A 72089-nucleotide genomic window follows, 5' to 3' on the forward strand; every position below is an offset into this window, starting at 1 on the left:
TCTGCAAACAACAGCGACTAAATGGATCTTGTTTAGAGACTGTTGCCTCAAATGCTGTTTCTGAAGTCAAGAGTAGAATTTGTTTGTATGAAAAAATAATGTATTACACAGCAGCATTGTATACCAACTCTGAGAACAGATACACAAACATTTACCTCAGTGTCAGAACAGCTAATAAAGCATCCCACAATCAGACAGCAGAACTTCATTGTGTAGCAAGAGCAATGTAGTTTTATTGGTCTAAGGTTAATTATGCTGAATGGGCAGCTCGAGGGACATTCTTTGTGTGCTGCTTTACATCATTTTCACAAAACACGAGAACAACTGTAATGTGAGAAACAAAAACTGTCAATTACCACATTTAAAATGTCCACATTTGAATCAATTTAAAAAAAAAAAAAAACAAAGGAAAAACAGACATCCTTGATAATTTAATAACTTTTATCTGGGAAATTAAAAGTCTAAAGTGTTAAAAATATTTCCTTTAAAACAAAAAAGAAAAACTAACAAAAAAAAGAATAAGATCACAGAGTTAGGTTTTGTTTGGCTAAGAGAAGAATTATGGTCTGAGGCACTGGTTCAGGAGGGGGAGAAAGCTGCCCTCGACGACTGACACGAGGACGTCATCCTTCTTTCTGTTGAGCATCAGAGAAGAGAGCTTCCTCTGTAAGGACGCAGACAGACACGCAGACGTAACGCAGGCAGAGGTATGGCCAAATCTCCACATTCAGAAGAAAGTATCACACTCCCGATCAGTACAGTCAGAGGAGAGAGAGACCTCCCCTGAAGGTAAATTGCAGTTTAAGGTCCAACTCTTTAGAGTAATCATGTAGTGACAGGGTAAGCAGTTCAATGGCACCCTCTCTCTGTAGAGCAGGGAACTACGATAAAACATCTTGAGCGACAAGTGAGGTTGGATGGGAGCCACGAAAGGCCCAACGCAATGAGGAGACAGGCATTGGGTAGATGAGACAGCATACAGCATCAGCTCAGACAGGACTGAAGTGGCACAGATGACAGTTAAAGAGACAGAATATAAGGTACTTGTGACTCCGAGTGTCACAGTCCACATGTGCAATTTTAAAGTTGACGGCAGTTTCGGCGGCGCGCCACCAAAAACCGCAGATTCCCCTCTCTGATTCCAAGTCAGTTTTCTTTTTATCAGACCCCCCTGAATGGGGATATGAAACAGCACAGGTACAAGAGAAGGAGAAGAGGGGCGATTCGCTCATTCACAGGTCGTTCGGGTTAACGATGGTAAAGTCAGAGTCCTTGCTGTGGGTGGAGCCCTCGTCCGGACTGGAGGAGCCCGAGGTGGTGCCGGCCATCAGGGGGTCGTGGAAAGTCCCGACGGCGCCCTCTGGCTCCAGTCGCACCATGCCGCGCCCTCGCCTGATGGGAGGAGTGCGCTCAGAGGCGGCCCTTCCTCCTCTTTCTCCTCCTCCTCCTCCTCCATCTCTACCGCCTCCTCCCTCAGCCTGCAGGTCTCCATCCTGGGACACGAGGATGTAGTCGTCCCAGTTCTTACCCTCTGAGCCGAGCGAAGACGCCACCTGCGCACATGAGATGTAGATGGGTAAAAGTTGTTCACAGGGGACAAACATGTATAACCTACAGCTGCTGCTTTTTCAGCCCTAAACCTCAATGTATTTTAAACTGAATGGAGCCGGTGACTGAGCATTTTAATGATGAAATTGCTGTATTATATGTTTTATTCCCAGTGAGACAGATTTAGTGTCACATGGCCTAATCCTGGAAACAACACAATGCAGGTACAGACAGTGGATCCGTCTGAACGCAGGATATAACTTGCAGTCATCAAAATGATCAGATTTAAATGTACTGAATCGCGGATCAAAAGGTCAAACAATTACACCAGGCAGCTGAAAACCAATCCTGTCTGAACTGGGCATTAAAATTTAGTTAATACCTGGTATAAAAGGACTGATGTACTTCTATCCAGAATGTTTCTTGTCTGAAGAGGAGCTTTTACGCTCAAACGTCACCATGAGGTGGTAGTTAAATACATTTTTTTGCAAGCACTAATACACATGTTGATATATCTATTTCTGTACAGTGTCTAGAATTCAAAACATGGATGTGAAGGCTTGTGGTATATTTTTTGCAGATGATCGACTATTAACCTGTTGCTCAGGGGGAGTCATCGCCTGCTCCTCTTCCTCTTTCTCGTCCATGCTCACGCTCCCGTCCAGATCAGAGTCTCGGCTCGGCCTGCTGTTTCCTCGCTGTTGGTGGTCACTATGGTGATTGTTGGTGTTTAGATCGGTTTCAGCAGCTGCTGTGGAGGTGTAGTGATCATCAGCGATGGTGATCTCTTCGTTCTCCTCAGCCTCCAGCTGGCTCTGGTTGAAGCGCAGTGCCCCCTTAAGGATGTCTTTAATCTGTCAGGATGAAGGAAGACCAAGATAAAGTGAGTATGATTACAAAAAAAGAAGCCCACTTATCTGTGCACACTTTCAGCATCAGCTCATACCTGTTTGAGTCCAGCCAGCGACACCAGGACTTCATCCTCTTTCTCCAGGTGTTCTTGGAGAATCACTTCTTGGATTTTACCTGTGGAGAAATAATTATTAGTCACTGAGTTATGTAACCACCCACAAAATGATTCATTCCTCTAAGGGTAAAAATTCCCCCACTGGCTGAATGAATAATTGAAATGACTCAGAATGAGGAGAGCAAAATCATTTCCTCCTTGCTATCTACACTGCATTGCATTACACTGACAATGTTCGTCTGTGATGATCTAGGTGTAAAATAACAACAACAAAAAAAGAAGACAAAGGAAAAACACACAATTGAGCAACAAATTGTAGCAGTTGCACTTGTTTAAATGCATTGTAATGGTAGACAAACCTAAAATATGCATGTGTGCAAACAAAAAAGCAATAATAAAAAAAAGGGAATGCGATGATACAATGAAACAGTGAATAAATGAAACCTGTGATTTGGATAAAATAAATAAACAATAGTAGACATAAAGTAAGAAATGCAGTTGTTAGTATCTAATCGTTTTCTCATACAATCCTAAACACTCTAATAGTATTTAGGTAAGAATGCTGGATCAACCTACAGCAGGATTGGTTTTCATACTAATAATAAAACATGGTGACTTGACCATCTGTAGCTGAATGAACTCACAGATGTGCGTATTCATCATCTTGGCACAGTACTTGCTCATGGCCTCCAGGTCATTGATCTGGCCCTGAAGGAAAGATACCTGGGCTTCCAGATCCTCCTCCTGTAGATATCACACACACACACACATACCAGGAGATAATAAAGTTAAAGGGAAACCTGCAGTGAAGGGATTAAGGTTGAAGCTGTGACAGGAGATCAAAAAGTGAGATAAACAAAGAACCAAAAAGACTCGAAGACATGCAGACAGCCTGACCAGAGGAGAAGAGATGAAAGGTTATCGGAACAGACAGCAGGTCGAACAGCTCACCGTCTCTTTCTTGCCCATGGTCTTGCTGTGGGACCGAGAGCGAGTGATGTTGAAGAAAGAGTCTTTCTTGGTGGCGGAGAGGGGAGGAGAGGAAGTGCTGACATCGCTCCCTCTGGAGAGGGGAAGAGGCGGGGAGGCGGTGGACTGAGCCCGCCCACCGGAGAGGCTTTCTATGCTGGGGGAGGAGCTGACTGTCCTGGAGCTTTGGCCTAAAGGAGCGACAGAAAGACGGAGGGAGGCAGAGGACAGACAGGACAAGAGATTAGAAGAGCCACGGAGGAAAAACTGCATTCGAATCTTATTTGCATTTACAACTGCAAAGTTTAGATATTTGATAAGACGGTGTTCGACATAAAATCCAGCTTTTACTTGCTATTTCCAAAGCTAAAATTTGTAAGCAGGGTTTGGAAATAAAGATTTTTGTATATGTCAAACTGCGGCTCAAGCTTACAGAAGAAGCATAATCCTATTAATGTTGCTAAATGCTGTTGAAGTTAAGTTCTTTGAGTATCTAATAGTATTTAAATAAGGAGAAGATGATTTGGGAAAGAATGTGAAACAGGAGAGTGCCACTGGAATAATCAGACTCTTCTAGTGATAAATTATAATCAAGAAATTGTTGAATAGAAGAAAGTGGGAACAAATTGATTAATTAAATTTGCATTTAAATGATGCATTGAAAAACATATATAAATGAGCCAATTAATAATTATACAATCCTTCTGCTTTTAAATGATAAATTAAAGAGTGCATTTTAAAGAAAAAAAAAAAACTGTTGAGCTTTTATTTTTTGTTACTCCATCTACTAATGAATCTTCTTGTCATATTCCATTTCCCAGAGTTTACAGTTTCCATTTTATGATCCCTCTTAACTAATGTAAAGATATGCAGCTCTCTGCCAACCCACAGAGCAGCAGCAGGAGCTCTGATAGGCCAGCTGTTAGCGGCTGACAGGAGTCATATGAAGATTCACACGAATCAGAGCTCCTGCTGCTGCTCTATGACTGATGATCATTAATGCATCATTTAAATGCAAAAGCAAATAATCAATTCGCAAGATTGATTCGCTGTTAGTCTACAATTATTAAGTAGACAAAACATTTTCTTTGCATTATTCTTTGTCAGTGCAAAGAAAATGGGCAAACTTGCCAGCACACACAACAAATCAATATTTAGAGCTATTGTCATATAGAAACAAAGCACAACCAGGTGACAAGTTCTGCATGTTCAAAGCAACACTATCAGCAGAGTTCTGGGCTCCACTGCTGCAGCAAGCTGTGACCTCCCTCTGCTGGCCAGAGCTCAGTATCACATGCAGCGCTTATTAATGTCTGTTTGCTGTAATATAAACCTAACTAGCACCGGAAGCACACGAACAAACAACGAGCAACACACATGCTGAGACATGCAATGGCTGTGAGAGACGCATGAACAAATAGGGGGGCATGTCACACAAGCGGTTGCCATGGTAGCAGTTACCTTGTGTGTCAGTGAGAGTCTGTGCTGGGAGAGACACCTGAGACACTCCACCAGAAACTCCATCTAACAGACAGGAGAGTCAAAGCTGATGCTGCCACAACCACACAAACCAATGGCTGAAGACATTCACATCATCAGTGTTAAACTGCACATGCAAATAATTCACCGGTTACAAAACGGCCAACAAAAACGCTGATTAGTGGATGGAGGGTGAGCTGTGTTGTGTGCAACGTGGCTAATCTGGAGCAGTTCTTTGCGTTTGTGTCCTGCTGCTCACCTTTGCTGAGGTGGACAGGCATGCTTTCCGACTTGAGCAGGCGGTAGTGCTGAGTCTGGGCCTGGCCCTGGATCTGGCTCTGGGTCTGCGCTGGGGCGGGTGGCTCAGCCAGTGGGTGCGCCAGGACGGGAGCAGGCGCCGAGGCAGGGGACGTGGACGAGGACGAGGAGGAAGAAGAGTGCACCTCGCTGTTGATTGGGGAAATGCCACTGGATGTACCCGACATGGCCGGAGCGATGAGTTTCCTGCCAAAGTTCAGCAAGCTGCTGGAGACCTTGTTGATGTTGAGGGGAGCGGCTTTCGCACTGGAACCAGACCTGGCAAGGTATAGACAACAGTAAAGATAATAAAAAGAATAACAAAAGAGAAAAACACAGGCGCCTCAGGATGATTCGCAGGAACAGTCTTTTGTTTTGGCCTGTTTAAGACCAATAAACTGAGTGCTTAGTTACCATTATCCAAACCATATACTGGCATTAACACTTCCTTAAGGGAGCCAGTTATTTGTATTTTACGAGATTCCAAAATCAAATTTAACTTGCAGAAACTTGAAATTACCTTGATTAGTTAATTCCTCACAGTGAACTGAGCACATACATTTTCTGTGTATATTGGAAGTGGAAGCACTAGGGCTGCATAATGAACTCTCCAAAAAGTAAGCTGAGAGTTCACTGAGGCTCTCCAAAGGAACAGAACTTCAGAGTTCTGTTATCAGAAAATCAGTCTAAGAAAAATGACAACGAATAAACGTTCATGCTTTAAAAGTAGTAGTAGATAGTTTGAAGTCGACTGACTCGGTCGAATAATCAGATTTTCTGGGGGGTAAGACTTCACAATCAAATGAAAGGTAACACCAAGTACTTTACAGGATAAAAGGAATAAAAATGTACTTTAAAAACTAATGCCTACACCCACCCCTCATAAACACTATGTTAGAAATGAAGGACACAATAAAACAGAAACTTAGGAAGAGAGGGAACGTAATGAAATGAAGGCAGGTTTTAAAACTAACTCGAGAAACTTGAAGTAAAAATGCAGAGGTTAGTGAACCAACACTGCATTCAACCTATTACAGATGCATTTCAGGTATTAAGTATTAAGCATGTCAAGCTATATTTTGGCAAATATATGCATGGATGAAACATATAAATGGATGGTGGAGTTTTTTTTTTAGTTCTTATGTGTTTTTTTTTTCCACTGTGAAAACTGCTAAAGATTGAAATCTGTTGCAGTCACGATGAATTCAAATGGACTACTGCCTCTGTCACTAGCAGTTGAATGAAGGTACAAACTTTTTACATCTATGTTTGTATGTCAGAGAGGATAGCCGTGTCTGTGTTTTACCGTGTCTTGTTCATCAGGTCAGCTCCTCGTGTTTTGTAGTAATCCAGGTTCTGCTGAAACTGGTAGTTCACAGGGCGTGGATTGTTCTACAGAAACAGGGACGACACAAACAACTTTTAGAGTTGGCAAATTCACAAGTCAGAAAAAGTGTCTCTGCTGTGCGTGATAAACAAGTAACACGAGAGTAAATCTAAAATCTGTGTCAACGGATGACTACGTCAACAACAAATATGTGTGTTTCTGAGTCAGTACTTATGAGCAACAAGCCTCAATCCTGCCCCCTCTTCCTCTGTTATCAGGGATGATGCCCCCCCCCCAGGTGTAAATAAGATGTGGACGTGGTGCGACATGGTCATTCACCTTGGGGAAACACTGTCATGTTGGATCAGCACTTTCCTGAATTTTCATTCGAGAAGATTAGTGGACAAGAGTGTGGTGAGCTGTAGTGTTTGGGCGTACAGGTCAGTGAATTTGGAAGAGGGACAAAAGATAATTTGTACGAAGACAGTGAGGTGTTAGTAAGGTCAAAGAACTGCTGCTGTCAGATTTAACTTGCGTACACAGTGAGAACTGGCTTGCGTGTAAAGATAAAAGGAAAAATGTGAATCTTCTGCTTATGAAAAGACTTAATGAAACAAGTATACAATAGGAAAAGTATTCGCACAGCTGGAAGATGCTAGAAAAAAATACCAGCTCTCCTTTAGCTTGTGAATACTTGTATTCTGTTTCAGGTATTTTAGACATTAGCAGAAGTTCTCAAGGTATCAACAGCTGCTTCTGTTTTCACTCTCACCGTCTTACAGTTACAATGGCCTAACTTTTCAAACACATTGCTGCAAGAGGAAGCAGCAACAACAATTAGGGAGTGTCATTTCGGGAACTAAAATGTTTAGGGTTTTTTTACAGACTTGGGACAGGAATTTTCCTCCTGAACACGGGGGCATTTCAGAGTTTTCAGCTGTGTTCATAATCATAACTGTGGTCTAGAGAAAAAGTGAACAACCATAACACACAGGGCACAAGGTCTCAAAAACAGACATTTATAACCCTAAAGCAAATCTGGGTTACATGCAAAGTCTGAAAAGGAAGACATAACACTAAAAAAGCAGTTTGTTACAAGAGGAAATGCTTCGAGCTGGCTGTAGACACACACCATGTAAAGCTTGGGTGCATTTGAAACTGCCTACACAGGTTTGTTAGAAATCCTGTTTCGACTTTGATTTACCAACTTAAGCTTGAGCAACTTAGGTATTACATCGGAGCAAATATTGAGCAAAAACAATTTCTTTCAACTTGTAATGAACAAAAAACTAGAAAGATTTTCCGCCTGGTTGCCACCTTAGAGCCTGCACTTACTGAACATATAGTGTAACATCAATTAGAATAATAATAAACTGAGTGCCGGATAAGATCAGCGACCCTGAATGAGGTGAACATCTGAGTATAGCTTCCCTTTAGCAGCAGTGTGACACAGTTGAATCATTCATGAGACCAGAGTAAACGGCACTATGAGAAGCAGCTCTATTACAGATGAGAGTGCCCACAGGGTTGTACTAACTGGACGGCTGCGGGGAATGTCGCATGGTTGCTAAAAAGGTTGGAGTTCACAGAAGAACAGTCAAAAAATGGATATTCTTTGATGTTGGATACAGCTATGAGCCATACAGTTACCACAAAGTTTTGCGAGTAAAGTTGCACCTGTGCAGGTAGTCGGCAGCAGCCAGAAACCGGGATAAGATGTATAAAAGCAACAGTATTTCCATTTCTTTTGGAGCATCTCATAACCAGGATACTCAAGTTGATGTAGGTACAGTCAGTCCCATACAAGACACAGCTGTTTCAGGAATACAGTAAATGAAATCACTCAGTGACTGACCGCTGGCTTCAAATAAACGCCTGATTTGTGTTTTTACCTCAACACACATAACAAAAAAAAGTCTGTGTCTTGCTTTTCTGCATTTTCTAACTCTTGTAAATATATTTTCATTTGTACATGGAAGTGTGGTCAGCCGTGGTGTGAATGTATTGGTCACTGCGTGCTTCATATTTGCTTTCAGTAAACAGTCCAACAGCATGAGCTATCTATGACTGTCTAAACGTCACAGATATTTTTTTAAAATGTCACAGGTTTAAGATTAAAATCAAATTAATGGATTACAAAAACAAATGCCCGATTATTACATGCAAATATTAAACCTGTACTAGTATAAATCTGTGCAGCTTCCTTTCTATTAACTGCAATGAGCGCTTCACTGATTGCACCTGTGTTTCATGTCTTTACTGTCAGTGTCTGGAAATCACTAATGTGCTACCACTCAAGTGTGAGGAAGTGAAACAGCTGCTGCCAAATTTAACTTCACTTTTTTGCACCCAAGTACTTTTTTCACGGTGCCACAATACTACGGGACATTTTTGGTCTACGCTACGTGACTGTTGCTCGACAGATTTCAGTCCACTTGTTTGTTTGTGGGAAAGCGCTTCACTTCTGCAAATCGCCTACTTCCTATGCAAGAAAACAAGACTAATCCTTTTGTTAACGTGTCATATCCTCTGCAGCATTCACGGATTAAAAGAAGTGGGAGTAGGTATAGTGAGTCCAATTCCAAGCTCTTTTGTTCCTGTTTTCATTTTATGATTTCTCTTTTTCATTTTAACTGGTGAGCTGTTACACGCCAGGACTTCCAGGAACATTGAAGAGTAACAAAGACAAACAATATGACGAAACTACGTAACTGCTGCTCGTGGTAACATAAAGCACAAGAAGTCTTCTAATTATTTATGTTAGCACGATGTTAACTTACTTTGGGATCTCGGAGGAACAGAGCCTTTTGCAGCAAAGCATTGATGTCTCCTAATGGAGGGTAGTGCATTAGCAGGCCCAAGCAGGTCTGGAAGTTACTAGCAATGACTGAAAAAGAAAAACAGAATTAACTAGAATCTCCAAAATTTAAATCTGGTAACAGTCAGTGTGTGCTGCTTTAACACATCAAAAGGACACAAGCTGTTGGGACCCTTCTAGCAGGGGACAATCCACCCACACTCGAGATCACTATGCTCCCTGTTCAACTCATCTGTTATGAAATGCACTCTATATTCTAAAAATAAATAAATAGATAAATCATTCATTTGCGCAATGCAAGTGTTTCCATCAATCTGTCCTTTTAGAATATCTCTCAGACAAGCAGCTCTCTGATTAACAGCGTACTCATTATTCTGGGGACATATAGCTGTAACAGTGCTACACGGCTGCAATGAACAATATCCAAATAAGTTCAGTAATTAGAACTTTGATTCAGGTTTTCATTAAAATCTTGCATGTTAAACCTGCTCAAAATGCAGACTGAAAGAAAACGACACATTCATCTGCACTTGGTTGATTGGCATCTGTCATTTAGCTGCATGGATTCTTATTAGAAGACAGGGAGGATGTTAACTAACATCAGACCTTAAACTACAACCCTTCTTTGCATGAATGGCGGAAAAAAAAAAAAAAAGAGACTGTTTTCTATTTAGAGCACCATGACTCCATCTGATTAAATGAGGCGGAGTAAATCACATTCTTCCAGTTAAGTGTGTCTTATGAAATTACATGCTACAAAGACAACACATGGCATTATTGGATTATTTAAGTAATAAATGGAGCGTACGAGCGTCTCGGATGTAGAGCAGCATGGCCACAAAGATGTAGTCCACCAGGTCCAGAGTGATGCTGTCAGCAAACAGGGCATCCCACACCACCAGCAGGTCCTGAAGAGGAAACTCTCGGCCAAACAGCAGACGAACCCACCGGCTGTAGAGACACAGACAAACGGGGTAAAAGTGCATTTGTGTGCAGCTGTGAGCCAAGAAAACAATCAGACGAGCTTAAGGTGTGAATACTAACATGCCGTAGATTTGAGGGGCGATCTCCAGCCGGTTGAGGTGCATGTGCAGTTCTATGTCATGCTTTTTCACCAGCTGGTCTTGGATACGGTTGACTTTGGTCACTATGGCAACAGACGGCCCTGAGTCCTGGGGCCGAGCAAATGGGATGCTGGTCAGCATCTCTTCCTTACCCTGGGGGAGAAAATGATTACATGACTGTCATATCGTGACATAAACATCAATCAGCAGCATCTGTGTCCGTCTGACTGACAAACATTCAACACATAAGCTGATAAGGTGCAATCATTTCTTTTTTTAGAAGGTGTCCAAATGTTTGTCAGAGTTTGCAGGTTTTTGCTGTTTGATATAAAGATTATAACTATATCAAATCTTATATTTATAAAGTTTATGGTTGACCTCTTTTCCTGCAGTAGACATTTAATAAATGTACACAGAGTAATTACCTTTCTGTATAGTAGTTTATATTGTTAGTGGCAGCTGGATTCAAATTGCCAACAGAGCACCTGGGATTTATGAGAAACAATGCAGTACATAATCCAATTTTATTTCATTGCCTCACTGTTTACTGTCCTACTATGGGAGCAACAGCGAAGATTAATCAGGTTACGACTGGTGCAAACCCAACATTTCCTAACGCTGCTAGTATACATTAAAAACACACATTTAAAGGGACACTTGGTGGCTTTTATTGTGCAACGGTCACAAGAAATATGTTAGTTTCAGTCAGTTATATTTACATTGCCCTATATTGAAAATAGCATGCTTGCCTTGAGAAGCTTTACAGTTTCCTGGATTTGTGTTGTAATCTGATTAGGATATTTCATTTCTCTTGAATCAAAACGACACATTTACTTCGTCAGTGACTGTGATCCATCAACAATTCCTCTATATGACAAGACAGTGATCATTTTGCACACTTTGACAATGGATCAGTTTACATACTACAGTCAGAAACAAGAAAAGCTACAGTGAGCTGACAGATGAAGAGTTTAAGGCAACAGGCTGCACACCTCCAATCATTGTGTAAGGAAAACATATTTACAGAGCTCTGATATGGAGAAGCTTTCATGTTGTGTGCAGCATGAAATCAGACAGTGGTAGGACTGAACGATTTGGATAAAAACTTCTAACAGTGATTTGTCAGTCAGATATTCCAATTTGATTTGCACTATAAATTCAATAATCGCTGTGTAATAGATTAAAGATGTGCGATGGAGCACAACCAAAGGAGATACCATCAAAAGTGTGACGGTTACACAAGGGGGACGGCATGAATTTGTAAAACCATTGACATGACATTTTAAAAACAGAGTCAAACACACTGCAAAGCGTATATCCTGGATTGTTCTTGCAATTTACTAATTGAATTGTTTCAAATCACAGCTGTGATTTACAATTGATTATTGTTCCGCTCTAGATAGCAGCTCCTGATTTCTTTATGAAAAATAACATGAATCTGTATGAGTGCAAAACACAGACACCAGACAGAGGTCCGGTTGCTCAATGTGTATTTGCGACAGTATGAAACTGCACTTGCTGTTACCAAGGTAACCACTTGTGTCACCCAAATCAACTTTTACTAGAATCTTTAGGATTATAACTTTGAGTGTTATTATCATGCCATGTCATGCCTTTGTGACAACTGAAGGATGTTGTGTTACACTGCAAAACTAATAATTGTAATTAAAAGGCCCAAAGCATTTTGTGACACCGACCTTCCTCACTTCCCTCTCAAAGCTGGAGAACCACGGCTCTGCTGTCTCCATCAGCTGTGAGAACATGGCACTATAGACAGAGGAGCGTAAGTTTAGGGAGGAGGAAAAACATTTTCAGTTATAGTAAGTAAAGAAATCTCTCAATTTGAACACTTATTTGTCTGATATTAGCGTACTCACTAGGCATCATGCTCAAGGTACACTGGGTTCAGCAGACACTTCATCTCCTCGCTGGCAAAAAAAAAAAAAAGAAAAAAATAAAAAAGGTTATGTTGGCTTCAGATGAGAGCACCAGCTCCTGACACAGTGGCAGGTCTAAAGGTGTTAATGGCACCTAAAGGGTGACAGATTCTGTTTCATGGTGAGCGCAAACTGACCTGGGGCTGGCCGTCTCACTGGCATGCTGGAAGGCTTGATGGTCACAGTGCAGCACAAACACTATGGGAGCCAGCAGCTCATGCATCCCCTACAGAAAAAGAAAAACAGACAGCAGCAGAGGGAGGTTAAGACGTATAAGGGCGGCGGGAGAGAGAAAATATGGTTCATTTGTGGTCAGTCTTTCTTTAATAGTGATGCACGAGGTTTCTAATCCGTGATGACAGGTTTAATTTAGATATTGTTAGCCACTGCTCGGCCACGTGTCACTTCCATTTTGCAAAAAAGATGCTGTACTGGCCATCTATTCATTCACTGGCACCTGTTAGAGACGCTGATAATGATTAGGTTACAAAGGCATTTTGTTCTTCTGTCTGAGCTCATCGGACACTGTCAAGTCCACACCCGCACACATGCCTAGATTATCAACACTATGGCTCTGTGAGAAAAGCCACCCAGAGGAAGAAGGACCCATTTTGAAATAAGCAAAGACGTACAACTTTCAGCTTTAAACTCAGTTAATGTGCTGTGATGTGTGACCGTACCTGCTTATACAGTAACTGTTCGTTTTCTCTGGCGTAACAGAAGAGAATGTCCGTCAGCTTGGTCCTCACATCCTCGTCCTGGAAGTAACGGATCTCCGGGAATCTTATTCAAATAAAAAATAAAAACAGATACCAAAGGGTTATTTACTTCATGTTGATAGCTGAAAACAAATACACAGAGTGACAGAGATACTCACGTCCTCAGCACGTCCTGCTTGATCATCCCCTTCAGCTCTTTATCCTGGAAGAACTTGTTCCACAGGCTCTGAGCAGGACAAGAAAAAATAGTCAGAAATCTGAAGGATTTGGAGCTGAAGTAATGACTGTGCTGCTACATTAATTAAGAACAATGACAGTTTAGTGACTAAATGATTTTTTTTCCCACCCAAAATCCATCCATCAACAGAAGACAGATCAGAAAGTCTTTTTAAATAACACAATTAAAAAGCTCTTTCTAAAACTTTTTTTTAAACAATAATTTAACCAACTCAACTGTCTAGTCCAGACTTTGATTAATTACTAAATGCCAGAAATTCTAATTGCTGAAGTATCAGACCACTTTGGTGGAATTCAACAGCAGTTTGTGCAGAAACTGATCTAAAACTTCAGAACAGTTTCCTAAAAACCAAATATGTGATTTGGGACTAATTAAAAGATAAATAGAGATAAAGGTCTCAGGCTGCTATCTGAGTTTGGGGCCAGTTTAACGGTCTTTAAAAAAAATTCTCCATATAAACCGAAGTCAATATTCATTTATTACTGGAAACTTCTTTCATATGTATTGAATTGTTTGCTTGTGTGCCAAGAGATTTTAGATTTTGCATGTTCTGTCGACCATCTGTGCTGACTGAAAACCTTGACTAAAAAAAAATTACGCTATCAATTACTTAGACTTAATTAAAGAGAAGCATGCTCACTGAACACTGACTCTATTTTCTCTGTAACTACTATCAGATTACACGGCACATTCTAAAAAACAGACCAAGACATTTTTATGACTTTACTGCTAAAGTAGTATGAGTTTTCCCATGCCAGCCAATAAGGGCTCTTTGTTGCCTCTCTACCATTTTTAGTGTAGCTTTTTCTAAGTGTCATCACTCAGTAAGATGAAGAATAAATATGATAATAATATCATGCCTTATTTATATACCACTTTTCTTAACAAAGTAAGCAAGTACTTAATAAAGAAGAACATCCAGTAAGTAACAGAGATCATAAAAATGAATGAAGATCATAAAAACAAGCAGAGATCGTAAAACAGAAGGGAAACCAGATAGGGACAATAAAACACAGCCAAAAATAAAAACATCCCAAAATGCTTTCTGATAAAAGAAGAAACAAATAAAGATTACAGGAAAAAATTAAATAAGCTTTTGAATATTTTACAAAAATATTTTGTAAGTTGCTTCAATTAACATTAAATCTGTGGCTTAATATTGAGCAACAAAAAATTACTGAGAAGACACATTTTGAAGGGAATGTACAAGGGTCACATTTTACTGAGTGATGAAAACAAAAATGGAGAAAAGCACTGCACACAGAGCCTTATTTAGAACTCAAACAAACAAGTTCACACTCACCCCCTCATCCTGGGACAGTGGGTTGTTGACCACCAAGTCCTGCTGGCCTGCAGCTTTGCGAGGGTTTGTGATGTGCTGTGACAAAAACATAATGTACAGTCATCATTTACGGCCTCTGACATAAAAGGATCAGTTGCAAATATTAAAAATAAAGAAATAATAAACACAAAGTAAATAAAAACAAAGCTCACTTGTTAAGGATCGAGAAAATCCTTGGATTTGTTGGGTTTTGTGAACATTTAGGGCAAAAACTTCCGCTTCAAATTCATCAGGTTCATCTCCATAATTGCTAATGCTGTAGGGTTTTTGCCTTAATATTTATATTAGTTATGTTAAGTTTTGGAATTTATAATACCTCAGGGATCTGGCTGCATTATTGCATTAGTTAGGTTGTTCTCCATAATTATTAACATTATAGGGTCTCGGCCTTACATGTATTATAGTCAGGTAAAGTAGAATTATATATATTTTTTGTAAGATTTTTGTCCTTAAAGTCCATGTAAATTACTCAGAAAAACAATTCCCACCATAAATAACACTACAGGGTCTTAACCTCTATATCTAAACTTGCTAGGATAATCTGTAAAGCCAGTCACACACTGTTTTTACTGGAGAGCACTTTGCGGCAATGGCTGCTGTTTTACATGTGCTATATAAAAAACACTGACTTACTTCCTCAAAGGCTGCACTGCTAAAAAATGCATGACCATGTTGTGAGCACTGTCCTTAACTGTGGCAGAGTGTGTATAGCTTCAAGTTCTAGTTTGTGTAAAAAGAAATTCTGTGGTAGTTTAAACAAAATGCTCCCTATGATCAAAGCCTCATCATAGCGGAAAAAATGGCCACAGAAAGGCGCTCTCACCGTCTCTTTGATCTTCTCATACTGGGCTCGCAGCTCCTTGGTCTTGTTGATCCACTGCCCCTTATCTTCTGGAAGAGCCTCCAGGTACAACTGCAGAGACACAGTGCACAGGTGAGTCCATTCTACCCTGACAAGCATTCCTCTCTCAGAACACACAAACTTTCAAAGCTAAATATTAGGCATCTATTTGTACCAAAAAAAAAAAAAAAAAAAAAGGCCTGCAAGCTGCCAGAACCGCACCACTTCCTGTGGCAGGGAATTTGCCAAAGCCCCTTTAATCAAACTCGATAGGACTGCTTGATCCATCTGGCAGTTACCTTCCAGCACACGCTCCGAAAGCGGCTGCTCCTCAGTCGACCGTTGATGCCTGCCTGCCGGATCCTGGCCAGGTAATTACTGTTGAGGAACAAGTCGTCCCATTCTTTCCTGCACAGGGGAGGGGAGGCAGAGGATGAGGAGATTTATGAGCTTCTCAACCCAAATTGGGCACAGCGTTCCATCTAAAGTGTCATCCAGCAGCAAGCTACGAGACTTGAGCGGTGAGTTAAACCAGAAGCCGACAACACAACCACAAAAGAAGGAAAAACTCACCTGTATGAGAGGAAGGTTGACTGAGGCTGTGAGTAAGCGCTGCTGTCAAGAGATCCTCCTGATGAAACAGACACAACCACAAGGGGGAGATGTGAGCAACAAGTGAGTGAAAGTGGGAATCAATCATTTCTAAAGCTTGCGCAACCATAAAAAAACACACCTTTAACAACTACTATAACAAAAAACTGGCCTTTTTTTTTTTTTTACTGTTTCCAAATGACTCATCAATATTTTTTTGGGAGCTCCTTTTACAAACCATGCAGTCGAGCAAAAAAACGGCCAGAAGCAGGGAAAGCAATGACAGAAAGTAAAGCGCCATACTCCTCTTCCTCTTTATTGGCGGTAATAAGTCTAATTTGGCCCTCAGGTGAACATGCATTCAAGTCGGAAAGCTGTCTATCAACATTAGTTACAGGAGTAGATCATTCCACAGGGACACTCAGTATGAATATTCATCAGTTCCACAACATGCCAGCCCCCAACATTTTCTCTCTCCCGCACGTAAACATAAAAACACCCTCAGCCCGGGGGTGTTGCCAGCCCCGTCTGTGACTCACGCTTCAGTCAGCTCAGAATCTTGTTTCTTATCATTTCCATTATAAACCTCAACTTATCATGGCTATATTTTTTAATCTGCGCCTTGTCTATTGGTCTGAGCAGCTGTTAGGGTGTCCGTTACTAGGTATAATCCATCTTCAGAAGGGGCTGATGGGAGTACTTTCACAGAATGATTCAACAAACTATCTAGAGTCCGTTTCTGTAAAATGGACCAAGTAGCCAAACGGTACATTATGATACAGATCTAGGTCACAGGAAAAGGGGTTTGAAAAGTTGTCACAGAGAGTTGACGTACTGCTGCGATTCTTGTTAAAATTGTGAAGCGGGTCAAAGCCCGTCTCCTGCTGCTCGTCAGTCTGGAGTGGGTGACGGGTCTCGAAATTGGGGTGCTGCATGACCGCGACCCAGCTGGACCTGGAGAATGAGATAGTAGGGCAGAGAGAAACAGAAAAAAAAAGGGGAGAGAACCAGAATTAAATTACAGAGTATTGCAATATTACAGATAATACAACACTAACATAAGAGATAAAAAAAAAATAGCTACAAATACTGAGACAACTACCAGAACTACCAGTTACTCTTTGAACACTTTTTTCTATCACACGCATAACTTTTGAACTCCGTAAATTCCTGGTGATAAAGCACAGATTTCTTCTAAACTGATTAACCTCCGATGACAAGCCTACAAACATTCAATCAGAAACTGCTGACATGCATCTTCTTTACTGACTTTTCTTGGCCTGTAGCTGACCCTAACCTCTGACCCTTCCATGTAACCGTGCAGGCAAAATCAGTAAATTTTCTCTGCTGATCATTAACAAACACTGCACACCCTCGAACCGTTTGATCTCAATACTTACTGCCACAGCCTCGTGATTCTCCTCAGTCAGAAGAAAAAGTAGATTCTGCAAGAAGAAAGAAGAAAAAACGAAACTTAACACCTTCAGCACAAGGAGAGACAAAGGACAAAGCTGGTGAAGGGCCAAAAAATACGCAGTGTATTAAAAGTCAACACAACAGCTGCAGAAAGGGATGAAAGACAACTTAAGAGAGGCTGACAAAAGAAATGTTGTATGCTAATACACCGTGGAGTACTTTGACCTGACGTGCCTTTAAACACAATGTAGCTTCAAAAATCAAGGAAGTAGACGATAGTAAAACCCCTGGTTTATTTGTAGACTAGTATTTACATAAAGCGCTGATATCAAATTCAATAGAAAACATAGCAATAAGAATTAAACTGGGATATATATTGAACAAATTAAGAAACATTCATAAGAGTATTAGAAAACCTAACAGACAATTTGGGCTATACTTGTGATATTCCACATGATGATCAAACAAAGGGCTACAGTATATCCTCCTGTCAGATTTATCACAACTTCACAGCATAAAATAAAACACTGACAGTGATTACAGTCAGTGAAGAATGGCCGAAATTAACAAGAAGCACTTGAGCTGCATGATGTTCCACTGTGCTCAATGTGATATATTGAACATAACTAGCAAAGCTAATGAGGTCATTAAGAAGGCAAATTAATGCATTAATTAAATATTCTACTGTCAACAGACTTGTCTTCACATAGCACATAGACAGCAGTGCTTCTGAAATAATTAAGGAAATGTAGTTTCTAGAAAATCGGCTGTTCCTCATAAATGCAAATATATGTGGCGCTGTGCTTTAAAATGTAATCACATTATCTAGCACTGCGGGGGGGTTAATGTACTGGTGTTGAGTAATATGTGTCGGTACACACAGAATATTCTGCACAGTGGCAATAGGCAAAATATATAAAATCACATCATCAAGTAAGAGATAAAATGATTCAACATTTAATAACATGTGGACAAAAATCCACACAAAGCCAAAGATAGCACAGTCCTGGTTTACTGTAAATAACCAGGACAAATGCTTTGAGTTAGCGAGACGGAAAGTATGCACCAGTGAAGGAACCATTGGTCTAATGATCAGTTCATTATCAAAAAATTAATCAGCAATGATTCATGGTTTACTAACCATGCCGAACTGCAAACAAAGCACTACCCGAATGTCATTAACTGCTCTTCTCTGCTTTCAATATACACAGAACAGCCACGGCACTATAAACACCTGCCTAGTGTTGTGTAGGTCCCCTTTGTGCCAACAAAACAGCTCTGAGACAACGGCACAGGACCTCTTAGGTGTCCTGTGGTGTCTGATGCCAGGACACTGGCAGTGAAGCCTACCACTCCTGATTCATCCATCAGATGAAGTTTGGAGTCCAAGTCAACGCTTTGGGCTCTTTTTAAAAACTATTCAGCGAACAACTTAAAGGAAAAGACAGTGTGGCAGTGCACATGCTCATGCCCAGTGTTATCGTGGAAGTGCCTGAAGTGGTGTGTCTGGTTTGGAAATATGCTCAGGTCGTGGCACATGTCAATGTAATATTCACATGAACACCAGGACTCAGTTTCTTAGCAGAACATTATAGCGTAACAAGATGATCAATGTTATTCACTTCCCTTGTCAGTGGTTTTAATGTTGTGGTTTAAAATCGACTGCTTTGACAAAACAACTAATGTGAACAGTTGTAGAAGTCTCCAGAGGATATGAGGAACTGTGAGTGGCTTTATGGTTCCTCTTATTGACTTTCCACAGGCCAAACCATTCATTGATTAATCAAAACAATAGCAGCAACTAATTCCTTGCTGTGGCCCTAACAGTTACACCAGATATTAACACTGTACATTATGAGAGGTAATGAGGTAAATGTGTTCATTTGTACTGATTTGAAGTCACAATGACTCGTCGAGCAAGCATTAAATCATTTACAAAGACACACAAGATAAACATTCAAAGAAAAAATATGAATAAGATCCTGACCAGGTAAACCCTGTGCCAACTCGTCTCTGCCAAGTTCTGAGAAAAGTTTAACTTTCTCTGTGCGACATCACAATCTAGGTTAACCAATTCTGCCTCCGTTCTTTATCCGGCTTGGGATTATTCCATGTTTATGAATATGGTTAGCCTAATACACAGGCCTACAGAATAGCGCGCGCCCACAGAGCATTATGTTTTCTTTCACTTTATTAATTGTGGAAATAACACAACAAAGGCATCTCTTAAACCTATTAACCATGTGAATGAAACACTGCTCGATAAATTAGCTACACACGCCATCAAAATAGAAATTATTTCATATGCATAATGTATGTGCCTGTTTTCTTAGGACATCTGTTCTACTCAAAGACTAATGCTCTCCTTAAGTCAATGGGGGGGAGGTTTCTCCCTTCCCTCATAAAAACAACATTATCCCGTTAAATAATCGGAACTAATCCACAACTATAGGGAAAAACAGAGGAATGTTGTGAATAAGTATCTCCAATAATAGCCTGTTTTCTTACTTTTACTTTAGAAGATTGCCATGAAAGTTTTCAAGTCTCCTGAGTGACTACAAATATAAACAGAAGTCAGAATATTAATTCAGATTATCTGACAAAAATTTGCCTTGCACAAAGTCAAAGATATTTTGAGAAACATTTTTCCCTGCAGGCCTGCAGACGCATACAGTGCTTTGTCCCTTCTTTCCAAAAATAAAATGTCATTCTAAACTTTCAAAAGAGGCCTTTACAGATCACTCATTGCCTTGTGTTTCTTTGAGGAATCCTGTCTCATGTGCATCTGTGCAAGCCTTTGTGAGCGAGTGAAAGACGATGCGGGTAGAAGACTCGAGGCCTTGCCGTGTTAGCATAATTTTGCTTAAAGCGACTCTCCTCTTAGCCTTCTGCTGCTTCTTTCCAGAGTCGAACGTGAAATGACAGCCTAACTTTTGCTAAATAATAATCAAGGCAAATTAACTTCTGCATAATTTAATCCACAGCACCTGGAAACAACTCAATAATTCAAAACACGAATATTTCATGAAATAATCAAATCAATACATAATGAAATGCATAAATAAATCAACAGACAAATAACAGCGAGTCCATCTGTTCTGAGGTAGAAGATCTGTTCCTGGGATTTACTAGCAAAAACTTGGGACACTAAATCCAAACTGCAGCCATTACATCATCTTAAGTAGTCTTCTCAAGACTTTTTGCCTGTTGTCTTTCTCAGAGCTATCACCTCAAGCATGATTTCAGAGGAGAAATATTGATGCTTTGGATTGTGTGAAGCACACTGAAAGCAGTACCACACAGCCTTTTTTTAAAGCCTCTTCCCACAAAAGTCCTTATCAATCTGCACAACATAACATTTCACACTCACATTCAGTCTGAAAGTAATCACAAATATCACAGGATTTCAGCCTAGAACTCTCCCTACATTTCTTTGTTTTTCCAGTGGTCAAAACCAGAGAGCATCACATTCTTTACCATGAGAATATTTTAGAGCTGTGGAGCAGCTGAACACGACAAACGTAAGAGTGGGTCAACCACAGCAGTAACATCAATATATTCAAATTCAATTAGACTCTTCCTGAAAATTCTGAGACAGGTTTTGGTCTTGTATTGACTGGACAACCGCTCCCAAAAAGATCTCATGTTCATGTGCAGCTGTTATGGGGGAAAAAAAGCTCCAGGCTCACTGGTCTGAAGGCACAAAGGCTAAACTATTCCAAAACTAAACCCAGATTAGTCAGCTGTATTAAATGGTTTGGTGAAGTGCCTACAGAATTTCCATTAAAAGACATCTGACTGAATTACAACTGCTGCTTTGTTTTCAGCCCTGGGAGATGCTTACTATTATTTCTCATAATTGTCAAGACCTTTAAGAGTTTACAAATAACAGCAGCCATTAACTGAGACAGTCCACTAGTCTTCATCTCAGATCTACAATTGTCAGAGTAGTGGCAATAAATACAGAAGAAGAATCAGCTCATCGGCTCTTTAAAGGATGAATATTCAAAGAGGATTCAACGACCATTGATGAGAGGAGCCGTCACTGCCAGCTGCAGTGGAAGCGGCAGATTGTAGCTCAGTCAAAGTGAAGAAACACCCCAGCTAAACAAACTCACATGCCTCTACTTCAGCACACAGTGAGAGCTCAGGAGCCTTAACAGTCACATGCTCCACAAAAGACTGAGAACATGTTGGAAACTTAACCTTGGCAAAATACCATGAACTTGCTGGGTCTTGACTGATTCAATTACCAGAGACGAGATCTGACAGACATCTGTCTGTATCGAAGAACCAGAGCCGCGGTTTTTAACCTGGGGCTCGGTACACCCACGAGTCATGAGACAAATGTGAAAGGGACTTGTTCTTCCTCTAATCTTAGCTTCATTATTGCAAATTACTGGATAATCCTCTTTTTACAGGTCTCTTAATTTATTTTTTTAATTATTTTTTTTTTAAAGAGCAAACAAACAAACAAAAAAATCACTGCTTACCACTCATCCACATACGTAAGCATTGACAAGGGGCGGGAAGTAGCTGTGGGGTAAAAGATCACAAGAAAGCCTGGGAACTATTGCACTTGGGGAAGACCTATAGTGCAAGTCGAAGCAACCTTTTAACACTCTGTGCTTTGCAGGAACAGCAAGTACAGCACATTTTCCCAACACTGACCTTCAACCTATTTCCTCTCACTATACAAGTTAATGCAGATATTAGCAACACAGGCATCTCTACACAATGGGCAGTTGTGTTTCAGTAATGGGCCAGCATCAGTCCTTCCTACACTAAAAAGATATCTAAAGTATGGAATGAGTTTCATTGCCAAGTAAGTTTTCACATATGAGGAACCTGACTTTGTGTTTTTGTGCATTACAGTAAACACTAACATGCAAAAACTGCTTAAAAAAAAAAAGATAAAATGCAAGTCAAATCAGCAGCAAGTGTAGCAGTCCAAGGAATTATACAGGAAGTATGTAAAGTGAGCACATTATTTACCTGAGAATATGCAAGACAACCTAGTGCATGGTGTAAACAACACAGCCTTTGCTCTTCTTTTCTAATCCAAGAAGGATTTTTTGTTGTCCAAAATATCCTGCAGTGACTGTACTCTGCCTGCACATATATTTGCACCGTACAGGTTCTTGGCAGTGTGGAGAGGACACAGTGAAACCACGGAGGCAGGCAGGCAGCTGTTACTAAACCTCTGCATTGCCCTGAACTCATCACTAAACCTGTCATGCAGGGTTGGCCCAGCCCAAAGGAAGCGGCTTAAACACTCACTTAGAATCAACCAAGCAGCATTAAAAAAAAAAAAAAAGGTGTGGACGTGATATTTTAAAGCTAGCGTTGATAATGTCGCTATAATTTGGCGTAAAATGCGCAAAGAGTCCGTGTTTGATGCAGCACGGAGGGAGGCAGTCAGCGGGATTATGGAGGCGGACAGGGCAGGACGCCAAACAGCAGCTAAGCTAGCCTGTTAGCCTGTGCTAGCTAGCGACGCTAAACGGAGGCTAAAGCGGTTAAACACACTTACTACGGCATGTCGCGGCTGTCGGCGTTGTCTGAATGTGACCGGAGACGACAGAAGTGGCGGAGCTAACGTCAGCTAGCCCTGGCTGTTAGCGGGGGGAACCGACGCAGCGGCCTGCCGTTACTTCCGACACACACACACACACACACACCGTGAACCACGAGACCAAGTTATAACAAACACACGCGCGTGCACGGTGACACAACCGTGACCGGCAGCAGAGAGTGATTAGTCAGCGGGCACGGGCTCTCGGTGTTATTCAGATACCTGTTCGAATCACGCAGGAATCCTCATTCTGCTGTCGGAGTGTCTGCTGGTTTGTAAACAGCAGCGGGTCAGGCGGATGTGCCGAGAACCAGCTGACTGGTCATGTGACCCGACGACCGAGGAGGCTCATGATATGTGCAGGTGCTCGCTGCTGTTCTCTGCAGGCAAATTCTGTTTTTTTAATGTCAAGGTGAGGGGATTTGCAAAGTGCCACAAATAAATGTTTTAAATCTTGCACCGATGCTTTATTTAACTTGTTTGATCATAAGTTTTCCAGCAACGCCTGGAGTAGAGCCTCCTGCTGCAGGACATGTGTCAGACATGTTTGTAACTTTGCAATAAAAACCTCTAAATGAATCCTGCCACTATAACTTGATAGTTATTATGATTTGCTTTAGTTTTCGAGCTCTAACTTCTTAACTAGAAGGTCAGACAGTTCATTGGAGAGGTGATGGTGAGCTCAAAAAGTGTCCTGCAGGATGAGGATAAGCAGCAAAATAACTAAAATAAAATAGTTTTTGTAATGTTTAGAAGCAGGGATTGACAAATGTGTTAATCAGAGCAGTTTTTAACAATATTGTGTGTCTGCAGGAGAGGAAGCTGTAGTTTCACGACTGAAGGGTGTTTTGTTAGGTGACTAAAAACAAAACTGAGAGTCATCAGGTTTTACTGGCACAACAAGATCATAGTTTGCTTCTCTGTGTGCATGGTGGGGTAGAAAAAGAAACAGAATTTTCTTTCTTTTTACTTTTAAAATCTAATAGAATAGAATGTAATCATATTTGCTGTCATCTAGGTAGAATCATATTCGTAAAAACTCATTATTCACAAAGCCAAAGAGCTTGGGAAAGGTTTACAGAATGTGGTCCAAATTTAACCATCAGCCAAAGAATGAGGATCGTGTTAAGGATAGGTTACCAAGCCATAACCCAATAATCACTAAATAAGACAAAAGACACAGGACAAGCAAAAACCATCTGGTAGAAAAAAATTAAACTAAAGTCATAGTCACCACAAAGGATAAAAATAAGTGTGCTCTCTTAGTTATCCAATTTAATAGGTGGTGCTGAAGTAGAAATTAAAATATTGTCAGTTTTTAGAATAACACAAATTCCAACACAACCTTTATGAAATGCTTTAGTTTATTTATGTTTTACATATGTTTCATAAAAATTTTTTTTTTTTAACATTTATGCTTCCATGTTGATCAGCTGTTGCTTGTGATGTGTAGCCAATCACATGAGGCTGTGGACGCAACACCACAGTGAGACAAATGTTGAATACCGTAGTAAATAGTTGACCATACTTGTTTGACCCCTGCTTGTACCTGATTGGTAAAGCATAAAGCCAATCTAAGTGGTTTATTGCCTTTTGATAAAGCCTTTTGATAAAGCCTTTTGATAACGCCTTTTCTGAAAACGATACAGCTTTAACCACTTATTTCTTGTTAAGCTATAGTAGCTGTCAGGGCAAACCTCAGCTGAAGCATAATAGGATATACAGTGCTCATTCATTGCTCATTCATAATAATTAATTAGTTCAATCATAGATGTATCCCTGGAAGTTGTGGAAAGGACTTTCAAACAGGAGGACTTGGATGTCCAGATTGTCCACACAGAGCTTCATGGCTGACATGATGTACTGTATATCCTCTGCACTGTACCATAGCTTTTGTCCGTTTCATTGTCCCTCCTCAGCCACTAGACAGGCTCTGAAAAATAATGCTGAGATTACTCCAATCACTTGAGATTGCAAAGATAAAATTGCACAGTCGATTGCAAATTTAGTTACAATTTTATCAGCCCACAGACTGCGGTCCTTATTTGCATGAGAAAGGAAGCGTCATATTGTTGTGTGGAAGAATCTATATAGGAGGTAAGGGTCTGAATAAAGAAAAGAAAGAACCTAATATAGACAGAATGATAATGTTAATATGCATTGGTAAAGCACAAAGTTGTGCTGGATCACAGCACCAAGGAGAAATAAAACACATCATGAATAAGCAAGAACACCAAAGGGGCTGAACAACACGAGGGATAATTAAAACAGTTTTATGTAGACTTAATTACAGCGATTTCTGAGGTCAGCCAAGTCAAGTTTATCTGTGGAGCGCTTTTAACAAACAGCTTTATCACAAAGTGCTTCCAGCGGGAAAAAAAAGGCAAAACGCAAGAAAACATTAAATCAAAGCAGCAAGATGGTCATGATGGTGGGGGGGAACAGAAGTTCATGGGGTAATATATACAGGTGGAGGCATTAAATAACATTACTGGTTTAAATGTGTGCATTAGTCGTGGTGTTTGTGTGGTGTTGGGGGGCGGGTTCGCACAAAGCAGGAGTAATGACCATCATCGCTATTACCATCATCATCACAGGCTTGGCATTTCAAGAGCACCATTATCATCATTATTATAGCTAATATTACTGATGATGAGGCTTTCATGGCCTCTCGTTGGCCCTGACTAAGGTATTGTCATGGAAACAGATGACAGAAAAGATCATGACTTTATTGAATTACTCCATGAAGCTATTCTCGCCAAATGGGGCTTAAATGTTGTCTGTGTAGGAGCCGCAACGTGAAAAGTCCTGAGCAGAGACATATGACAGTCAGATGCGGAGAGGGGGGGGGCAGAAACGTGGATGAAAATAGCAGTTCACACCGAATAAAGTAAAGGAAAGAATAAAAAAAAAGAGAGAGACTTAGGGTAGAAAACACTGTCAGCACTGAGGGGCATGTGATTGTGAGAGTCACAGATCCGCTGGTACAGAGTGGTGATCAGCACAGAGGACTACTGTCTGACGGCAGGAAACAATAACACAATTCACAGACAGTCACATAAGAGAAAATAATAAGCACTAACACTGATGCAAACAGTGGGCTTTAGAATTAATGATTTCATCTTTAATAGATCTTTAACAGCGGTTAAAGTAGTAGTGATAATTTGTCTTATTTTTGTACCTATCTGCTTGTTTCAAAGTGTCTTTCTTGTGTGATAAATCTTATAAACTCTCCCAAAATACATTGCTAATTCATGCAAACTGACTATTTTTGATATCACCTACGGGTATTATCCTACTTAAGATGAATGCAACCACCTTATTGTCTGTCGGAAAACAGAAATAGCGTGATGGCCTTCCAGCTATTTTCTGTGTGCTCACACAGCGTTGGTCACGAGGTTGTAAAGGTTATAAACCTCAGTTTAAATCTCCTCGTGGGAAATATGATGTGTCACTCTCTGTATGAAAAGGATACACTTTTTATTATGATGAAAGGGATCCGCTGAGCAAAATGAACTAAATTCAGTACGATTAACAGATTGTTGTTGTCTAAAGGTAGTGGTCCAGGCTTACACAAATATTCTTACTCAGATTGCTTGTGGAAAAAGTGGTTTACTACTGGAAGATCAGATGGTTGAAACACATTAAAGTAACCAACACTTACAATTAGGACACAGTTAAAGTTTGCATTTTAGCAAATCCTGCAAATTTTGTCGAGATATTTTATGTGCATTCTTTCCAGTGGGGCTGATTGCTATGCAAAAAAATCATGTTTTTGCAGGTATTGCAATATGAGTCACAATTTTAGTGCATATATCTGTCATTTCTTTTCTACTGGAAAAAAAAAAAAACCTGATGATGTGATTTTTTTTTGCTGCACTCTAACCTAAACAAGCACTTAAAGTCTGGTGAATATGATTTGTAGGCTGGGGCATCTCTGTAGCACCACAATGGTTCATTTCTAACAGTATTTTGCAACACATTTAACCTTTATCCAAAAAAAGAAAATGTAGCTCTTGTCAATAAGATATTGTACTTGGCCATATTATGATTAATTCTTTAGCCTTACTGTCTACAATTCTTCCTCCATGAAGAAACACTGTGCACGCAACACTCTGTGTGAACCATAAATAATAATAAAAAAAAGAACTTTGAGACTTTTAAAATAGCTACAGTATATTTTTAGAGGCTGACATGCATCAGTAGAAACACTGTATGTAAACTACAATGTGTTTAGAAGCAAATTTGTTCTTTCGCGACATAACAGAAGTTGATATTGTTAACAAATGTGAGAAGTAGGACCAGACATGAACTCATTTCCAGTAAAAATGTTCCACGTGTAATTCAGTTTCGGTAACTCGTCCATTGCTTCATTTTTAACCGTCACTGTTTTTAAATGATTATACTTGAAGTTCATTGGATACTGTATAATGCCATCATGTCTGTAGTATATTACGTGCGTTACACAGATCCACTTTTTTCCTAATAAACATTGAATTCAAAGCAAAAACAGGAAACTTGATATTTAATATGATGTGACAGACAAACATAAACAGTGAGATTCATGAAGGAAACAGCTTTAAATGACTTAAGTCTGAGCCAAACCATGTTTTAAAATGTAGTAAAAATAAAAATAGAAACATGGATCATTAAAAAAAACTAAACAAAAAACAACTGATTGGCAGTGCCACTTTCTACAAGGCATTTCTGGTATGAACATTTCTCAAAAATGTACATCAGTCAATCAATTACTCTTTTTAAATAGTGATATGTAATCTGAGGCTCATTGTATTGGCTCCCATTATTTCAGACATGTATCTACACACAGAAACATTATCTGTACACATAGTCACAGTAAACTCTGTCTCAAGTGCATTAAGGATCCTCAAATCACACAACAGCTTTCTATATAAATACATCATATAAGTCTCTGCTCATGAAAGCTGTGGCAGAAACAGTAAGAATGAGTCTTTCCACAGTGTCACACGCCAAAAAACAAATCAACACTGAAACACTGTGAATCTGTACCGCAACGATGTGCAACTGTGGCTAAGTTGCGTTTGTACCAGGGTTGCGGCATATTTAGAGAAGAAAAGCACCTGTTTTGTGGCTCACAGGGAACATATGGCTTCTTCAAGCTCTGTCACTGGGTCAGATGTGACTCTCCTGCTCCTCCTTCATAGGAGGAAGGGTTTGAGTGCCGACATCCAGTTCTTTCAAAACAGTTACCTCGCTTGTTTCATTTCTCCCTGTTTGCTTCTCCTCCTCCTTTTGCTCAGTTTCAGTCTTTTCATCGCCTTCCTCTTCCAGTTCCTGTGTAGTTGCATCTGCCTGTGAGGGGTTCGGGTCTGTACAGCCGTGCTGGTTGTCCTGACTGTGTTTTGGGCTCCAGCTGCGGTCTTGGATTTGTCCTCGGTATTGGCTATTGAAGAAGCTGCGGATGGTGTGTTTGGGTAAGCCCAGCTGTGCAGACAGAGTGTGGACCGCCTCCTCGTCTGGGTTGAGGCCCACATCCTGGATGAAGCTCTGCAGGATTCCCAAGGCCTCACTGGACACGTTCAACCCCTCACCTCGGACTTCATCTCGACCTCCGTTATGATCTGCCCCGGAGCAAACCCCAACCCCACCGTGGTCCTCATTCTTCACACTGGGCCACTTCACAGACAGCTTCTCCTTAACCTTGCCCTTTTTGTTGTCTCCAGTGATGTCATCCATGCCTTCCTTGGCCACATTTCCATCCCTGACCTGCTCACCGCTCTCTGTGCTGTTGTCCCTCAGTCTTCCAGTACAACCCCAGTCCCCGCCCAGACTGCCCCTGTCCCCTCTTCCCCCCTCAACCCAGTCCTTACTGTCCCCTCTGTCACTACTGCTGCTTCTGCCCTGCAATCGTACTCTCAAATGCCCCCAGGTGGCCCCGGCGTCGGCCTCCGCCGGTGATGCGGTGCAGGGTTGCCGTGGAGACAGATGAGGTCCGGCCTCGGGCTGCAGTGGCTGATGGGGCTGAAGATGGTGTTGCTGTGGCATCGGGGAGTTTCGCTGATACTGACGACAGAAATTAGAGGTAATTACAGTAAAAAGTCACAGTTGGTCAGCTAATTTCTGTAATGATAATGTGGATGTTATTTAACTTTAACTTTGTTTTGGGGTGAAGTGAAAATGAAGTCAGCTTGCATGAAAATGCTTTTGTATGATTTGAAGTGATACATCTTAATTAGAAGGAATAATTACTGTTTTTTTATGTGCATATAACCTTTATTGATCATTTCCTGATTCTGAATGTATTAACTGTATGAACTGATGGCTGGCATGGTGTCGGCCTGTGGTTAAATTATTATTATTGTCACCCAATATGACCTTTTTCTTACTGTGTTGCTTGAAGACAGAGCCAGTGGGGCTGTGACCACATCTATTTAAATGTGTGCTGTGTGTACATATTGGCTGGGTACCAAGATGAGCAAAGCCAGGACATGCTAATCTGCCCTTCGCAAGAAATCAAAGCTAGTGTGGACTGTTTGATCTGGATCTGCTTGGTTTTCACATGTGAGGTGCTCTACAATGCTGGACTGATGTCCACAGAGCAAATCAGAATGTGAACCTGCCCACGTGTAGCTGTCTTGTCTTTTTTTTTTGTCTAATATTGCAGCAGGATGTCATACAACATACTGCTCACTCACAAACAGCGCAATGCACAACGAGATTTTCACATGTCAGCCGCGAGTGTGTGCTATAATCAAGCCATCAATCAAATGTACAAGTAATGGAAGTGAAAGAAAAATAAATAATCAGCCTCATGGATCATTGCTTAATGTGGTAATCATCTTTGTTTCTGACATCTTTGGCATTTAGCTGTCATTACCGTGCTGCTTTTCCGCTGCACACCCATGAGATCTATTGGCATTCAATGTGATGTATTTTCTTTTTGTGCTGCTACTATAGCTAGTACCACAGCATGGAAAAAAAAAACCCTGTATGTCTGATGATTATCTACCTAGTCCAGAACAGCTGTCTGTGAGTGATAATACTGTATTCATCTTGTTTTTCTAGGCTTACCAGTGTATTGTCATTGCTGAGCAGTGAGAGCCTGTCAGCGCAGTGCTGCTGTGCTGTCATGTTGCTGCTCTCCTGTTCGTAGATGGCATCTCGTTCAGTCTGCGACAGGCTGAGGAACCGCTGGATCATGCACAGGTTCTCCCACAGGGTCCGGTTCTCTGGGCTGGGATCCTCCTTCCATCGCAGCAGCTCACACAGCCAGCCCTGCATGCGGAAGATACAGCACACACACAATAACCTTTGTGTAAAGGTATGTGTGAGACTGAGCAAATGAAAATGACACGAATTGGTCTGTCTTTTACCCGGAGGTCAAGCTACTTTTTCAGCACACATGCATGCTACTGATGTGCTCTGAAACAAGCCCCTGAAACCCAGTGAGCTCCTCTGCAGCACATCTGTCCATTAGCTATGCTTTATTAACATATCCTAAGAATTTAAATACATTATGTTGGTCTTACTGTCTGCCAAGTGATTTCACAGACATCTGCCAGTTAACTTAGGCTAACCTCGCTATGCAACATGCAAAAGCTAAAAAGTGTATGTTTGTCGGCTGCCGAGTAATTAGGAAAATTAAAAAATAAGGTAAAATGCTATACAAGTATACGAGCAAATTTACTCACCAAATATATTTATGCAGAATTGTTTTCCAGAATGTAAGAACTTTAATAGATATTAATGGTTTTAATTGCAAAATTGCAGGTGAGAATTTAAAAAAAACTAAAATTTTCCGCTTTTCCTTGCACTATAAAACCAAATTCTTGATTATTTTCTTTTCACGTTGACACAACTGGTTTCTGTTTGTTATTAATATCCAAACATGAGCCAAAAAAGGTACATTAAAAGATGCTGTACTGGCTAATCTGCAGATCACAGTCAGATTTCCTCATCAGCTTGAATTGTTTGAGCATCACCAGGGTAGAAACTTGTGAGTGGCAGACTGAGGAACGTAAAGCCAAGCTGGTTTCAGATTCATGAACTGGAGCATGATTATGCTTGCAAGCAGGCTGATATGCTCACACACACACACACATATATATAGACACACGCATACACCTGGCTGAAGCCCAACTCTAGCACACAATGCCATCCAGATGCACAGTGCAGATAGAACAGAGAGATCCAGCATGGTTCTGCCTGCCAAACAACCGGGTAATACGGAGAGAGAGGGGAATAGAGATGGAGAGAGCGAGAGAGCAAAAGAGAACGTAGAGAAAGTAAGGTAAAAATGGGGGCCAGCGAAGAGATAGAAAAAGAACCTCGGGGGTTTTGGACCACCTGGCTGTACTGGCATGACCGCTGAATGACCTCTAAATGTCTTAATGATGAGGAGAGAGAGAGAGAGAGAGAGAGAGAGGGAGCAAAGTTACAGGGAGAAAGAAGAAAGGAGGGAAAAATGGAAAGAAAGAAGTTAAAAATTGGAGGTACGCTCGAGAGGAAGAGAAAACGAGACAGCTAAAATCCCCCCATTCCATGAAGGGAAATTATCCTCAAAACAAAAGGCAATAACAAGCTTATGGGGCCGCCATAAAAATGAGAACAATAAACACTCAAATCGTGCTTGTGTGCATATTTGTATTTGTGCATTTGCGCGTCTGTGTGCGCTTGTGTAATCGTGTGTAGTTGCATGCGCTTGTACAGTATGTCTGTGTGTACAAGCGAACAGTGTGTGCGTGCGTGCGTGCGTGTGTGTGTGTGTGTGTATGCCGACTATTAAAGTGATAATTTAGGGCACAATAGCAGTCTGATGCTCTGATGATAGTCCTCTGCAGAGTACAGCTGCTGGTTGATTATCTGGGCTTTCCTCCACATGCACACTAGCCATCCCTGCTTCAACTGAGGCAATGGAGTCATCGTAACTGCTAAATGTGAACATTTGATCAAGTAGTGGAGACCATCCGGTACCCATACGTGTGGGTTCGGGATAAGACATCAGACTTCATTACAAGAAAGCAAGCACCTGACTCTTGGAGGCGGCCACCTTTGCAAACAGAGCCTGAGACACCTTGGCTCTCTTCATCTCATGCTGAATGTCCTCATAGATGGAGGCGCTGACACTGAGAACACAGCTGTCTGTCCTCAGCCCTCTGTCTGCTGTAATTGGGGACAGTCTTGCCTGAAAGACACAGGTGAGAAGATAGGAGATCGGGGTTTGAGTACAAGCTGCACAAAGTAGGCTAATGGGCAGTGGGGTGAAATTAAAACAGAGCGCAGACAAAAGTTTTCAGAAATGTGAAGCCAGTGAGGGGTCGTATCCGTTATGCAGCCCTAGAGGTGCCTGTATTTGGGGCGAAAAATGGTTTTTAAAAAATCAGCAGAGGGATTTAAAAATGTGGGGGAAAAAAGCCTTACAAAAGGAGCTATAGGAAGTTAGAAGGACCACTGCACTGATACAGTTCACATCAAGTTTTCTGCAGTGTTGGAAAATCAAATAACAGAAGAAGAAGAAAAAATCACATTCTCACTTTTTTTCAAATGTCAGTCCAAGATGATCAAGAAGCAAAGCCTCTGTATCAAGCCTACAATCATGATGGTGGCCTAAAGGCAGTATTTGTGCACAATCCAGCAATATAACAGTGCTCTGTTTAAGAGGAGAGACTCATCATTTAAACAACAGGTTCATGACGCTGACTTTTGGTTTCATGTCTTTCAGTCTTTCCTCCCGCTGACCTGTGTGGATCTGGGTGGTGTGTTGTTGCAGGTAGGCGTGAACCCAGTCAGGCTTCTCTCCTTCTCCTCCTGGTAGAATCTCTCCCTCTCAGCCTCGGGGAGCTGCAGGAAGCTGTACATGGCCCGCAGGTTGACCAGCAGAGACTGGGAGGCATGTTTGGGATCCTCCTCCTTTCGCAGGATCTCTGAGAGCAGACCCTGTTGAACACACACGAACACACGTAAGCCGATACTCACTGCTTAGTATATTTCAACAAAAACACAATGCTCCCAGTCCCAGTGAGCACAAACTGTGATTTCAGTGTTGATTTCTTGTTGAGAACTGGGTGATATTCAGTATGAATACCTGTTTAGTCACAACCATGACCTGGATGGCTGAGAATCTTCGTAGACAAACCTGTTTCGTCATTTTGATCATTTGTTCAGTTGTAGGCTGAAGGAAAGATGATAACACTTAGTGTGAAGGAACTCCTCCAAAGTCATGAAAATAAGGTGCCGCACCACGTCGAGAACAATAAAGCTGGTAGTTTAAAAGTGAAGAACATATAAAACAAGCAAAAAGGAATAATAATGCCTCTCCCAATTCTTTATAATGGAAATCTTTCGTATTTGTCAGTGATCCAAAGAGGATCTGAGCTACCATAAATTTAAATACATAAATCCTATAATAATGCATATGTATACCTAAAAGTCTCCAAAATTATATTACCATAGTAGGTGAAATGTGATGCAGACAGATAAGTAGCTTCAGTGCATGTAATGTTTTTATATAAAATCCCATGAATATGGATAAATATAGCTGTGTGCTGCCAACAACAGAAAATAAGCATTTGCACAATGACTACTGTAACACACATGCTAAAGCTTTGACTACAACCGTTGTCTTTGCCCTTCCAGTATGTTGAAGCTGTAGCGTCTTTTTTTCTTCTTCAGTAAATAGGTCACAAGTACGATTTCCTGCTTTGACTTTTGGGGATGAAAATTTTCACTCTTGCAAATCCAAATAAAATATGGTCTGACTGTGAACATTCAGTCCACGACTTCAAATAGTTTGGGCAAAAACTTTGGAACTTTTTCTGCGTATCTTTTTGAAAGTGCTCACGGGGATGAACTCTTTCAGACACATCTGTGTATACTGCTTCTGGATTCCTATTCTAAGAAAACAGTTGGTGGTTTAAAACTGTCGTTGGGGAATTCACAGACTCTAAGAAGTGATCTGACACTGAACTCCCACGTATAACCACAACTAATTGTTTTACAGTTTGGTTTTTGTTTGAATTATTTAAACACAGTAGGATGATTTAATTAGCGATCTTTAGAGTTACCGTTACTCTTGATGTAGTTAGGCCAGCTGTTTAAACCTGTTTCCAGTTGTTGCCTGTAGCTTTTTAGTTAGCAAACAGATATGAGAGTTACTGATGCTCTCATTTAACTCTAAACTGCAACATTTCTTCAAAGAAGAGAAAAATAACACTCAGTTGGACAGCAGGATGACAGATGTCCAATTTGCAGCCAAACGCAAAGATAACACTGATTTCTTTTCATTGGTTTTTTATGTTCAACACTTAGGCACACGGAATAATTCAGTTCAAAGACCCAGACAATCTTTAAGGCATCACACATACAAAGATAGATCTCATACGAAAGATTATGTGTTCTTGCATTGTCTTCATGCAAAGATCGCATATATAAAGTTTCATATGAGCCTGAGGAAATTTCACACAAGCTCCCCATATCCAACCATGGATCCCATTCAAAGAGGCATCCTGACAAAATCTTGCAGTTTAGTGTTTCACAGCCAGTTCCTTGTCACTGCTAAGCGTTCCACTCGCCTGTACAGCTAGCATTATTCTGCGTGTATCTGTCTATGCAAACACCGTATGCAAATTGTAGGGCTTCCTTCCTGAAAAGAAATCAGATTTCACGCTGGCAGAGAAATGGCAAGAGAGGAAACAGCCTTCTTATTCAAATCATGGATCACCGTTGGATCAACCCAGCAAACCCCGCCTTCCAAAGAGACGGGGGCTTTATGTGAATCGTCAGATGACAAATGCTTCCTTCACTTCTAGATGACGTTTTGGCATCGTGCCCAACTCACACGGCTGGCACCAGAGCACCTTGGACTTGGCAACAGGGAAACACGGGGGTGGATAATAACTAACTCCGCTTATTGTGATGAAAATGATAATGATGGTAATAATAATAATAACAACGGGCTTAGCCTGTCCTTTGAGCCCCATATCTGTGGGCGCGTTGGTGCATCTGAGATGACGTACACAGAAAATGTAGAATTTTAGTGTTGGAAACGACCGTAGAGGGAGATATGGATACAAAATGAGGGACTCCATGGGGGCGAAGATCTAGAAAGACTTTAAGAAAAAAAAAGATTCAATAACCAAACGAATTAGAGATGAAATGAATAGAAGGGTCGCCAGAGTGAAAGGTGGCAAGATGGAAGGACGGTGAGATAGGAGAAGAGGTAGGGAGAGAGACACAGCATTTCTCCGAGGGGTTGTGATTAGTTGGCCTAGCAGCTGCTTCAGTGCTGGCACCGGCTTTGTGCTGCAGAGAGCTGGCACAAACACACACACTCGTACACATGCATACACACATGCACAGGGGGAGGGGGCACTGCGGCAAAGGCCATGCCAATGTGCCAACCATCAGACGCACATTTTCACAGGACGCATTATCGCTGCCATCGCAACACCAGAAAACGCAGGAGGTAATAACCACCAAACTGTTCTTCCTCTCCGCCCCCTCCCCCCCCCAGCATACCTGGGTCCTGTTAAAGGCCACCCGAGCAAAGATGGCCTGGGAGATGCCCGCTCGCTTCAGTTCCTCCCTCACACACTGGTAGATGTCGCTTGGCACGTCTGTGGGTCCCAAAGAAGACCCTGCCGATGTCTGATTTTGCAGCCCGGCTGCAGGGCCTCCCCCTGGGCCACACTGGGCCTGCTGTGGGGTTTGGGAATCCGGGGCTTTGGAGAAGACCGTGGCAGGAGGCCTCCCTACGGGCGGGTGGTTGAGATACTGCTGTGGTGACGACGAGAGACCCTGGCCGGCTAGCATGCGGCTGACAGCATACTGCTGGTTGAGAAACTGGGCCATCACCAGCTGCTGGTTGACCATGTGGGAGCTGAGAGGCTGGGTCACCAGAGCGGGAGGGTGCAGACTCAGCGGGGAGCGACCGCGAATATTGGCTACGGCAGCACGAGGGAAAATAAGGGTCGAGCTCTGATCAGTGGGGCTACCGGTGACTGGCTGCTGGGTCAGGGTGATATGTGTGGACTGGTCAGAGAAAGCGTCAATGTCTGAGGAAAGAAGAAGGAAAGCAGAGACAGACGTATGATTATCAACACATTTAATGCTACACATGAGTCCCAAATCAATACTACCAAAAACTAACCCAATAAAACATACTCAAACCAGCCACAATGCACTCTACCTGTGGTCAGTTCTCAATGTCATGCATTAAGGAAATGTTGGAGCTATACACTGCTGGAAAATTTAAACTAAACATTGTATGGTAGTGAATCATCTCCTGAAGCAATCTTGGAAAAAATAAATATTAAATCTTAAGAAAGAAAGTTTGCTTTCTCTTTGTTCAGTTTGCAGTAACATTCCAAAGTTGCTGTTTGATTTATGTCCAACGCTGTGGCTAGAAAAAACATATTTACTTTGGGAATTTCCTGTTTTTTTTCTATTAACTGGTCATAAAATCTATTCTGAGCTTCATCTAAGACACATAATTAAGTTTAGCTGTTGAGGTCATTCCACAGCATTTCTGTTGGGTCTGAGATCTGACTGGGCCACTCCATGAGGTGGATTTTCTTTCTCTGAAGCCACTCTGTGGAAGATTTAGGCTCCTTGTCTTGCTGCATCACACAGTTTCTACTGAGCTTTAGCTGGCAGACATCCACCCTGACATTATCCTATAAGATACCTTGACAAAATTGGAAGTTTTCGTACCACATGATGATGGCAAGCTGTCCGGGCCCAGAAGTAGCAAAGCAGCTAGAAATCATAGTGCTGTCTCTGCCGCACCTTTTAGAATAATGTTTTTGCGTCGTTGAACTTTTAATGCCATACATACAGCAGTAATGCATGTTCTCCTCACATGATTCGATCTTAGTTTCATAAGTTTTCCCAGTGGAGGGTCAAGGAAGGAGAACCAACAGAGGCTTCCTCTGTGAAGTCATGCACCATGAACAGAGACGTTAACCCAGTTAATGTGGGCTTCTTTTGTCCCTCATTGTGCATTTCGCATTCTACTTTTTAGTCATCTTTGCTGCCCACATCTAGGAAAAGTCGCTATAAATCATCTCCCTTTATAGTCTGTTTGTCAAAGAGATCAGTATCTAAGATGACTTTGTAACTCTTTCCAGCTGAGGGCTCTTATCTGTGAGGTCTGGTTCACACTCAAAATGTGTTTTTATGAGTCAGTATAGTTTCTTTCAAACACCTCCAATCTTGTTTCATTAATTAGACTTCAGGTTTGTCGACCTCTAACTTTGCTTAGCTTTTTCTGGATGTAATTAGCCTCAAGGTACACATACTGTCAGTGTTTGAAATGTGTACGCTATTTGGAAAATATGTAGATTTTTGATTTCAGTTAAAGTGTTTTGTTCATAATTGTAACTCAGATGAAGCTCAGACCGTAGTTTAATTTAATAATTTCTTGTCATATTTCAGAAATTGCACCATTTTTTTTTAGATAGCAACTGCTGAAAGACACCTAATATATATTACACGCTGCATATTTGTTGTATGTAGAATTGATTTGGGACATGGAGTTAAACTGAAAATGCACATTTAATGTTCACAGGCGTGATTGAAGTCCCTCACCCTTGAAGCACTTGGACTTCTTGAAGTGCTTGTACCATCGACCAAACTCGTGACACTTGGCAGCTGACACATTTGCATAGTAAGTGCTATTTACAATAGATGATATCATACTCTGAAACAGAGGGGAAAAGACAATAGAAATTCATTACGTTTTCCAGGCTCCTGCCATGGGCGGCCTGGGTGTCTCAGCTGTTCACACATCTGATATTAATGAACTCAGATCTGTGTTATTAAAAAGACCCCCAGGTAAATAGGATAATAAAGACAGATGAGTGTGTCAGTGTGTGTGTGTGAGCTGTGTGTGTTGGCATGTGTGTGTGTGTGTAGTGAAACAAAACACTAGAGGTCATCAGAGACTATGCCTCGCTGTTTCTCACACACACATATACACACATACACAGTTTTTCCCTGAAGACCGTCCTGTGCAATCTTTACATCTGATTACACCTTTCATCTTCTCATATTTATTTTAATCTGCTTCTTGCAAACAAGAGAGGGGGGTTAAGGGAGTGATAGGAAAGAGATGGGGGGGGAGCGAGAGAGATGGGGGAGGAAGGATTGGCTTGTATCTGATCTTAACACTGCAGAGAAGGAAGGAAAATATGAAGCAGAGAGAGATAGCGAGCACTTTCTCTTTATCAAACTGTAGATGTCCTACACACCCTCGGGCAAAATAACTGATAGACTAAGTTGATAATTATGAATATTCATAAAGAGGCCTTCCCCAAACACTGCATGATTAATGTAAATTATTTCTGCACTTGTGTCTGTATTTGCTTAATTAAACACACAAGAATTGAAGAAAAGATCTTAAAAGCAGATTTGGATGTTATTGCTGAATCAGTCAAGAGTGCAGAAAAAGCTAAATAGCAGCGAGTGAGAGTGATGGACAGATAATGTGAGAGAGAGTGAGACGGACGGTGAGGCGGACAGACAGATAGTGTGACAGGCAGACAGGCAAATAGGCAGGCAGTCGACAGGATCGTGATAGGCAGCAGCCCAGGCAGTATGGCTTTTTAAGAGATAGCCATCTCTCTTTATCTGCCTCTCTCTCCTGCGCTCTGCCCCCACACCTTATCTAGCTCTGCATCTGGAGCTCCTGTCTAACTATTGGACCACACGCTCGCTCTTTGTCCTGCTTCAGAGTAGACACAAACACACACAGGACACGCAAGGGCAAAGACGTTACATGCACATGTTGAACTTAAGTCAAATTTTTTTTGTCTCCTTGCTCTATGTGTGTGTCTCCTACCTGGGACAGTGGACACTCTTTGGCCAGGGAGCTCTGGTTCATGTCCTTGAGGAGCTCCTTCAGAGCGTTTCTCACTGTGGAGTGACTCCACTGCTCCGCTGGCAAGTCCTCCAGCTTGGGGCAGCTAGACAAAGAAAAGAAAGACACTGAACTGCAGCAGTTTCATATATATTATAATTTAAAAGGGTGTACCAGCTCTGCTACACATTCGTCCCGCTCCAACTGGTGGAGGCAGATGGCCGCCCTCCCTGAGCCTGGTTCTGCTGGAGGTCTCCTCCTGTTAAAAGGGAATCAGTCCTCTCCACGGTCGCCATATGCCTGCTCATTGGGAATCTTCCAATTCATTGGGTTTTCCATGTGTAGTTTTGTAGGGTTCAATTTTTAAATTACTCAGGCAAACATCCATAATTAATAATACTGTAGGGTCTTAGTCTTACTGTTTTATTTGTATTTTATGTAATTTTGTATTCTGTCGTTACTATTATAATATTTAATATCAGGTAAATCAGCAATGCCAAGCTAATTTCTGTATTGGAAAGCAGTTTGACTCAACAGCTGTTGTTTTAAATGTGCCATATAAATTATGGGGACTTGACTTACGTATTGCACGTTCAAAAGACTTAAGGACTTCACATAATGTAAATTAATGACATCTTTCGTCAGACATTGGAGCAGAGTAGTCAGCAGAGTACGCCAATTCTAAAAAATGATCTTGTTGCTTGCTGTCTGTGTAAGATCCCAGGAAAGTATCCAGTCTAATGCAGAGCTAAGTTGTTGTTGACAGCCCTGCAGTAATCACACTCAGACTTTTATTCACACTCACAGCATGGACGTCTCGTCTAAACACTGAACCACATGCATGAAATGACTAATGTGTTAAAGCGCGCACACCCAGCGCAAACGAACGTCTGGGCTGTGAGAAGAAACTAAACACTTCAAATGTCACACAGTTGTGGCACACTGGGATGTTGGAGTAGAACAGAGCAATTGTTAATGCCATAAATAAACACGTGTTTTTTTTTCTACGATTAATCTAAATGGCACGTGTTAACTTCTCTGTTCTACTGTTTGGAAAAAAAAAAGCAAATGAGTATTGACATCAAGACATATGTTTGAGCCTTTAGACTCCACATAGTCACCATGTAGAACAGATCCTGACTGTAACTGCAGACAGATGTAATATCTGTTCTCTACCTGTGCAGCTGTATTTTAAGGGTGATAACGTGGTGAACATCCTGCAGCATATCGGCCACTGTGGCATCTGGAGCATCTGTTACGCAGGACAGAGGCACCGGGTTCCACCTGCCCACCTGGATCAGACCTGAACACACACACACACAAAAGTAAAAACTGAGAATGCTTGAAGGCACACCTGTGTTCTCTGTGTATTGCGTGTGATCTGTACCTTTAGCCTGTGCGGCAGAGCTGTGCGAGTATCCCAGTGTGAGCAGGGCCATCTCTATCAGCTGGTTAAACAGCAGATCTCTCTTGACCAACACAAACTCAGCATGCTCTTCCCTCCTCTCTCCCTCCAACAGGCTTTCCCTGTGCTCCACCACGCAGAACACCGGCAGCAGGCTCCCTGAGGTGACACAAATGATTTCATGCAACATGACATTTGGGAATGTAGTCGTAAGTAGTTCATTAGCTTATAAAGTAATGATTAATTTCGTTGTCATTTCCACATGCCGTTTTTTCTTTCTCTCAAACTAAATTATGCAATTCGTGTTTTTTAGTTGCCAAACTTCGTCAAAATCTAATCACATCTGAGCCAATCCTAATGAGAGTAACATTTACAGTGATGGTGGGAGAAGCCTCAGTTCATCAGATCACACACAGGAGTCACTGTACTGAAGATTCGATCTGTAAAGCTTCAAGTAAGTACAACTAAAAATATCTTTTAGAAGCGAGACCCCTCTGGGCTCCTTCTGTGCATCTATTCTCTGAAACCGTTCCCTGTTTCAGCCCGTGTACCTCTGGTGTGCCAGCTCTTGCCCTGTGGCCTCACTGCGGTAGGTTTCTGGGCCAGGCAGGGGTTTATGGCCACAGGACTTCCCTGCCGGCTCCTCTCCTGGCTCGACGGTCCCACCTCGTGTTGTTCCAGTCGCGCCAGCTTAGCGGGAGGGGCCCGCGGATCTACAACAAGATCACTGCCCTCAGCTTTCTTGATTCCATTGCACAGGGGATCCATCTGTGGTGTCACACTGATACAGAGACAGAGATACTTAAACATCAAAGACTGGACAAGGTAACCTCAAACACATCGCTTATATTATCTTGGTAGTTGGGGAGAGCGGGGCATGAGTTAATATAGTTTGGTTTTGGCTGAATAATTTAAAAAAAATATGAGTGTTAGATCAGTTAATTCAGTACCATGCTGCTATAGGTGGATACTGGATTCACACATCTGTTCATCTACTCATCCCTCATCTAACCTTCCATCCATCATGGAAGGCAAGATCAATACGAGATGGATAGATATATATGGATACTACCAACTTATCCATTCCTTTCCATCCATAATGGATAATGGATAAATACGTATGTGTGGATATCTACCTGTCTTTCCATCCATATCACGGATGGATGGATCATCTATTATCGTCAATTAACATTCAAACTGATGGATGTAAATCGATGTAGTATATTCACAATATTATATGCCATATAGGGATATTGACAGGAGACGGTGTCAGACATTGGCAAACGTATTTTTGGCTACAGAGTCGGCAGCACACGTGAAAATGACGAATTAAAAACATATTCATGAGCCACAGAACATAGTTTGGGAGCCAAAAGTCTGACAGAGCTTATTGTGATGGATGGATGTCTCACTCTGTGGGAATAAAGTAACTAGAATCAGTTTTTAATTTCAAAACCATGATCAAACTAACTCCTAACTTCAAAATGATTATTGAGAGAGCGTGAGGTTGGATTGGGATCATTGCACACACAACTTATTGATCGAAAAACACCTGCAATAAAAAGACTTTGATAGTGATCTCCAGGAAAACACAAACAAACTAATGAATAAAGAGAGACTGTCTTCTGGCAGTGTGGTAAACTGACCATCGTGTGTAACCATGGTGATGCTTTGGTGATCTGACCTAATATGTTTCCAAAGAAAATTACACATATTTTAAAGTAACTTTTCTAATGACAAACACAGTCATTGTAGCACAAATGCTCTGTCTGAATGTGCCCATTATCACTAAACAGCAATTAAATAATTGCACACTAAGTGCACACTTGTTTCTGTGAACCTGGTGAGTGCCAGGAGAGAATCTGTGTCAGTCATTTACAGTTCTGAGTCTAACAAGTAGCCTGCATTCAGAAAGCACAATGTTGACACACAAACACGGTCAGATGTGAAGGATATTCCTCTCAGCAACGAGGATGACCTTCACTCAGATGCAGCGATTAGAAAAAACCCTCTAAATCCGGCAAAAGTCCACTGAACGCTACAGTGCAGTTTCCCATAATAAACCCTGCTGTCATCTCCAGGCGCGCCGCTGCGATTCAGTTCGTTTTTAGCACCTAAATGAGCGCTAATCAGCCGACGTCTGATCCTGATGAAGTTTGATCGAGGTGAAACCAACCTGTTTCAGTCGGCACAACGTGCACGCCCGGCCTGCTATCATACATCAACAGTCCATTCCTGGAGACGCCGGCCGTATCCATATGTTTTGCTCGCTTCCATTGATCTCCAGATGAGGAACAGATCTCCCGCGTCCAGCTGTGGCTCTGTGCGCTCCCGTGCGTCCTTTCCCTTTTTTTTTCTTCTTCCCACTTACAATAAAATCGCTCGTTTACCACCGAGATCACCTCGTGTTTACTGTGTGAGTAGTTCTCTGTGTGTCTGCCCTCCCTTGTTCTCCGGCGGCGCGTCGCTTTTTTCCGATGGAACGATAAATTGGCCTCAGTGCAAGTTGGGAGCGACCTCCCATCCGGAGCGCCGGGACACGCTGCCTCTGTGGAGGAGAACAATGCGCGGCGAGGAGCTCCTGCAGGAGGATGCGAGGCTTCCGATCATGTACGAGGCTGCACCGCTGACTCCGGGACAGCAGTTGTTGGTTACACTTCAAAGCCTTGTGCGCACACGGAGATAGAGAGAGAGGGAGAGAGAGAGAGAGAGAGAGAGACCCCCAACACACACACTACACACACACACACACACTGCACAGACACACACACACACAGTCTCAGAAATACACGGACCCAGCTGCATTAACATATGGTGTAATAATGAATTCACTAGCGCGCTCCGTAAATGTATTAAATGTGACAATTGCGCATAAATCTATTTATTATGTTCTCCCGCATGCTGTGCACGCACTTATTATTGTCTTTAGGGTATTGGAGCTCTCCATGGTAACAAAGTGGAGCAGGACAAGGTGGAAAGTGGCTCACTGGCTGATATTAACTTTTGAAGGCTGATATTGTGTTGTCACAAGATTATCCATGGCTCATGTTTAATATGTTTCTGTTCCAAGAATGCGCTCCATATCCCATTAAGTTACAGTGGCAGGCCTATAATAAGCCAGACATAGCACTATAGGGGCTGTAGTGCTGTAAGTAGGCCTATACTATAGCAGTATAGAGTAACGTAGCAGCTTTTGTTATGCAAAAAACATGGTTGCTAGAGTTGCACAGCAGGATCATACTTCACATGGAAGTAACACAGGCAGCAAGGCAAGCAAAGCTCATTCTCCAAAATGATCATTTGACTACATGTTTGACTCTGACACTGCTAAATCGCACTTTAAAACACTTCAAAGTAGCACCAACAAAAGCACCCAAGCTCAAAAATAAATAATGTTTAAAAAAAAAAACAGAACACATGAAAGGGAAACATTTCTTCACTGTACCTCAAAGTGTTGATAGAGCTGAATCAATTAGCATAGAAAGTCTTCTGTGCTGTTTGCAGGAAGTTGCAGCCGAGCATCAGCAGACCTCCACCGTGTGGCCCACTGAAGACGAGATGCTCCTCATGAAATCTGAAGGTATCACGAAGCAGGAGGTGCTGTTTCTTTGTGTGTGTGTGAGAAAGAGAAAAAAGGGAGAATGAGGAAGAGTCAGAAATCCTTCATTCTGGGCCGATAAGAGTCAAAGACTTGCCCCCTGTGAAATGTTACACCGGTGTGGTTACAGATCGGCTTGTTCTCCCGGCATGTAGATGTTGTGCAGTGGAAGTGTGTGTGTGTGTGTGTGTTTGAGGAGAGGGAGTATGCTCTACTACTTTTGACTAATTAAACAAAGTGAATTAGCTATCTCCCCAGCCAGAACGAGTCATGGCTGGTTACACATCATTCATCGTGACTAATTCAGAGAGAGAGATGTCACTCAGCTGGGTGGAAGTGTGTTTCTCTGTGTATGTATGTGTGTGTGTGTGTGTGTGTGTTTGCATCATTCCACTTGCACCTCTGGGTATGTTGCACTGTTGTTTATTTGCGTCTGCATTTCAGTGCCATCACTACTATTTTGTGCGTGCATGTGTCTTTAAGTTTTCATTTCACCCTCTGCTCTACTATTTTATCACTGGCTCGATACGTCGCCGATGAGGCTGGCATGCTAAATGATAATTAAGACCATTACACGCTCACAGAGCATGCTACCAGTGCAGCACACGGCTCCCTCAAATCGGAGCCTCATCTCAGGGGACACCCTACTACTCACACAGTCGTGTATCTCTCCAAATTAGGTTAGATTTTCATTCCACCTCATTCGCCATGGATGTGATGTGGTTATTATAAACTCATGATATGGTTAGTGAGCCTGCTGCCGTTAGATGGGTGGAGGCATCATGTTGGCGCGTTAAAGGGGGGAAATGGATTGCCAGCACTCAGTGCTGCACATTTTCTATTTCTCCTGCTCATGCGTACTCCGGGGATCTGATTTGCACACAAATGCTTTACAATCTGATACACAAAACGTCATGCAAAATACATGCGGTTGCTGACAAACGCATGCATGGAAGCATTTGTGCAGACTGACATGCAAAAAGTGGGGATTAAGATACAAATGCACACATCTTACTTTTACACTCGTACACTTTTTTCCTTCTTTTCTAATGACTGACAGTTACTAAGAACTGTGCTTTGGATCCTGTGTGGGTATATCCATTTTTTGCTACTTTATGTTTCTTTTACACTTTAATTCTTACATTTCAGGGGGAAATATTGCACTTTTAGGTCTGCTGTACCCACGTGGAAGCTAGAGTTGCCAGTTACTTCATAAATTAAGATTGTACAAAGAAAAATGCATGATCAACTTATGTAGTTCTGTATAAAACCGCAGGTTAAACCAGTGTTTTCTATGTTTTTGGGCTTGTAATCCTGTCACAAAGAAACAGTGTCTAGCAGTGAATTGTCTACTGAACTGTATATAAACAGTTTAAAAGAGCACTCTGGTATCAGCAATGAAACACCGCTTGTGCATTGATGCATTAGAACTGATAATATGGTAATGTGATGTATAAGTACATGTAAGTCACAGGGGCAACATTATAGTTGAACCGATAGCGTTTTGCTTGTAATATTTATGTTCTTTTACTTAAACAGGATTTTGAATGCAGGGCTTTTACTTGTCATATACCTAGACTGTAACCTATTAGTCTTTTCCCACCTCTGTCCTTGTCATAGCTCTAATCTGAAACATCCTAACCCAGAAAACTCCCCCTGCAAGCATATTAGATGTCCATACAATAATCTTATCGCTGACATTGTGCCAGAGCTCGGCTCGAAGGCAGCTGTCTCTCCTCAGGTTTCTCCCGATCTGGGGTGGCTCTTCAGTCTGTTAGTGCACCGGCGTGGGTATCAAATACTGGCTGGAAAAGACATAGCCTCGGGTTAAGGTGGTTGTGATGTATGTATACAAATCAGAAAGTCTCTCACAAAGGAGCTTTGAATTCAGGGACCTCCAGCTTTCAGATGAGATTGTGAGCCCAGGATCAGATGCAAGAAGCTGCCCTCCTTACCTACTTGATTGAAAAATTGATGGGTTTTGTTTTGTGGGAGGATTGAAAAACATGTTGTGTGCTTTTGTTTGAGATGAGAGCGACAAGGGACAAGAGATAGAAAGTGTAAGCACTGGGTTAGAAGATGTCATGTGATAGTTCTGTAATTGCTTCTATTAGGAGGCCGTGCACACTGATGATGGTGAGCGATGACACAGTGCGGTTGTGTGCGAACGTGGCTTTGTGCATGCCGCACATGAAATATAGGCTTTTGCAAAACTGCACGCACAAGATGAAGTTATAGCCGTATCTTTAAACAGCCATTCCCTCTCCCTGTACGGCACCCGAAGGCATCATAAAAACCATAAAGTTAAAATGCTGGCACAGTGTTGCCTTTGCAATGCAGCAGGGGAGTCCTAAGCGTAACTGTATGTAATAGAGGCACAAAGCCAGATCAGACTGTTTATAATGAAACCAGAGAACACAGAGAGACACAGGACTAGAGCTGGAATCCCAGTAAAATCAGCACACGACTCCCTCAAAACCAAATTTATATGGATGGAAACTATCATCATTACAGTTTGTATGATTGTGCACAATTAGAACTTCTGTGACGGAATTTAAACCAGGTGTGAGTGGTTTTAAGGTCTACATCCTTCAAATTTAAACACTAATTTCTACGTTAAAAAGCGAGGAGCAGGATTTCTTTTTCTCTTTAAAATGTCAACTTTGGCGACCTCTAGTGGTGGTGTCAGAAACAACATCTGAGCCAGGAAAGCTGGAATAATATCAGGGGTGGAAGAAATACTTAAATGTGAATAAATATGTTAACCTCTTAAGACCCAAGCTCTTGCTTGATATGCATTTTTGTTTCTCGTTGCTATTTGATCAGCTCAAATAGCAGAGAAATCAAAAATGCATAGAATAAATGCACAGAATAAAAAATAAAAAATATAATGAAAATGAAAAATATATTTAGAATATACTAAAGAAAAACAAAAAAAATTAAGATAAAACAAAAAATTAAAAAAATTAAAATAATAATAATAAAATAATACAAATTTAAAAAATAACTACTGTGGTAATATATCCCAAAATGTGATTTCCGCGCATGTGAACGCCGGGTCTTAGGAGGTTAAAGTAGCAATTTCACACTGTTAAAATACTCCTACAAGTAAATATCCTGCCTTCCAACAACAACTTATATCATACCAGCCAAATGCACGTAAGTGTTCAAAGTGAATTTGCAGAAAAAAAGTTCCCTGTTGGAGCTATACTCCTGAATATGACTTGGATTAATATTGCTGCTGCTGCATTAATGTTTGAGCTCATATTAAATGCTTTATATGCTGTTGGGAAGTTTAATCTATAGCAATGCCACATATTCTATGAGATTTTTATGTTTGCACCAGTGCAGATTGGTACAGAATCAATCAATCAATCAATCAGTCAATCAATCAAGTGCCATGCCATTCACCGTCGGCAATCATTTCTCTCTATCTGATCTAATCCAATCTCTTGCTTTCTGAATTGTGACTGTTGCCCGTTTCATGTGTAGCCAGAAACATGTATGACTAAAAATTCATTTTGTGATGAGTTCAGACAGACTGCCCTATTCCCAGCATTGTAACGATCCATTTGCCAGCTGACACAAGAGGATTATTACATAGTTTATTTAGAAGTAGGAGGATTTCTCAGCCCATAAAGGAACGCATAATGCCTCAGTTTATTACACACATTCAGAATCGTCACATCTGGAGAGAAGTGGTTTATAGTGGAAAGGAAGGGCATGAAAAATGCAAGGAGTGGAAAGTATAATATTTCTGTCTGAGACGTAGCGTAGGAAAGGATTAAAGTTGGACGAAAAGAAACCACTTAAGTGAAGTGCAAGCACCTCAAATTTGTACTTGAGTAAATGTACTTAGTTACATTCCACCAGCTGATAGAAACACATGAATCACACAGTTTCTCAGGACTGTTTAATTTTTCCACAAACAAAAATCAGACAGACATTTTACATAGAATAGAATAGAATAGAATAGAATAGAATAGTTTTTTATTGATCCCCCATTGGGGGAAATCTAAAAATATAGAAAGTACAAGAAAATAATAATAATTAAGTAATATGCATCCTGGTGTCCACACACAGCAGGTCCAAGGCCCCACCATCTCCGGTTGGGCAGTCCACATGCTGGCTAAATGTGGGGAGAGAGCAATGTATGATTAAAGTCTCCTGAGATGATGATCAGAGACTGAGGGTGTGATGTTTACAGCTGGGACACTGAACTATGGATGAGTTCACAGGCTGCAGCAGCAGCAGCATCAGCCGAGGAGGGGGGGATGTAAACTGTAATCGCCAGGACATGCGAAAACTCCCTCAGCAGGTAAAACGGCCACCAGCAGTTCAACATCCTTCGTGCAGCACCGCTCTTTAACGCTAACATGCCAGCATTACACCAACTCTCATTCACATACATGGCGAGTCCCCCGCCTTTCTTCTTACCACTCTCCCTCCAGCTCCGCTCTGACCAGGTGAAATCCGTCCAAGTTACAAGCAAGTCCGGAGTGAGTTCATACAGCCATGACTCCGTGAACAACACGAGGCTGCACTCCTGATACTCCCACTGCAGCCGGGTCAGCGCTGTTAGATGTTAGATGTTAGCTCTTCCAGCCCGTTAGGGAGAGACCTCACATTTCCCATGATGATGGACGGATGGCTTGTAGCGTCTCCTCTTCTCCCGACACTTCACTCCTGCCCTGCATCCCCTCTTCCTCCAGCTCATTGGGGATGTCCAGTTTCTCCCACGACGGTGGCTTGGCCTGGCTCAACGCCAACAGCTGTTCATGAGTGTAAAACCAATGGAACCACGGCTCAACAGCTCAACGGCTCAACAGCTGGCCGGACGCAGACCCCAAAAACTCGCAAAAAAAGTGAAGAACAGACCAACAAAAACGCCATCTGCATCTCCACTGTTCCCACACAAATATGGTACAGCTGTGTGAAATTAAAAGATTAAAAAGATAGAAGAAAAATCAAAGTAAATCGCTAAAAACACAGAAAGTAGGAAGGAGCCGCTGCAACTGGCTGCCACCCTCACGGCGCCATAGCAAAACATAAATGAATAATACATTTAAATATTGTTTAGCTGTTTTATTGATAAAAACAGCAAATATGGATAGAAAAACAATAACGTTTGTATGTAATAACATGAGAAAAAAATGCAATTTTTATCTCAGTGGTGTTGCGGCTGCAGTGATCGGCTGTTAACTAAACGACCACTGAGCATTAGTTGCAGTGAAGAGGCTCGTTTGCAGAGGTTTAATAAAGTTTTTGGTGAAGCAACACTGCAATCCACAGTGAGTCAGTTTGACTCAGCTGTCGCTTTGTTGTGCACTTAACTGTAGCACACACACACAAACACACACACACACACACACACACACACACACACACACATAAAAAATGTGTTTGGAGCTGTGATCGGGATTAAATGATGCATTAAGAATTTAATTACTCAGGTGAAGCATCGCTGTGCGTTGGCTGTCTGTTTTAATTTCATTAGCCGACACATTTGTGGAAGTATCTCTGTGTGCTTGACTGCTGGGCGCTGCCTCCCCTCTGCTATGATTCACATGTTTCTTTATCCTCAATGTTTGAATGTGTGTACAGTTTGAAGCCACTGAAGTGATATATGATTCACAGCAGTGAGCCTTAGAGCCCCTGATGACTACACTTTTGTCCAAATGACATAACTGCTGCAACAGCTGCTTTGCTTTAGCTGAGGATCTGAGTGGGAGGTGCGGTGCTTGACTTTTGGTAATGGGATTGACCTAGAATGGAATTGGGTTGTGTGTGCTAAGTTTTGCGTGAGTATGTGTGTGTGTGTCGTGAGGGCACTGAAGGTTTCTTGTCGTTTGCTGGAGGGAGGTGCCTCGTACTTGGAACATGAAAAACGTCTAGCACAGTTCTTTGATTTACAGTTGAAAATGTGGGTTTGGAAATTTGGATTTTATCATTACTTGTGGCAGAATTTTAGATCTTATTGCGTACAATTTAAGCGATGACTGCTCATGGAACAGTTGTCATATTTCACCTTTTCCACAGCTCTGGTCTTTATGAACAACATGAGCTTTCAATTTGGTATTTGAATCCTTTGTTTTTGTTTTTTTTACATTTGACTAATTTACTTTAAACACTATTTTCAACAACTGAAATAAACCTGAATAATATTTACCATAATTTAAAAAAATAGGTACATGGACATTGCTGATTTTAAAAAAAATTTTTTGGACACATTTGGACACCTACAGATAAAAGTGATATGCAAGAACATCACAAGGAAAACTAGCTTTTTCAATAACTTATTCAACAAAAATATCAATTGATGTTGTATTCTTCTCTGGAAAAACTAACTGCAAGCTTAGCCTCAGAGGCTAATGTTGCCCCCTTTAAGAGAAATATCTGATTCAAGGCGATATGCATGTTTGTCCTCCAGTGTTTCCCATCGCCTTGCTGCAATTTTGACCACAAAATTCCTTTATACCCCTTTTTCCACCAAACCGGTTCCAGTGCTCGTTCCGTTATTCCGCTCATAGAAAAGACAGCACAAGAAAAAATCACTCAGTTTCATCTTGGACAAATCTGAATTTAGAACGCCCTAGTTTACTCTCATTAAAGTAATTTTTGGTCGGACACCGGTCTGAGCACCGCAGCCAACAACAGTACTATGTGTCTGCAGAGCACCACTCTCAGGGCTGCAGCTTCTTCTACAGCCGCACGTTGAGAGCCTTTTTTTCAAGACAGTGCCATCTACCACCATGAACGATAGCCAAAATGATTTAGTTCTAAAGGGTGATTTCTCTAAAAGTATTGGTATAATTTAAAAGGTTGATCCAAAGCAGTACTTCATGTCCGAGTACCTATAATTTTAAAGTTTTTTTCCATCCAAATAGTGCTTTTTAACTAACAAGTTAAGGTTTGAAAGGTGCGGCCCTGAGAATGGTGCTCTGCAGACACACCCTTCTCACCACCAACAGCAGCTACCGCAGCCTGCAATGTGGAACGTGCAGGACACATTGTAAATTATAGAGTCTGTCAATAAGAAAATGTTCAGCAAGTCATATGTTTTGCCTGTGACAAAGTGGGAAATGTGAACAAAGAGAAAGTTGGCCGCACTGGTAAAAAAAGTTCGTCTGGAGTCCTGTGTGGACTTCCACATGGCGCGAGCGCTGTTGACGTATGCAGTGACATATGGCGTGGCTCTAACTTGGTTCCTTGCCGATGGAAAAGCAACCGGTTCTTAGGAGGTGCCAGATTGGAAACAACTCAGCCCCTGGCCCTAGCACCAGCACGGAGCTAGCACCTGGTTCTTCTTGGTGGAAAAGGGGTATTAGTTGCAAGATGTTTCTTACACGTCCTGCCCCTTTTTAAAGCCACCCACCACTCCTACTACAGATGGTCTCACATTATCTTCAAGCCATTTTTGATATGATACAGTATTTGTTCAGTGACTGCAAAGCAACCTCGAGCCATAATGCTCTCACCACCAGGCTTCACAGCTGGCTCGAGGCTATTCTAAAAAAAACAAAAACCTATCTTTAGTCTGTGCCAAGCATCTATTATCGTCTGTCCGCAGCACATTATTCTAAAAGGCCTGATCTTTGCCTGTATTGGCAGCCTGTCATTTTGCTCTAATCTTTGTTTTTGGACAGCAAAGGCTTTTTTCCGTGGCGCACTTCCCACGGAGGTTAAATCTGTGAAACACCAACACCTGCTGATCCTGTCATGAAATTTTGGGGTTCTTGGAGACTTGTTAGCATGTAAAATATGTCTTAACATGATGACACCACACGCTTCAAGAGCTAAGAGAATACCAACATTTTATTCCACCTGTCACTCTCTGAGGAGGTTCTGATCATTGGCACCTAACCTGGATTCTAATTTTAGAGGTGAGAAAAGTTGGCGTGTACTGGAATTTTCCATTTGATTTTCCTTTTAATTATGAAAATGACTGCAAAATGTCAAATTTCCACATCATTAGTTAAAATATATCACCTTTATTGCTTAGATATGTCCAACAAGCCAACACTTTCCGCTCCCATTTCCATTTTTTTACCTGACTGCTTGTGCCACACTACACTCTTTACAGGCTGCATGTGGATTTATTAGGTTAAAGTAACACCTGCGTCTGAAGTATTATGTCATGTACTGACGCTTGGCATTTTCCTGTGCGCACGAGGGCGCTGTAGTGCAGCTAATCTGGTCTGCTGAGGATTTTTTTTTCTCATTGTATTTTGACTCCAGCCCGTGTCGACACGCGTTTCATGCATGTCATACCTTGATCTTACCATCAGATGGCACTAAAAACTCACGAGCGTGGACGGTGGTGTACCTGCTGACAGGTGCTGTGGGCGCTTGGAGAGAGCAGCGTGGACACACTACCAAGGCAACAGTGTGGCTGCACGAGTTGTGCATCTCTAGAAAAAACAATTACAATGTGTCATGCATTTCTTCTTCTTTTTTTGCCATCTATTTATAAATGATTGTGTAAGAGAAAGACGTTATTGGTTCGTCTTTGGCACCTTATGTTTTTGCATGACGTCTGGACACCCTATGTTTTTTGTGTGTTTTCTGGTAGAAGCTGCAAAACAAACAAACAAACAAACAAAAAAAATGCATATAAAAGTTCTGTTTCTCTCCTGTCATGCCACTGTGCCTCCACACCGACAGACTCCCCCGTTTGCGCATTTAATCACAGTCGTTGTTGAGAGTGATTGATGTCTCGCAGCATTACGCGCCGAGGAAAGACGCTCATTGAATCCAGCGGCATAATAATGGCACCGCTGACAGGGAGCCTCTCTCTCTCACGGTTCGTCCCCGGCTATTACCTGATCTGCACCTGTGGGCATCGTCTCCTCCCGCCAGTTTACGCACGCAACAGACGCACGGGCGCGCGCATCACGTGCACTCTCCCGCCAGCCAGGGCTCGCATTGTGCTGAGTTGACTGGATGGCTGCTGCTTCACTTCCAGCCTCGGCGCCTTAAATGGGAGCGCCTCACGCGTTTGGACGACTTGCGCCTTCTCTCCAGTAACTTTGATGGGGACTTCGACACTGAGCAGGGAAAATGCCTGTGATGAAGGGATTATTAGCGCCGCAGAACACGTTTCTGGACACTATAGCCACACGGTTTGATGGCACTCGTAAGTTTGCTTTTGACTAATCATTCTGGTGTAGTCTTTTATGTAAGTTTTGGATGCTTGGCTGGCTTTAATTCCCAAGTTTGTGAGAAGGCCAAATCGAATAGAGAACAGGGGAGTTGTCGGTGGCTTTCAATATGTTTCCACACTTGCAATTTCGTTTTGTTCCCCCTCGATGCAAATGGCCTTTCAGTTAAAGGTGACATCAGGGCCCCGCTTGTTTCTCCCATTTGGAATGAACTTCAGTGCAGCCTAAATTGTTTCTAGCATCAAGAAAAGGCAGCAGAGAAAGGCAGGAGAGCTCCCTCAGTGATTGGTGAGGCTGTGGCTGTCTGAGCTGCTGCTGCGCTTTCAGCACCACGGACAGCGACAAAGGGTTAACCGTGCGCTCACACTCCCAGCTCTCCAGCTCCTCAGCGCACATTTGGACAACTTGTTCACAACTTGCAGCCTGTGTCATACATTCAACATAGATTTATGTTTGTATTTGAGTCTATCTAACTTTTTTTTTTTTTGGAGGGGTGGAGGTTTTTACGCATGGTCACTTTTACAGCGCCCTTAACCTTTATTATCTTCGCTTTGTTAAAATTTTATTATTACTATTATTTCGCTGAGAAATCCTGCAGCGGGTGCAGTCTTTCCTCCCGCCGGTCTGAAACCAGCAGTCACATTTATCAAAGTTAATTGGTCGACGGCGGCATTACAGAGAGACCTTCCTCAGGCTGAAACACACACACAGACACACACACACACACACACACAGGAGAATTTCTCAAGACAACTTTTGTCTGAACTCTAATCCTACCAGCCTTCTTTTCTCTAATCATGTTTCAAACAAAGATACTGTATAAGGATTCCTGGGAATCAGTCGTGTTTTGCAGCTGAGGTTTGCTCCAGGTTTAGTCCATCTGAGCTCCTTGTTTTCTTTTCTTCTTGGTATCAGTTGGTCTTCAGGTTTTTCCACAGTTACATTCAATTCTCTGTTTGTTTGTTTGGGCAGCTGCGCAGGCCCTCAGGCGTGCATTTTATTTTTTTTTAGCAAAGATGTGCTTGGTTTAGAAATTGTGGCTTCAGTGTTTTGGTTTTGCTGTTTATTCCAGGGTCAGTACATCCAATAAGAGTATATTGCACAGAAACTAATGTAGATATAGTGCTAATTTTGTTAAAACCACACATCCTTTGTGCCTCAAACTGCACCAAAAATTGTCACTTACAGCGCACTTCCACCTGTTCCAATGCTTGCTATCCAATCTTAAAATCCTTATAGACTCCAATGATGATAAAACACCCTGCATCTAGTGGCTGGTTTCAACTTAAGCTTATCACCTTCCTCCTTCTCTACTCTTTGGGACATTCTGCCTTTCCTCCACTGTGCTCGAGACAGAATAATAACTGGAGACATCCATCCTCTTTTCAGTCCCAATATCTGAGCACCGCCGCAGGAGCAGCCTATAAGTCGGGTGGCAACAAACATTCAGCTGCCCGGGCAGGAGCTCCGTCCTAACACAAGGGAATTGGAGTGGTACTGTACCAAGCACGAGTGGTTTGTCAAGCTCCAGAGAATGAACTGCTGTCCTTGAGCCGGCGAGGTAGAGGAAATTAACGTTGGATTTCGAACTGCACGATGGGGCAGACTGGAGGCAGCAGAGCCTGACGGGACAAATTGGGTCTGATGGCCTGGCCAGGAGCAAATATAAGAGGAAGAGCGAGGTTCACTGCTATGTGATCCCCTCTGACGTCATCCAGAGCCCCAAGCGGGCAGGTCGGACTTGGGAGCAGTGATAAATGGATGAATGGGGAAGTAGTCACTTATTTAATGTGATCTGTACTCAGAGTAATGGTTTTTACATTTGCTGGTGGCCCTTTAAATGGATTTAAGGTTTGTCATGGTCATAAAGAGTGGTGTTCTCTTTTATATTCAGAACCAGGCTTTTTTTTTTGGAATAAATTGAGCTGCCCCTTTTACAACTACAGTCTTCAGAGACAGTTATCAAAGAGGAAACACTCAGGATCAATCCTGTTAACAGCTTTGAGAAGACACAAAATGCCTGCCTGCCTATTTAAATAGCTCCGATGAGGGTAGATCTAGAATATTTAAGGCTTTAAATCATTTTTCTACATTTGGAGGAAGCTTTGCAATTACTCTGAATTCCTGCGGGAATGAGGTAGAAGTTACACATTTATTTCAAACGATTTCTCCAGACATCCCACAGCTCACACTGAGCTGCCATTTATTTTGAATAAACTCATCTCTTATATCGGTTGGTGACATTTCAAAGCGACAACAGTGTGTGTGTGTGTGTTTCACCGTGCACTTTATTGACTTATTGGTTGGCAGATACAAGTACCTCTGGTTGCCGTTGTTGGGCTCGGTGCTGTACCTGTTTGTCTGTAGAACAACTGAAACAACAGAATTTCCCCGTGGCTCTACCATGTGATGACGCTGAGACACCTTCTGTCATCACTACAACCGTGCAGCATCCAGGTGACTAATCTCACCAGCTGTCCATCACTGGCACTGCGTGTTGTGGTGTAGCTCCTCGTCTCAATCGCATATCGTCACCCAGGCCATGATGTAGTAATATGAAGAGTGTCTATAGGATCTTTAGAGCTGCAACTAACGATTTCTTTCATTTTTAGCTGATGGTTGGTGCTTAAGGTGCCTGTTTTGCTGTCCAAACAACATCCAAAACTCAAAGATTTATCGCTTTATGTGAAAGAAGACACATTTTTGGAATTTGAATTCAAAAAGTAGGTGTTTTATTAGAAATTAGCATCTGGCACTGACAACAGAGTGCATAATCATGTGACTGAAGTGCATCCATACATTTATTCAGTTAGCAAACCATCTGTTCGCACCTCTGAACAGAAGTTATTACAGCAGCGCAGAATACTTGCTGACTTGACTCTCTGTCAACCGGTGATGGCCTCCATCGAGGGGAGATCGCATTGGGTTGTCCCTCTGCCAAATTAAGCCGATGGTTTGGTGCTACAGCTGTAACGGAGGGCTCCCAGTGTGCTGCCTGGCCCCCCCCCTCCATCCGCCACCATCCTCCCAGATTGCTATTTTCTAGCTCTCAGCACACACTAGTTCCACCTCCACTAGGCAGGTAATTACTGTCACAATCACCAGTGCCAAGACTTGGAACAGCTGTGTGTTGAGTCGGAACAGGACGGCGGCCGTAATGTTTAAGTGTGTATGTGAATGAAAGTGAGAGAGAGAGAGAGAGAGAGAGAGAGAGAGAGTAAAGGAGATGAAGAAACGAAGAAGGAAAAGAGCGAAGCGAGAAGAAGGAGGAGAGCTTCTTCTGCACTTTGCCTGTTTGTGTCAGTGAACTTTCTGTGTGTGTCTGTTTGTGTGCTCAGCTGCCTCCGAACATAAGGGTAGTAAAAAAAACTGAAGTTTCCTCTCCGCTGATTAACTTTCTTTAAGTGCGGCACATCTAATTATGTGAGTAAAAAAGTGGCTGTGGGAACCCACATTGTGATTACCACTCGCTGCCAGGTGAATGTTTAAAACCCCATCGCACACAGCAGAGGAAGCCGTCGCCGTCGGATCCCGCTGCCTCAGAGAAGACAGAGTATATATACTGTCGGTGTCCCCGCGGCTCGGTCTCATCGGCAGCCCTATGACCTGCGAGAAGACCGAGGGAGCTAATTACTGAGTATGAAAGACCACAGACCACATACCGATGCACATAAGTTTCAGTGAGTTTTTTTTTTTTTTTTTTTTAATTGAAGCTGTGTGCAGGAATTAACCGAGATAACACATGTCACAGAGCACCAAAAACTACACAAACACTTTGTTTTGCCTTAATAGCTGCTTAGAAGAGTGATATTTTCCAGTATAATTATGCTAACTTGTGAAAAGGCAGGTCTGGTGTTGTGCTCGGTGCGTGAATGGCTCTGAAAGAAATAATGAGTGCAGTTATGAGACTGTGAGGGAGTAATCAATCATCATTGACTGCAGTGCTGCAGGGTGCAGAGGGGCCCTCACTTACTGCCAGTAGATTGGCACTACTGTTCCAATTTTCTCCAAAGCCCACTTAATATTGAGACTGTTTCATTTTAGGGTAAAAAAGAAAAAAAAAAAACACAAATAATGCTGCAGCGCTGTATACTGGCTGATGCGGCCCCAGAGGTTCGACACTGTTGTGTGTTAGTTACCGCCAGTGCAGTAAGCTGTAAGAAGAACACCTTGTTAAGATGATGTGGTTTTAGCTGACAGTCACCTGTTCCCACATCTAGCTAGACACTAACTTTGTCTGCCATTAGTTTAGATAGAATGCTGTCTGCCTGCTTTCACTGTATAAAGAACAATTATGAACCTCAAGACAGCATGTCGAACTTGAGTAATGGTGCTTTAATTTATATAGAACATTTAGAAACAAATGTACAAAATCCTTTACAATACAAACTAAAATTACAAGTAAATAGGCTCCAAAATATCACAAATTATAAAGCTACCAGATAGACACAGTTAGGGATAATCCATATGTTAATATTGAGTCTTAAGAAGGGTTTTAAAAGTTTGCCAGCCTGACATCTCCAAGCAGGAGGTTCCACAGCTGAGGGGCCTGAACAGCAAGGGCTCGGTCACCTTTAGTGACAAGTCAGGACTTGGGAACCATTAGTAAAACCCTGCGGGAGGATCTCAAGCAGTGATAAAGTTCTAAGGCAGTCAGCAGATCACAGATATAGACAGGAGCTCCATCATTTAAGGCTTTTAAAACAAACAGGAACCTCTTAAAATCAATTCCAAAAGTCACCAGTAACAAATGAAAGGCAGTGAGGATCGGGGTAATACAGTTTGTTGACTTGCAAACGTGGCGCCGGCGTTTTGAATTACATAAAAGTGCCGTACGATCGTGAAGTCTGGAGGAGATGAAAGCGTTGGTGACCTTTTATAAGTCTGCACGGGAGACGAATGACCTCATCTCTGTTGGCTCTCTCAGTTGGGCAAAGCACCACTTTGGTCACCTGAGCATCAAAACGCAACCCACAGTCAGAAATATAACGCCTGTGTTTTGAGCCGCTTTGCCAACATTACTTTGTAAGAAACCCCGACCAGAGGAGGGATTGTTAGTGCTGCTGGAGCTGCTGGGGCCAGGGGGACTTCATCAGCTGCTGGTGAAAGTTACAAGACGCCATCATTGTTAAAAAGGCGCCGGCATCAACTGTGGAAAATGTAAATGACTGTGTTGCATTAATAGCAAACCTGGCGTTGGCTTTGATGAAGCATTCAGTTAAGATCACTGTCCTCACTGTGCGGTCACTGGACTTGATTATTACTGTAGACTTCAAGTGTTGGGGGGGGAAGGGGAAGGTGAGGATCTCATCTGTTCTACCAAACTTGTGGGACCTCAGTACGAGAGCCTTCCGTGGACGTTCTGCCTTGTTAAACCGCCTAATTAGCCAGAGTCCTAATCACCGTCTCTAATGGACTGTCCGAAAGGATCGACAAGCTGGCGGAAGCCCGGGCCACGTCGGCCGGTCTCAAACTCAATTAATTGCGTTGGGCTTTGCGAGAGGAGCTGTATGACACGAGTTTTAGGAGGAAGGGTGAAAAAGATATTGACCCAGAGAGACGCAGGAAGGAAGGACTGCGAATGAATGCCGGTGTGATGTTTCATTCAGTGAGAGCCTGCAGGGATTGTATGATAAAGAGCCACAGAAGTGATTAAGGCTGTAATGATCCTCCCTCTTCAGTTGCATGATGTGAGTGGATTACCACTGTTTGACTGGCTGTGAGCACGCATATAGGTGCGGGTTTATGAATACAAATAATTGAAACTTTGTCGATCGGGACTTGGGCGTGTGACATTAATCTCATAATCCCAGATGCTGACTCAAGCCTGTATCCAAAAAGCAAACTGTACAGTTGTAACCTTGGTTGCCATGGTGTGTGTCAGTGGTTACTGTGGCAACTGTGACTTTTTTCATGCTTATGTAAGTGCTCTGTAGCAGTTTCATCGAGAGCTACATGATTTTTTTTTGGGGGGGAAAAAAAGGGTGAGGAGGTCTCTCCATCCAGCTCCCTGCTTTTTTTTTTTTTTTTTTACCTCACTCTGTCTTCATCTTTCATCATTCCACCTCTCACAACTCCATCTCACTTACTTTTCACGTCACCCTCTCACCCCCTTTTTTTCCCACCTTCATCCGTCTGCCTCGGTGTGTTTCTCAGCCTCCCAGCTTTACCTGTCGGCATCCCCCCCCAACCTCCTCCCAGCTTTCACTCTCTCTGCTGCTTTGTCATCCATCTCTTTCTCTCCCTGCTGTGTAGTTCTGCTGGTTTCTGATTCCCCACCCCTCTCTCTCTCTCTCTCTCTCTCTTTGTCTCCATTGCTTCCTCATGCTTGGTCAGCCATCATAAGAACTGTTGTTGTGCCTTAAATAGCTCCTGGGGCTGCTTTATGTGACGGCGCGAGGCTTGCCGGTGAGCTGGTGAACGTTCACACGGAGCATTTTGTGAGCGTGTTTAAAACCCACAAATCTGGGACAAAGCAGCGTGTGGACAAGACGCCACAAAAGCCGCACACTCGACTCTTCCGCACTATTTCTGCTTAAGAGAACACCGTGAGCGAAATATGCCTCCGACACACCCAGTTACTGTAGCACTGACCTGCTGTGGAAATAGACTCAAATAAACCTGGAACTAGAACAACACAACATATAGCTTCTCGTTGTCTATCACAACAAGAGACGTGATGTTTTCAGACCTGCAACCCTCATTGTATTGATATATTTTTTGTTTGGGGAGTGATTCACAGAAGCTACTGGGAAACGATCCGTGGGGAAATGTGCAAACTGAAAAAGTGGTTTAACATAAATAAATGATCATCAAACCTACGTTAAACTAAATTCAAGTTATCCTCTTTGGATATGTTGGGTTATTAGATGTTGCTTTGTTTTGCTATGTTTATTTGTTTTGTTGATGTTTTGAATATTTTGATTTGTTTTTGTGGCATTTTTTAGTTTTCTCATATGTCCGAAATAAAAACATTCATTCATTCATTCATTCATTCATTCATTCATTCATTCATTCATTCATATAATCTATTACTATATGCGTTAGTGTAAATATTAAATTACTTGATTATGCATAGAACAGTGTTTAAAGTAACACAAGTCTGCATGAGCTGTTTTAGCTGCTCTTTGAGGCTGTACTGTGTGCTGAATAAAAATACAATTGCTTTAATATGGATCTAAATTCAACCAAAAATTCCAACCTTACTACAAAGCTGCAAGCTTGGCTAAAAAAGTCAGGTTTTTTTTTTGTACAATTACAAGGGTCACTTGTGAGGAAAATGCTAAATGTTATCTCAATATTACTAACTATCCATCCATCCATCCATCCATTATCTATACACCACTTAATCCTCACGAGGGTCGTGGGGGTGCTGGAGTCTATCCCAGCTGACTAGGCGAAGACAGGGGACACCCTGGACAGGTCACCAGTCTATCACAGGGCTACACTTAGAGACAGACAACCAAGCACACTCACATTCACACCCACAGACAATTTAGAATCACCAATTAACCTCAACATGTTTTTGGACTGTGGGAGGAAGCCACGCTTCATGGGGAGAACATGCAAACTCCATGTAGAAAGATCCCGGGTGACGTAACCAGGACGTGAACCAGCAACCTTCTTGCTGCGAGGCAAAGATGCTAACCACCGCAGCACCTTACCAACTAAATTAAGGAAATAAACAAATCTCCAAACCATCAACAACAACAAAAAAAAAAACATAGGAAACTGTTGTTTTTTTCTGTAATTACGCTTAAAAGTATCTTTGATGAATGGCTCCTACGTGTTTTGTGCATCATTTGTACACCGCCAAGGTACTCCAGTTGACTTTAATTGCTTAGGAAGACTCTGTAACCATTTTTCTTCCGTCTTGTACTTTCCTCTCGCTGCCCTCTTTCCTCCTCCTCCTCCTCTCTCGCTCTCTTTCCTTTGTCTCTGTCGTTCCTCCTTCCTCTCCTCCCTGTGTACCTGTGGGGTTTCTCCAGCAGCTGTCATGCAGCGGTGTGAGCACGAGGTGAGATGATCTATGGGCTTCTGCATCAGAGCAATTAGCCAAAAGAAATGGAGAAGAAGACACAGAGAAAAGAGTGGTAATGAAGAGGGTGAGACAGAGGAGAGGAGATACAGAGAGTTTAAAATAAAGGGAGCAAAAACAAAGAGACAAGAGGGAAGACGGTGATATGAAACCTAAAAGGGACTCGAAAGGAAGACGTGATTCAGGATTTTGCTTTCGTGGAGGTTCAGGGTGCAGCGGAAAGATAAAAGCAGACGGAGGATGCTTCTGTAGAGGCGGCGGGTGAAGACGAAGGTGAATGTGTGCGGAGAGAGTGAAGGAAATAAATGGATCGGGGAAAAAGAGGGAGGTCTGGTGGAATTCCAGGGGTAAAAGGGGAGATGAAGAGTAATTAGGCGGCGAGATCCAAAACGGTAGGAGGGACATGAAGAACAGCTGGGGGGGAAAGCAAGGTTGATAGGCAAGGGGATGGAGTGAAGGACGGTTGGAATGATTGAGAAAGGGAGAGAGGGAGTAGATGGCGCAAAGGTTGGAAAATTTCGAGATGTTAGGTTGGGGGAGACGAGGCGGGACATGATGCTGGTGCGATAGCAAAGGAGGGAGGGAAGGAGGAGAGGAAAGTAGGACAGTGGTAGGGAGGAGGAGTGGGGGGAAAGGAAAGGTATAGAAAAAGATAAATGAGGAAATTTCCAACAAAAAGATGAGATAATGTTTAGGAAAGCGGTTCTGTGTCAACCACACACAAATGTCAGTCGTCGATACTGAGATTGTCTTCGAAAAAACACTAAAAGTCAAACACAGGGGCACAGTTTTTGGTGAGAATATATAAAAAAGGGACAGAAACAGCTAGACCTCTTGAAAACTTTATGTACAAAACTCCTTGTCTAAATGTAGTAGTTAGAATGATTTGCAACTTTATCTGTTTCCAACTGAGCCCACACTGACTTCAAACCAATGAGGGGAAAAAATCAGTTTTTACTTGTTTTCTGTTTATTTATTTATTAATTCATTCATAAGACTGTATTAATAATACACTCCTGCGGTTTGGGTGTCGGGCCTCCGTGGGCCAGGCTCGTCCCCTGAATGCTGAATCAGATTGGGGATGTGGGGAGTTTGGAGGCCAAATCAATGCCTGGGATTGTTTGAGAGTGTCGTTGCCATGCTAGTGGTACACCTCAAAGTATCATCCACATAAATACCAACAACCAAGGTTTTCCAGCAGAACATTGCATTTAAACAAGATGAGCCTCTCGGTGGTTTTAATGCTGAGTGGATGGGTTTAGGTGATGTTTTTGAAATGCTTATTTTATTAACCTGGACCGTGCTAGTGTGCAAAACTACACCAAATCTGCCTCCTTTTTTTTTGCAATATGGAAATGTATTTAAAGAGTTTGTCAGTCTAATGTTTGCTTGATTGTACACTGTAGGAAAAAAAAAACAGATTTTAATTGTAGTTATCTGAGCAATTTACTGTTATTTTACAATTTCCCCAAATTGCAGATAATAGTTCGTAAAATCACAATAAAACACCCCTTAAAAAACAGGCTAGGACTGTAAATAATGTCCACCAATCTGTTTTTTTGTTTGTTTGTTTGTTTGTTTTACACATGGTAGTTCATTCTTGTGCAACATTTGACCAGAAAATTACACTATTATTTCTTTATTTAAATTAGAAAAAAATATATATTTCAGAAATATTTGCTAATATTTGAAAAAATTAATTAGATAGATTTTTTTTTTCTCCTCAGATTTTACCTGTGAGGTTAAATTAAAAGTTACATCGATTAAATCACAGTAAAAAAACAAAGAAAAACAAAAAAAGTATTAATTCAAATGTTGACAAAAGAAAAAAAAAAAGCCCAAACTGTACAAACATAACATCCACATCAAAAATCCATTATTTTACAAATAGTGCTTTGTTTTTTGACAATGTGGGACTAAAAAGTTTTAGTTTTACTGCATTTAAATCAACTAAAATGTAACTATTTTACAAATATTTGCTGATATTTCACAGTTTTTGAACATTACAGCACTCTACTTTTTGTCGGGGTCCTGTGCTGCCTGATTTTCACCATTTTTTCCCCCAATTTTTTAAAAGAATTTTTCAGTGTAGCTGATCTTATGATATAACAAGAATCTTTCAGTTGAGGACTGTCTTGTACTTGATTTTCTTGTGTGTATTCTTCACACATCAATGATCCCATCTACATCAGGAAAGAAGTTATATGCTCCCTAACATCCCCTCGGTACCATCCTCTACAAGCATACTTTACACTCAGACCATATACAGCACATCTGTCAGTTCTATGCAACCAAAGTAATCTGCTGTCAAACACTCTATAGTGTGTATTTCTCTGTAAACATTAGTTTTCTGTCAACACCATCCTCCCGTGCTCTGGGAGCTGCCAGCAGACAGGCTGCAGGCCTTTGCTTCGGGTCCCTGAGACTCCACCAGTCCTGTCGGTCTCTCTCTCTCACTTACCCGGAGCCTTGGAGGCCTCACGTCTGACAGCCGGTCCCAACGCTGAGACCCTCTCTGACCATCTGTCTGGGCCGTTCGGTCGGAGCATTACTGCTGACATGACACGTTCTCATGCGTTCATCTCTTTCCCGAGTGGGCATCGTGTCACTGTGATTTATTCTTCTGTTCTAACTGTGATTCCACAAACACTGCTGAAGACGTTTCATTTTCATAGTCTTGTTTACCGCCTCGATTGGTTTAAACTAACACGGAACTAAGCGGAGCTATAGGAACGCTAGTGAATTTAAAAAGAAGTCAGTCGAAACAATGGTGAACTTTTTAAACAAACCTTCAGGGAAGCCAGACTCCTGTGAGGGAAAAGATAGAGGTTTGCTGTATTAGAAACATTCATCACAAGTTGCACATGGTGTTCCTGTGCAGGGGAAGATTCACATTTCAGGCACGCTCACTTTCAATTTTGTCTCCAAATGAAGAGTTGGATAACCTGGCTTTTCACGAGGCTTGTTGCTACCCATTCTGCTGGAACACCCTCAATGCTTTGCCTCTTGTTCCTCTGTTCAAGGATGTCACTGTGGCCAAAAAGGGCAAGAATGAGTAGCTGTGTTTGTGTGCTTGGTCTGGAGCAGTGATTAGGTGGGTGGTACAGGTCAAATTAACAGCAACACGAATGCCAGAACCCAACATTTTCCAGTAGAACATTGTTTTGTAACGAGATGATCCTTGTCACTTACTTCACTTGTAAGTTGGTTTAAATGGGGCTGCCGCTATAGTTCAACTGGTTGAGCTGGCGACCCATGTACAGGGGCTGTAGTCCCCGATGCAGCGGCCATGGGTTCGAATCCAGCCCATGGCCGTTTGCTGCAGGTCCGTCCCCCCATTCTTCTATCCTATCACTCTCTACTGTCCTGTCAAATAAAGGCCAAAAAATAAATTTAAAAAAATTTGCATGCATTATTATTTTTGGTTTTGGAAACAAAAATAAAGATTCTAAGAAGGTCTAAATTCTAGCTAGCCAAACTTATTTGGAAGGGACACCAATATTATGTCCAAAATAGTCCAAAACACCTTTCCACATCTTAATTTGCTCAGTATCAGTAATAGAGATGATGATGATAATAATACCAAAGCTTTCATAAACCAGAGCTGCCCTTTCTTCACCATTACGTAATCTCAGGCTATAGAGTAAAATGACAGGAATCATCATTTTCAGCGAGCGCGGCAGGCGTGCCGATGCAATCGGCGGCCGCTGAATGGGCTCATAAAGAGGAACATGTTGCTCATTCCTCTTGAGAGACGCGTACAAGAGTTTTGCCCTCTGCTGTTGTATTCCCAGTTCAAATCTGAGGTGGTTTCCTTCAACAAAGCCTGACGTACGACATAAAACAATTAAACATCCAGGTTGGCGGAAAAAGGAATTATTGATGCAGAAAATTGATTTTCGTAATGAAATGTAATTGAAACAAGTTGCTTTGCAGGATGTCTCAAGCTGTTATTATAAACAGGCTCATGTCACTTTGTGTGTTTTGCGTATACGGATGCGTGTGCCGCTCATTTATTTACGGTAATTATAGAGAAATCTCTAAAGTGCGCTTGTGTATTTACATTTTTTCATGCGGTTTGTGGGCTAGTGTTGGCTGGTTATCAAATTACAGCGGGACACGCATAAACACACAAACCCTACATCGGCACATGCACATTATAGAGTCTGTCAAAACGCTGTCCACTGTCTTGTATAATGGGCATTGTGCTGTAAACATTAGCTGTCTATCAGCAGAGCTCAGCATCAGTCTGCACACACTGGCACTGTGGGTGTTTGTTTGCACGGATGGGTGTTTGTTTGTGTGCCATAATGGATGGATTCAGGTATAAACAGCTGGTCCTCTTCAACTCCGTATGTAGAGCGAGACACAAATAGGCTAATTAATTGTGATAGACTTCAGCACTTATGTGATTCTTGTTTTCTGCCACTACTCCAGCTCTTCCCCATGTGTCCTCCACTCCTGCGTATTCTTCACCAAAACCCACCCAGAACACAGAACCTGTTTTTACTACAAGTATTATGAATTCAGGGTTGCTTTCTCGACGCTAGGGAATGAGTTTCAAGAGTTCTGTTGCTGTTCACTGTGCAGATAAATCAGTCACTTGTTGAGGTAAATGACCTTCATTCTGCAGCCCACACAGGCCTTCATCTGCCCAAACTGGAGATCCCATCAGCCTTTGTATCTCTGTGTTAAAAGTCACATTTTCGCCCCAGTGGCGACTGAGAGCGATTTATTTAAACAGCTGGAGAGGCACCACTTGACCAGTTAAATTTGCGTCTATTTTTGTTATGTGAAGTTTCAGTAGGCAATAGTGGGAGCTGAGAGGTCTCAAATCCGTTGGCGATATCATTTCCGGCTGGCTAGATTACATTAGGGGACATAATAATGTAAATCTCTCCATGGTGATAAAAAAAAAAAGTCATTACTGCTTCAAACAGACAACTCGATAGCTGAGTTTTTTTTATTATTTATATCACCTTCATTAAAGGGGGAAGTTGCCAAGAAAGTGCACCGTTACACTCTAAGAAGTAATTCCAAGGACCTCTTCCCACCACATCAGACAAACGTTTTAAGTTGCAAACATTGTTTTGATTTGTTGTGTTGACATGATAATGGTGTTAACCCACTAACTAAATATTGTGTGTCATTTAAACTCAAATTCCTGTGTTCATTGATTTAAAAACAAAGATTTAGGTTGTAATAAATGAATGAAATTGGCTTGATAACGATTTTTTTTCTCTGTCCTGAGTTCAGGATTTTAAGACTTTAAAAACTTGTGTTGATTAATTTTATTAGAAATTGTCACATGTCAAAAAAACTGATTCAAACTTTTTTTGTTTGTTTTTTTTAAACCTGAACCTTTGTTTTGAAGTAACAAAAATGACACGGGGCCAAAAAATAAAGCAAAATAAAACAACCAAGGGACTAAAGACGCATTAAAGAATATCCGGATGCAAAAAAGAAATTGGATTTTTCCAGTTAAACATTTTTGATCTGGGCTTTGAATTCTCTGAAATAGAGAAATTCATTCTTATTCCTTAAAATAGAAGACAGCCACTTCACCAGTTTTGGACCAAATCATGTACATGTTGAAGAGCAGCCAGTGAGATCAGTAAAAATTAGGGATATATCGGTGACCACATCGATATCGGCCGATATTTTTCCATATAGAGGTATCGGTCCGATGAACAAATTTAGCTGATGTGAAAAACTGATGATTGTCTAACATTAGCGCCTTTGTCTCTTCATTTGCTGCTATTTCACAGATGTTTTTACTTAAATGGTTGAACGTTAAATATGTTAAAATATGTTAAAATGTGTTTTACTTTTGTTTCGTAGTAAAGACGACTATGTGGTCTAATTTGGACTTCTTTTTAATAGTCTTCACGTTCTCACAGTGGCTACTTATACTTATTTTTCAGTGTGAACAAAAATTCAATATTGACATCGGTTATCGGCGATATCAGAAATCTTAATATCAAACATCGGTATTGGCCAGAAATTTTAATATCATGCATCACTAGTAAAAATCCTGCGAGTTGTTGGGAAGTGATAGGAGATTACACAGGTCAGAAGGACTTTTGCTTTGTAAACAGAAACGCCTTTGAGCAGGGAGTCGCTGGTTCGATTCCCGGCCAGACCAGACCTCTACAGCTAGTCATTTGCTTTCTTTCCCCACATTTGTGATCTCTCTCCGCTGTCATCACCCTAAAAAGTGGGTCAAATGACAATCTTTAATATGAAAGCTGTCTCACAATAAGCTAGTGAATAAGAATGCTCACTATTTTCCACTTTTCCTCTTAACTTCATTATAAACTTTCTTACTCCTCGTTATCTGCTATAGAAAGAAACAGTTTGCAGTGGAAAAACCTCTAAAATATGTACAATTTGTAGAAAGAAAAAATGTTTAAAAAAAAAAAAACTGTTGGAGATGCTAAATAATAATATTCACTCTTTGTTTTGCCAGACATCGGAGTAACTCTGCGGTTGCTAAGGGTTTGGTGCTGAGACCTCGAGGGACTCTTGAAGGAGCAAAATAATGATTTTGGTCTTCTTGCCTAGAGCCAGAAAAACACACTGGATTTGATTTTTATGTCCCTGCATTCAGTGTAGATATCCTAAACCGTCTTTGGGGGCCTGTAACAGTGTATTTTCCTTTATTTGAAAGCGCCTGGGAATAGACATAAGCTAGGCTAAACTGTCCACACACTTTCCCTTTGAACAGAAACATCAAAAAGACACCCATGACTGTGTGTGAGTCTGGGTAAGCAGGGGGGGAAAAAAAGTATATTTCTATCTTAATGCCACATGATCTTTACAATGGACGTCATCACCTTTCATTCTTTCTCCTCTTCCTCCCCCGCAGACAGCAACTTCATCCTGGCCAACGCTCAGGTGTTGAAGGGCTTTCCCATCGTCTACTGCTCCGATGGCTTCTGCGAGCTCACAGGTTTCTCTCGGGCGGAGGTCATGCAGAAGAGCTGCGCCTGCAAGTTCCTGTACGGGCCCGAGACCAGCGAGAGCATCATCCTCAGCATCGACGACGCCTTGGAGGAGCGCAAGGAGTTTAAAGATGAGATCATGTTCTACAAAAAGACAGGTAAGCAGTCCGAAGCCAATTTTGCTTCCAGTTGTGGCAGGTCGCAACCGTAGACTGTATAAAAGATGGACGTAGCAACCGACCCTGAAAAATGAAGCCAACCCAGAAGTGTCAAAAACCTACGTCTGCTAACTGCTGGCTCCAAAAAGCCCTGGCTAGTTTTCATGGTCAAATCCAGAGATCAGGTGGCCAATCTGAAAATAAATCAATACTGAATTTTTAAAAAAATCATCAAAATTTTGCAGGGCAAGGGGCGTGGCTGGCTTGATTGACAGTTGGCAGCGACCATACAGAGGAAGCGAGCAGAAGGTGGTAAATGTGGGCGGGCAGAGAGGGCCCGCCTCTCAATCCGTCTGACCAATCGCTGCTCCTATGGCTCCGCCCCCCTCCAACGATTTTTGCCTCACTGGCTCCAAAAATCCAAGATGTCAACCAGGAAGTAGCAAAACCCTGGCTTCATTTTCTCAGTGCAGAAACCAACGGGTGACGTCACGGTAGCTACGTCCATCTTTTATACAGTCTATGGTTGCAACGCGGGCTCTCTGCCTTCTTCCACAATTTACCAATTAAGCGTCGGAAAGAAGACCGGTAGACGAGCACGGAAAGCCATTAGAGGGTGCACAGACAGAGCGATTACCATGTGAGACACTGCCTTTTATATTTCCATAAATGGAGGGCAGATCTCTCCGTGGCTATTTCTGAAGAAGCTCCATTAAAATTGGCATAGACGGGGGCCGATGGATAGACCAAGCTGCAGGAATGGAACTCATTTTATTGACCCATTCTCATTAAAAGGTGATTAAACAAAGCCATCAGTCAAAAGTGTCCCCCCGGTTATTATTTAATGCCGAGACACATTAAGCTTTAATAGCAGACTCCTTAAACCTGTCTCCTTCAATCACACTGAGCCTGGCATCTAGCTGTGGTGCGGTACGGTTTGGTGTGTGCCGCGCTGATTAGCCAGCTGGCCGGCGAACAAAATTTAGTTGAAAATAATGAGCACATCTCGGCCTCCGTGGATGCACGCTCGCTGTGATATGAGATGTTGCCATGTGCCCTTGCATATTTATTGGAGGCTTGGATGCTTCTTGTGTTTGTTGCTGTCCATTCACTTGTGTGAATGTACCAAAAAAAAAAAAAAAGAAAAGAAATGTATTTTAATCAGGCCAGGCAACATTTGTGTTTGAATTTCTCAGTACGATCCAGGAGGAGAGTTAGTCGTTATATCATGCGTTCTAATTTCTCTCCACAGCCGTTCTGGAGCTCTCTATTGTAGTTCATTCTCGAGCTGTCTGACTTATACAGTATATCTTTATAGTCCTCAGAGAAATGGAAATCTCAGCATGTACAGGACAGCTTCTTGTCTGAATCACCTTTTATTTCCGCTTCATTCACTCAGCCTGACAATGTGTTCCTGTCAGCCAATTTCCTGTTGGGGAAAAGGGGTTATTTTGTTTTGTTTTGTCAGCGGTGAGTGATGAATCCGTCCCAACAGCATCTTTTTCGCTTGGCACCGACAAGTGGCGGCTGTTGCTATAGGAGCAGCTGATGTTTTTCTCATTGATCAAATGAACATGTTGATTAAGTGCTGCTGTTTCTGTGAGTCCACTCAGCTCTTACCACCGATCGCAAACTCTGGTCGGTTGCTTCTGGAGGAGAAACTGCTGACCTGTTGTGAAATTGTACGGTAACAAATCTGAGATGCTGCCGGACGTTTGAGAGGAAGCAGATTACTGATCGTTGGGTTTGATCAAAAGCTCCACAACAGCAGCTAGTAAATGCACCTTATGATGATGTTGCTTTGACAGCGGTTGTACAGTTTGTTTATGATGCTCTTTAAAAAAAAAAAAAGGCTAATACGGGTTTGATGGCATGTGCAATTGTCTAATGTTTTACTGCTTTTTTATATATTTTCCATGCCTGAATTTAAAACAAATTTACCAGGAGGCTCAGTGCAGTTTGCATACACACAGCTTTGCTAATACCATCACAGATGTGACTGTCTGCACAACTCTGTCTCTTGCCTTGTTGCCTCATATTACCCTCCACCATCTTCCCTTCTGTTCTCTTTCACTTCCCTTTTGTTACCTTTTGTGTCTCTCGTGACATTTTTTTTCCAACTCTTTTACCGTCTCCACATTGTTCTCTCGGTGCTAGTTTGTCTCCCGTGTTTGTCTTGCCTCTTCCTTCCTTTTTTTTTTCCCCTCCCTGTTGCCTCATCCCTCTCTCTTCGTCTGTCACAGCAGAGTCCTGAAAGTAAACGTAGCTGATTGACTCAGTTTGTCCTCCGTCTGTCTGCCTGAGAGAAGAGAACGCTGCGTGTTCGCAATCAGGAATGCTCTTTCTGGCACTGTGTGCTTGATAGTGCTGCCTTGTCTCGCAGGCATGCAGATATTCACACACACACACACATATACACACAAAAATACCGTGATTGAGATATCACCATGCGAGGAGGATTTAGTGGGTGGGAGTGACGGGAGGAAACTCCGTGGGAAATCCCTCCTTATCAGCAGTTCACTTCTACGTACTGGATGGAAAAGAATGAAAAGTGGAGCGAGGTTTTTACTTTAAAGACTTTCATTGTGACCAAGTGTGTGTCAGAAGATGATAGTTTAACACTTTCTTTAAAGTGAAACAATGGAGGAAAAGAACTGCTGAACTCTGTAGCGTTATTCTTCTCACTGGAGGTGTAATTACTCCAATATTACAACTTGCTGTTGTGTAGCGTGGAGTAGTTTGACAGAGTTGAGTAGAATCGTAGGTGAGCTGGTGTGCTGGAGCTGCAGGTTGTGGTGGAGAGAGAGTTGTGGAAGAAAGAAATAATGTAGCGTTACATTCAATACATTTTAAGCTGGAAGGTATTGTTATCATGGGGAAAAAAACTTCTAAATATTCAACTTTGACACACAGAAAGGAGTTGTAGAGGTTCCATCCAGGACAGGAGAGGGACTTTAATCTGATATTAATGAGTGAACAGTTAGATCTAGAGGACGTGGACCAACAACGTTTTGAGTTTTCTGGCCACCGAAGACCAATACTGACTCCTTCGAGATGCAGCCCAGTCTCAACCAGATTGTAGTACATTATATCCGTCTCTCAGCGACTAAACGCTCCACTGTGTTCTCCAGCTAGTTGCTAATTGTCTGCTGTTTGGTGCCGGGCAGGCAGTGCACAGTGGGTTTAGCCTTTTGATGGAAACGGCTTCCTGCTGTTACCGAAACAGGGATGATGAGAGCGACAAAAGCCATTTCAAACAACAATGCTGGGTAACTACTGAGCCTCAAAAGGCATGTTATCTTTTACAAAATCACCAAAAGTACATCATTTGTCAGAACCAGAAACTGTGAAAACCGTAATTATCATCGGGTTTTGGACTTTGCGACGGTCCTCGAGCAAACCGTTTGTGGCATGTAATCAGGAGAATGAACCAAATCTAGGCTGGAAATTGGGATTTTTCATCAAAATCACGTTATTTTGCATGTCTCGTTTAAACTTTGGACTTTTGACAAAATTCTGTGAATAGCAAAAAAAACGCTGCATTCCTTGTAACAACTGAGAAAACATTAATGACTCAACTCCAACCAACAATTGCATGCAAAAGACTTGTGCTTGTGCTTACACAGGGCACATAGGAGACAAGTATAGAAACAAATATACTAAAACAGTTTTTCCCCACTGTTTATAATACATTGGCACTTGGACAAGCTGATATGAGTTTTTTTTTTGTGTGCAATTTTTGTACAACCAGTCAAAGAAATATAACTTTTGTTTTAACTTTTGAAGGATTTATGGCATTAGAATTTTGTTACAGGGCAGAAA

At 41.9% G+C, this 72089-nt stretch overlaps 3 protein-coding genes across 4 annotated transcripts in view; 1 reads left to right on the plus strand and 2 right to left on the minus strand.

Annotated features, from left to right (window-relative positions):
- Nucleotides 1-204: 204 nt before the first annotated feature.
- Nucleotides 205-23447, minus strand: tbc1d5 (TBC1 domain family, member 5). 2 transcript variants are annotated; one of them, XM_008296743.1, is made up of 23 exons: nt 23351-23447; nt 17538-17582; nt 16973-17091; nt 16120-16177; nt 15846-15954; nt 15529-15618; nt 14667-14741; nt 13284-13351; nt 13087-13189; nt 12544-12632; nt 12347-12397; nt 12167-12236; nt 10450-10622; nt 10214-10356; nt 9368-9474; nt 6567-6652; nt 5223-5539; nt 4946-5008; nt 3467-3675; nt 3160-3259; nt 2495-2574; nt 2145-2402; nt 205-1553 (listed from the first exon to the last, which is right to left on the minus strand). In XM_008296743.1, exons 3-23 carry the CDS (start codon nt 17070-17072, stop codon nt 1233-1235), a joined length of 2670 nt encoding a protein of 889 aa, XP_008294965.1. In that variant the 5' UTR covers nt 17073-17091; nt 17538-17582; nt 23351-23447; the 3' UTR covers nt 205-1232. The 2 variants fall into 2 exon arrangements, with proteins under 2 accessions (XP_008294965.1, XP_008294966.1); XM_008296744.1 differs by lacking the exon at nt 4946-5008.
- Nucleotides 23448-27610: 4163 nt separating this feature from the next.
- Nucleotides 27611-42593, minus strand: satb1a (SATB homeobox 1a). Its single transcript, XM_008296745.1, has 11 exons — nt 42545-42593; nt 40920-41149; nt 40351-40527; nt 40140-40266; nt 38946-39069; nt 37694-37805; nt 35624-36159; nt 32846-33043; nt 32136-32291; nt 30179-30382; nt 27611-29170 (listed from the first exon to the last, which is right to left on the minus strand). Exons 2-11 carry the CDS (start codon nt 41134-41136, stop codon nt 28280-28282), a joined length of 2742 nt encoding a protein of 913 aa, XP_008294967.1. The 5' UTR covers nt 41137-41149; nt 42545-42593; the 3' UTR covers nt 27611-28279.
- A 25394-nt stretch (nt 42594-67987) lies between these two features.
- kcnh8 (potassium voltage-gated channel, subfamily H (eag-related), member 8) overlaps nt 67988-72089 on the plus strand; it is a 44700-nt gene continuing 40598 nt past the window's right edge. The window contains exon 1 of the mRNA XM_008296763.1: nt 67988-68267. Within this exon, the coding sequence (XP_008294985.1) occupies nt 67988-68267 (280 nt within the window). The remainder of the gene's footprint in view (nt 68268-72089) is intronic.

The sequence above is a fragment of the Stegastes partitus genome, unplaced genomic scaffold, assembly GCF_000690725.1.
Source record: "Stegastes partitus isolate 25-593 unplaced genomic scaffold, Stegastes_partitus-1.0.2 Scaffold1150, whole genome shotgun sequence".
Taxonomy (NCBI): domain Eukaryota; kingdom Metazoa; phylum Chordata; class Actinopteri; family Pomacentridae; genus Stegastes; species Stegastes partitus.

What these genes read in the sequence shown, in the direction of transcription:
- satb1a (XM_008296745.1), bottom strand. Translation starts at nt 41,136, where the DNA reads ATGGATCCCCTGTGCAATGGAATCAAGAAAGCTGAGGGCAGTGATCTT. An exon ending in CTTAAAATACAGCTGCACAG is followed by an intron (nt 39,070 to 40,139) that starts GTAGAGAACAGA and finishes TTCTTTGTCTAG; the next exon opens with CTGCCCCAAGCTGGAGGACT. An exon ending in CACCACCCAGATCCACACAG is followed by an intron (nt 32,292 to 32,845) that starts GTCAGCGGGAGG and finishes TGTGTCTTTCAG; the next exon opens with GCAAGACTGTCCCCAATTAC.
- tbc1d5 (XM_008296743.1), bottom strand. Translation starts at nt 17,072, where the DNA reads ATGCAGCACCCCAATTTCGAGACCCGTCACCCACTCCAGACTGACGAG. An exon ending in AGTGAGACGGCCAGCCCCAG is followed by an intron (nt 12,398 to 12,543) that starts GTCAGTTTGCGC and finishes TTTTTTTGCCAG; the next exon opens with CGAGGAGATGAAGTGTCTGC. An exon ending in GATGATGAATACGCACATCT is followed by an intron (nt 2,575 to 3,159) that starts GTGAGTTCATTC and finishes ATTTCTCCACAG; the next exon opens with GTAAAATCCAAGAAGTGATT.